Source organism: Oryctolagus cuniculus, chromosome 9, assembly GCF_964237555.1.
Source record: "Oryctolagus cuniculus chromosome 9, mOryCun1.1, whole genome shotgun sequence".
Classification (NCBI taxonomy): Eukaryota; Metazoa; Chordata; class Mammalia; order Lagomorpha; family Leporidae; genus Oryctolagus; species Oryctolagus cuniculus.
Window position 1 is genome coordinate 79,860,263 of NC_091440.1, and position 72,089 is coordinate 79,932,351.

General features: G+C 38.6%; 1 long non-coding RNA gene across 2 annotated transcripts; it reads right to left on the bottom strand.

The window, feature by feature from the left end:
• Window positions 1-25,393: 25,393 nt before the first annotated feature.
• On the bottom strand, window positions 25,394-55,939 carry LOC103352083 (uncharacterized). Of its 2 annotated transcripts, XR_011378656.1 has the most exons (5): window positions 55,777-55,939; window positions 44,696-44,819; window positions 41,968-42,056; window positions 34,303-34,366; window positions 25,394-26,238 (listed from the first exon to the last, which is right to left on the bottom strand). It is a non-coding gene; the product is annotated as an uncharacterized lncRNA (long non-coding RNA). The 2 variants fall into 2 exon arrangements; XR_007913726.2 differs by lacking the exon at window positions 44,696-44,819.
• Between the last annotated feature and the right edge of the window lie 16,150 nt (window positions 55,940-72,089).

The window sequence follows — 72,089 nt, forward strand, 5'->3', positions numbered from 1 at the left end:
ATAAACAAGAGTGTCAAATTGTTAAGTCAACAACAGGAGTCACTGTGTACTTACTTCTCATGTGGGATCTGTCCTTAGTGTGTTGTCCAATGTGAAGTAATGCTATGACTAGTACTGAAACAGTATTTTATACTTTGTGTTTCTGTGTGGGTGCAAACTGATGAAATCTTTACTTAATATATACTAAATCGATCTTCTGTATATAAAGATAATTGAAAATGAATCTTGATATGAATGGAATGGGAGAGGGAGTGGGAGATGGGAGGGGTGTGAGTGGGAAGGAAATTAAGGGGGGGAGCCATTGTAATCCATTGACTTTACTTTGGAAATTTATACTTACTAAATAAAAAATAAAAACAACAACAACAACAACAACAAAAAACGATCTCTGGTTTTGGGGCTGGTGCTGTGACATAGCAGGGAAAGCCACCTCTTGCAGTGCAGCATCCCATATGGGTTCGAGTCCCAGCTGTTCCACTTCTGATCCAGCTCTCTGCTCTGGCCTGGGAAAGCAGTAGAAGATGACCAAGTCCTTGGGCCCCTGCACCAACATGGGAGACCTGGAAGAGGCTCTTGGCTCCTGGCTCCTGACTTCAGCTTGGCACAACCCTGACTGTTGCAGCCATTTGAAGAGTGAACCGGTGGATGTAAGATCTTTCTCTCTATCTCTCCCTCTCTCCCTGTAACTCTGCCTGTCTAATAAATAATTAAATCTTTACCAAAAAAACAAAACAAAACAAAACAAAACAAAACAAAAAAAAAACACTTCTTGCTTGTATACCTAAACTGAATGTCTGGAAATGAGATTTTTAGAAACTTTGGATGGGTGTGTGCAAAGGTGCAGTCGCATGTTGCTTTTGCAGATGTGCAATGGTTAGTTGTAGTTAGAACTGTGGGATGATAGAACTTTAAAAGGAGAAATAAGGAGGCTGGCATTTGGCCTATCCATTAAGATGCTGGTTCAGGCTGGTGCCGTGGCTCACTAGGCTAATCCTCTGCCTGCTACGCCGGCGCACAGGGTTCTAGTCCCGGTCAGGGCGCCGGATTCTGTCCTGGTTGCCCCTCTTCCAGGCCAGCTCTCTGCTGTGGCCCGGGAGTGCAGTGGAGGATGGCCCAGGTCCTTGGGCCCTGCACCTGCATGGGAGACCAGGAGAAGCACCTGGCTCCTGGCTTTGGATCAGCACGGTGCTCCAGCCCCAGCGCGCCGGCTGCAGCGGCCACTGCGGGGTGAACCAATGGAAAAGGAAGACCTTTCTCTCTGTCTCTCTTTCTCTCACTGTCCACTTTGCCTGTCAAAAACAAAACAAAACAAAACAAAACAAAACAAAAAAATGCTGGTTCAGATGTCTGTGTCCCACGTTGAAGTCCCTGTGTTTAGTTCCAAGCTATGTTCCTGTTTGCAGTTCCTTGTATTAACAAGACTCACAGATTCTGCAAGGCAATTGAAGATCGTTCAAGTAGTTGAGTTTCTGCCACTAATATAGGAGAGCCGGATTGAGGTCCTGGCTCCTGGCTCCTGGCTCCTGGCTCCTGGCTCCTAGCTTTGATTTCTGTTCATCTTGGCCTGTTGAGGACGTTTGAAGAGTGCACTAGTGGACAGCAGCTCTTTTTTTCTTTCTCCCTGTTTCTCTAACAATTTTTTTAAAGGAGAAAATGTAATGATAGTGTCAGACACTCTTTTAAGTATTTTGAATATATTAACTAATTCATTTCTTACAATAATCTTCTTTTCATAATCAAGAAAATTGTGTCACAAAGATAATTATGTACCCAAGGTGCCAAATAGAAGGCAATAGATAAATTTTGTTTAGTGGTGGCAGAATCAGAAAATACCTTCAAGATGTCAGAGTTTCTTAATTGAAAATAACCATAAAGCTGTTTTGGAGCACATAAAAGGTCATTTATATTGGGAATAACAGCTGCTCTACGAAAAAACCCTCAGATTGTGTTCATTTTCTACAAATTAACCTATAAATTCAATTAGATCCCAATCAATACCCCTTCAGGGTTTACATGATTTTATACAAGGAGATTATTATACTGAATTAGATTTATGTGGAAGGTAATAGTCTTCTAAAAGTAAAATTCTAAAATTTGACATGAAAATGTTGAAGAAGAGGTTTGAGTGGGGAGTTTTACTATCAGTGATAAAAAATAAAAACAACACAGTAATTAAATTAATGTGGTAAATAATACAAGAGCAGATTAAGAACAGTAAGAACAGTGAAACAATTGCAGTGAAACAATTACAAAGATAAGCCCACGCAAATGACTGAGGTGAAATTTCATAAGAGAAAGGCTGAGTGTTGAAAAATGATGTTGGGACATCATATTACTCATTTTGAGAAAAGTTAAGTTAGACTATTACGCACACAAAAATTCCACATTAGAATAAAGTGATAATATTTATTATGGAAATATCAAAATAAGATGGTGACAACCTTTTTTTTAAATATAATTTCAAGATAAAAGCAGATCCTTGTGTGACTATACAAATCTGAAAATTAATAAAGGTAAAATTAGCAAATTTGAGTTGACTCAATAAAGAATTAAAGAGAAACATATCTGGCTGGCGCAGCGGCTCAATAGGCTAATCCGCCGCCTGCGGCACCAGCACTCCAGGTTCTAGTCCTGTTCGGGGCACCAGATTCAGTTCTGGTTGCTCCTCTTCCAGTCCAGTTCTCTGCTGTGGCCCGGGAGTGCAGTGGAGGATGGCCCAAGTGCTTGGGCCTTGCACCTGCATGGGAGACCAGGAGGAGGCACCTGGTTCCTGGTTTCGGATTGGTGCAGCGTGGGCTGTAGCAGCCATTTTGGGGGTGAACCAATGGAAGGAAGACCTTTCTCTCTGTCTCTCTCTCTCTCACTGTCTAACTCTGCCTGTCCAAAAAATAAAAAAAAAAAAAGAAACATATCTGTGATTAAAATTACCACAATCACCATGGATAGTGCAACTGGGGGCTTTTAGTGGCTGAATTAGAAAACTCGAGACCAGCTTTCACATGAACACATTTCCCCAGTGGCCCCTCAGGAGAGCCCTGGAAGATTCACTCCACATCACTGTGTCCGAGACAAGTAGATCACATGGTCCCCTCTCTTTCCCAACCTCCAAAACTCACTATTTCTTCCTTTTTGTCCACTGACCTTTTTGGTTTCATGGAGAAAGTAGAATGCATGTCACAACAGATTTCCTTGTTCTCCCAACACTTTTACCACCCCACCTGCTCTGCACTTGTGTGTCTTGCTTTGTTGCTTCTGTTACAAATCAAATAAGTCAATGATTTATGCTGCTGTTCAAGCCCAGAAATTCCACTTATGTGCTGGATCACATAGCCTGTTATCTACCATACGACTTTTTTCTACAACTGTCCTCCCTCTCTTCTACATCTTTAGTTTAGACTGTCTTTACTGGCTAATTGCCATCACCATGCCAACATCTTAAAAGAAACATTTTCCATATTGCATATTGCACAAGCAAACTCTCACTCTTGAATCTCTTGTATCTCCTCCAGCTGCTACTCTATTCCTCTATTTTTTTTACAGTAACCTGGCACCAAAGCAGATGTAGTATGTTCATTTACTTTGCTGTTTTCTTTGGATATCAACTCATTTAGAATTTTGTCTCCTACCACTGAAACCTTGTTTTTCACAGTAACCAATTACCTTTATGTTTCCAAATATAATAGTCTCTTCTAAATCTTTTAAGATTTATTTATTTATTTGAAAGTCAGAGTTACACAAAGAGAGGAAAGTTAGAGAGAGAGAGAGAGAGAGAGAGAGGTAGGTCTTTTAGCCTTTTAGCCACTGGTTCACTCCCTAATTGGCCGCAATGGCTGGAGTTGCAACAATCCAAAACCAGGAGTCAGGAGCTTCTTCCGGGTCTCCCAAGCAGGTGCAGGTGCAAGGACTTGGGCCATCTTCTACTGCTTTCCCAGGCCATTGCAGAGAGCTGGATTGGAAGTGGAGCAGCCGGGTCTCAAACCAACCAGCAACCATATGGCATGCTGGCACCTCAGGCCAGGGCACTAACCTGCTACGCCACAGTGCCAGCGCCCTCTTCTAAATCTTCAAGTTGACCAAATGTACTTCTTTGTCACTTAAGATCTAAGCTCGGAATCTGACATTTCACTGTGTCTTCCAATAGTCTGTGAACACAGTTCTCCAAGGACTCAGCTTTCTTCAAACTCAGAGCACAAAAGCACTAAATGGAGGCCACAGGGCTTCAGAAGGAAAAACAACAACCACTATCCTTTTCATGTAGTAGTGACTGTGCAGCAGGCTCTAAGTGCATAAGTTCTAAGCACTTCCCTTGACTTCCGGACCCAGCACCCCAACTTCCCATGTTTTATACCCACTCGCTCCCTTGGTCACTTTTCTTGGACCCTGTAATGGGTAATCCTCCTCCTGTTCAGACTCACAGACCCTGGAGAACACCAAGATGTGGTCTTAGACAACCTCCCTTTCCTGGCTCAGCCAAAAATGCCTTCAAGTTTTGTTGCTTAAATATCATTTGCACATTGGTAACTCAGACTCCTGCCATCTCCTCCTACAGAATCTTCCTTGGCCTCATGGCCTGCAATATACCAAAGTGGAAAATAGGCTCCCCAAACTTAACAAGGATGAGGTTATTGGTTCCTTGCTTTCTTGTCCAGTCTTCTCAGTCTCAACAAAGTGTACTACCAGGAACCTGATGTCTAGACTAAAGGCTTTGGGATGATCTTTTCTCTCTTTCTACTCATATCCCATCAGTTAATTTTTAAATTTAATTTATACAAGTATCATGTATTCAATATATACAGATTTAGGAACAAACTGGGGCTTCTGCTCCCTCCTGTCCACATTTCAAAACTTCTCCCACTCTCTCAGATTCCCATTCTTAATATTTACAGTCTATTATCAGTTTACTTAGCAATCCTAAATTGCTACTCTAAGTAAAGGAATTCAGCAAATAGTATGAAGAGAAAGAAAACAAAGCAAAATAAAACAAAACTAAAGATTATTTCCCAGTAGAAGAGAAAAAGCTATAAACAATCATCAATCTCCAAATGTCTATTTCACTCCAATACATTACGTTTCAGGTATTCTATTAGCTGCATCAGATCAGGGAAAGCATATGATATTTGTCTTTGTGGGATGGGCTTATTTCGCTAAGTATAGTGGTTTCCAGTTGTGACCATATTGTTGCAAAAGACAGGATTTCATGTTTATTGTTTGTTTTTAACAGCTGAATAATACTACATACAGTATATATACCATAATTTCTTTATCCAGTCAATAGTTAATGGACATCTGGGTTGATTCCATATCTTAGCTATTGTGAATTGTGCTGCACTGAACATGGAGGTAGAGATAACTCTTTCATATGCTGATTTCATTTCCCTTGGGTAAATTCCCAGGAGTGGGAGGGCTGGATCATATGGGAGGTCTATATGCAGATTCCTGAGATATCTCCATAATGTCTTCCATAGTCCTTGAGCCAGTTTACATTCCCACCAGCAGTGGATCAGAGTACCTTTTTCCCCACATCCTTGCCAGGGTTTATTGTTTGTTGGTTTCTGTATGTTGGCCATTCTAACTGGATTGAGGTAACCTCATTGTAGTTTTGATTTGCATTTCCCTGATGGCTAGTGATCCTGAGCATTTTCTCAACTGTCTGTTGGCCATTTGAATTTCCTCTATTGAAAAATATCTCTAAGTCCTTTGCCCATTGCTTTACTGGGCTGTTTGTTTTGTTTTCTTGATTTTTTTTTTTAATATTCTGGATGTTAACCCTTTATCAGTTGTGTAGTTCACAAATATTTTCTCCCATTCTGTTGGTTGCCTCTTCATTTTGCTGAGTGTTGCTCTATCAGTGCAGTAACTTCTCAGCTTGATGTAATTAATTACATTTGTCAATTTAGGCTTTGATTGCCCATGATTATGGGTTTTTTTTTTTTTTCCAAGGAGCCTTTGCTTATTCCAATGTCTTGTAGAATTTCCTCCATGTTCTCTAATAATTTGATGGTATCAGGTGGGAGATTCAGGCCCTTGATAAATTTTATGCAAGTAAGGATAGTTTGACTTCCTCTTTTCTAATTTGTTCCCCTTTTATTTCTTTTTCTTGCCTAATGGCTCTAGGTAAAACTTCCAGGATGATATTAAATAGCAATGATAAGCGTGGGCATCCTTGTCTGGTTCCAGATCTTAAGGGGAATGTTTCCAGCTTTCCCCCATTCAATAGGATGATTACCGTGGGTTTGTCTTATATTGCCCCAATTTGTTGAGGAATGTTGCTTCTATACCCTTTTTCCTTAAGGTTTTCATCATTCAAGGATTCTGTATTTTATGAAATGCTTTCTCTGAATCTATTGAGATAATCATATTATTTTTGTTCTTCAGTATGTTAATGTGGTGTATCTCATAATTTATTTGTGAATGTTGAACCATCCCTGCATACTGGGGATATATCCCACTTGGTCAGGGTGAATGATCTTTCTGATATGTTGTTGGATCAAATTAGCTAATATTTTGTTGAGGATTTTTGCATCTATGTTCATCAAGGTTATTGGTCTATAGTTTTTTTCTCCATTGCATCTTTTCCAGGCTTAGGCATTAATATGATTCAGGCTTTATAGAAGGAGTTTGGGAGGATACTCTCCTTTTAGATTGTTTTGAATAGCATGAGAATAATTGGCATTAGTTCTTCTTTAAATGTCTGGTAGAATTCAGCAGAGAAGCTGTCTGGTCTTGGGATTTTTTTGGGGGGAGAATCTTTATCACTGATTCAATCTCCATCTTGGTTATTGGTCTGATTAGGTTTTCTATATTTTCAGAACTCAAGTTTATTAGATTTTATGTTTCTAAGAGTCTATCCATTTATTCTAGATTTCTTGGCTTGTTGGCAAACAGCTCTTTGTTGTAATTCCTGATGATTCTTTTTATTTTTGTGGTATCTGTTGTTGAATTTCCTTTTTCATCTCTAATTTTATTTATTTGGGGCTTTTCCTTCTTTTTTTTTCTTTGGCTAGTTGCGCCAATGGTGTATCAATTTTATTTTTTCAAAAACCAGTTTTTCATTTTGCTGATTTTTTTGTATTTTTGTTTCAATTTTGTTTATTTCTTCTCTCATTTTAATTATTTCTTTCCCCCTACTAATTTTGGATTTGGTTTGTTGTTGATATTCTAGGTCCTTGGGATGCATTGGTAGTTCATTTATTTGGTACCCTGCTAGTTTCTTCATGTAGGCACCAGTCACTATGAACTTTCCTCCTAACACTGCTTTTGCTGCATCCCATAGGCTTTGATATGATGAATTGTCATCTTCTATTGTTTCCAGAATTGTTTTTACTTCTCGTTTGATTCTTTCTATGACCCAGTGTTCATTCAGGACCATGTTGTTAAGTTTCTGTTGTGTTGCATATGACCTAGAGATTCTCGAGTTGTTGATTTCTAGCTTTATTCCATTGTGGTCACAGAAGATGTATAGAATAATTTAAAATTTTTGAATTTGATTAGACTTGCTTTGTGGTCTAGCATATGGGCTATCCTAGAGAAAAGTCCATGCACTGATGAGAAGAATGTGTATTCTACCATTGTGGAGTGAAAAGTTCTGTAGGTATCCATTAGGTCAATTTTGTCTATAGTGTCGATTAACTCTGTTGTTTCCTGGCTAATTTTCTGTCTAGTTCAACTGTCCATTGCTGAAAATGGGGTATTGAAGTCCCCTATTACTATTGTATTGGAGTCTATGTCTGCCTTTAGATCTATTAACATTTTTTAAGTAGCCAGGTGCCTTGTAATTGGGTGCATATACATTTATTATAGTCATATCTTCCTGTTGGATTGATCCCTAAATCATTACATAGTGCCCTTCTTCATCTCTTTTCACAGTTTTTATGTTAGAGTCTATTTTGTTTGAATTTAGGATGGCAACACCAGCTCTTTTTTGTTTTTTGTTAGGAGGGACTATCTTTTTTCCCTCCTTTCACTTTCAGTCTGTGTGCATATTTGCTGGTGAGATGTGTTTCTTGTAAGCAGCAAAGAAATGGGTCTTATTTTTCGATTCATTCATCCAGTCTGTATCTTTTAACTGGAGAATTGAGGCCGTTTACATTCAAGGTGACTATTGGTAAGTAATGACTTGGCTCTGCCATTTTTCCGTAAATATTTTTTATTGTTTACTTTGGATTTCTTTTATACTTCTACTGGGTGGTTTTCTGCCTTCTCATTCTTTCATAATGATGGCTATCTTTCTGTATTTCTGTGTGTAGCATGTCATTATGCATCTTCTGTAAGGCCGTATAAGTGTCTACAAATTCTTTCAACTTCTGTTTGTTATGGAATGTCTTTGTTTCACCTTCATTCATAAATGCAAGATTTGTGGGGTACAGTATTCTGGGTTGACAGTTTTTTTTTCTTTTAAGACTTGGACTGTATCTCATTCACTTCTAGTCTGTAGGGTTTCTGATTAGAAGTCAGCTGTGAGTCTAATTGGTGATGCTCTGAAAGTAATCTGACGTTTCTCTTGTGCTTATTTTTGAATCTTTTCTTTATATTTTATTGTGGAAAATTTGACTAATGTGTTGTGGTGAAGGTATTTTCTGGTCATGTCTCTTAGGAGTTCTATGTGCTTCCTGTACTTGAACATCCCTTTCCTTCTCCAAATTGTGGAAGTTTTCTGTAATAATTTCACCAAACAGGCTTTCTACTTCCTTCTTTCTTTCCATTCCTTCAGTAACTCCTAAGACCCATTTGTTGGGTCATTTGATAGTATCCCATAGCTCTCCAATGCTGTTTTAACTTTCCTATTTTCTTTTTCTTCTCCTTCTTCTCCTTCTCCTTCCTCTTCCTCTTTCTCTTCCTCCTCTTCCTCCTCTTCTTCTTCTTCTTTCTCCTCCCCCTTCTTCTCTCCCTCCTCTCCTTCTCCTTCTCCTGCTTCTGCTTCTACTGCTTCTTTTGTTTTTGTCTAACTATAAGATATCCAAAGATTTGTCTTCTAATTTGGATATTCTTTCTTCTGCCTTATCAAATCTGTTGTTAAGACTTTGCACTGCATTTTTCATTTGATCCATTGACTTCTTCATTTCTAAAATTTCATATTTATTTCTCTTTAAATTCTCAATTTCCATGGAAAAATTTTTGTTCATGTCATATATGGTTTTCTTTAGTTTGTGGATTTGTTTCTTATTTTTTTGAGTAATCTTATGATTAATTTTCTGTATACCATTTTTGACATTTCCTTGATTTCTTCATCTTGGCATTCTAATATTGAAATGTTGTGTTCCTCTGTGGGGGGAGTCATGGTGACTTTCTTATTCTTATTTCTTGAATTTTGGTTCTTATCTTTCAACATTTTTGTAGTTGATTTTTATTTTTTCTTCTGTTGGCTTTTATCTTTGGGACTATACTTCTGTGACTTCATGGAATATCTACCCTTTCAGTGAATAACAGGAGGTGTGTAGTGAGTGTGGTCAGGGGGGCTCTGGTCAATGTTCTATAGTGGGGCTAGTTTCCAGATTAACATGCAAGTTTTGTCATCTTTACATTTAAAATATACTCATAATCTGGTAACTTCTCTCTACCTTCATTGCCAAAACTCTAGTCCAGTTGTCTGTTACCTGAGGTGCTGAAACAACTTACTATAAGATCTAGTCACCTACACATATAATTTATGCTCCCATTCATCCCAAAATATCCTTATACATATGTGTACATCCATAGTTTATTCAGCCTGATGCTTTTAAAACATAAACCAAATTGTACCACTCCGTTTTGCAATATCCTAAGTTGCATTCATTCTCCAATGAAATACAATTCTTAATCTATCATGTATAATTGCATTTTGGTGTCTTTGGCTGTCTTTCTAGGCTGTTGTATTACCACTCTCAGATTTACTTGCACATTGGCCTTCTTGTAGTTTCTGGAATATAGCAATCCTGCTCTAACCTAAGGGCCTTTCCACGTGCTATTTCCTCAGACTGGAATGCTTTCCTCCCTGATATAACCTCATCTCTGTCTTCAGATGACTTCCTGAGTGCCCTAAAGAAAGTTGAATATTTCATCATTCTATATAACCAAATCTACTCTATTGTTCTTTGTAACACTTATAGGGACTTATGTCTATGTGTTTTTTTACTATATATCTTTCAAACTAAACTATTAATTCCAAGATAGTGAGTGAGAGTTTTTCTTACTTACAGCTGCATTCCCAGTATCAATAAAATTATCTGGCACTGTGTCAATAAATATCTCTTGAAATAAAATAATAATAAAAGACAAACAAAAGCCTCCAAAGAACTATTCAAAAAGTATAGAGAAGATAGCAAATTAATATTAAGAATGCAAAGAACTTCCTCCAATCAGAACAAGTCAAAAAATCTAATAGGAATATTTTCAAAACTATTATAAAAAATAAATGCACTGAAGAAGAAATCCACATAGCAATAGATGCATGAAAGAATGCTACAGTCTTTACAGGTAACTAGAGAACATCAACTTAAAAAACCGAATTACCACTATTCAGAGTGGCAGAACTTAAATGATTGACCACATCCAGGGGAGAGTAGTTTTTACAGAAACATATCATTATAAAATATTGGTTACATTGTAAATGGGCAAAGATTATAACTTTTTGGAGAGCATTTTGTATTGTATTTCATAATTTTATTTTTTTTAGCAATGTGACTTCATTAAATCTAAAATTTATGGAAAAATTCACACATATACAGTGTTATTACCATAGCACTGTATTATTCAGGCTAAGAAACCTATAAATAATCAAAGTATCCATCAATAAAAATAATGGTTAACTTTGAGACAGGGAAAGGAATGGAGTAGGCAGTTAAAGTGAAATCTTAAAATTGTGTTTTATACAATTATGCATTGTATTGCTTTAACAATGAGGGAATATGTAATAATTTTTAAATATTTTTAATTATTTGAAAATATTTTGTGGATCAGACTTATATATGGGTCCTGAAGGCCCATTAAATAGTTTTGGGAAGGAGGGAGTTATCTGGTTATCTACTGATCTATAACAGATTCCAAAACTTAATGCTTTAGAAAATTTTTCATATTTTATGATTTTGTGAGTCAGGACTCAGCATCAGGTTCTTCTGCTCCCCATGATGCTGATCCTGCTATGGCTGGGCTGGTCTGCAGGACATAGCGTGGCTTCATTCATTCACAAAGTACATCACTTTTCTATTAAGTTGTCTTTCTCTTAGCAATTTGTAGAAAGCCTTTATATTTACTTACATAATTCCTTTGCTAATATATATTATAAATATCTCTTTTCAATCTGTTGTCTTTTAATCTAGTTTATGTGAATAGAAGACTTGCAAGTTGATGGAGATCAATCTGATAACACTATTTCCTATTCCTAATGGGAATAAGAAAGAGGGAAGCATAGTAGGTAAGTTTGGTAGAACCTAGAAATATTCATTTGGAAGTAGAGTCAATATGTGTGCAACACACACATACACACACACAGTAAACAAGTTGCCAAAATAGAAAGGAGAGATATATAGGACCAATAAACTGAGATGGGGTGTCTATTGAGTACTCGCATTATCAGTATATTTTATATACTTTAGATGTATTATTGTACTTCACAAAACTCCTCTGAGGTGAGTGCTATCATTATATTCCTGATTTACAGTCGAAGAATTTGAGGCTTTGTGTGAAAAGACTAACAGGCACAGACAGACTAGGTAATTTTCCCAAAGTAATTCAGTAGGTAAGAGGTTGATTATAATTTCAACCCATGAAGTGGGTTCCATAGACTATGTCTTTATTTTCTAGCTATCCAGTCTCATACACATGATGTTTACTTATATGATGGCAAGACATGTAAGACAGAAAAACACAAAACCAGTAGACGAAGGATTATCTTTATATAGGAGTTGGCAGTGTGAATTTGTTTACTTTTTAAATCATAGTCCAGATTAAATATGCTGAGAAAGAAAGCCTATGGATTACAAAGTTTTTGTATTATTATTTCAAAACCAATTATTTCCTTCTCTACCTCCATCCATCCCTCCTTCTTTCCCTCATTTTTTTCTTTTTCTTTTCTAATAGTCAACTATCTGAATATGCCCCACGACTTTTTGATATGAAACTCTATAGTGATAGTTTTTTGTCGAGTAGCATACGCACATTCTTTTTAGCAATTTTATGTGTGAACACTGCCAATTGATATAAGTAATCATGAAATAATTCTTTGTATGACACTCTCTGCTTTCATATATAGATGTTTCAATAACTTCATTTGGATTTAGAAAATGAATTTGAAAATATTGAAAACCTTTCACTTTTCAAATTCTCCTTCAGGTAGATTGCCCACTTCCATAATAAAGGAATATTGATACTTCTTTACCACTCAGTGTCTCTAGTAATAAAAAAAAAAATCCTTGATATATTTTACAACTAAAAACAAAAGTCATCAAGAATAATAGAATTAAAACTAATGACGAGAAGATGGCAATTTCCTTGAGCCTGAAGTGCTGGAGCAAGCAAGGATGACAAGAATCAAATTGTCAAGAACATCAGGCAGGTTTCATCTGTCAACTTTCAGTCTCTCTCTCTCTCGAGTCCCTGCTTTCAATCATTCACTGGTCTTTGTCTACATTCATAGTCAGAGTGAAAAACAGTCAAATATGGTCAAAGAGAAGAAAAGCATTTTTAACATTTGTATCAGAAAATTCCATATTATTCTCAATTAAGAGAGACCATGGATTACTTTCAAAGATTGTATCTCTGATATATTTATATATTTAAAAGATGTCTCAGTTGATCAAGCCCACTGATGCAGCCTACTAGTCCTAAAAGTTTGTGCCACATCACCTGATTCCAGAGCATATTTTAAAATTAACAGGATGGGAGGAACTAATCAAGGAGATTTGGATGGAAATCTTCTGAGGATAACTAAACAAAAAGAACATGTTGGGCTGAACTAGTTTCGTTGCAGTGAACAATTGTAACACTTTTTACTAATTGTCACAGTATTCCCATCATGGAATGAAATGGGTGATTTCATTCTATCCTATAGTTGCTTAATTGTTTCAGTTGTCTTTTTCTTCTTTTCTAAACAGATTTTAACTTTGTAAAGGTCCAGAATTATGACTTGAATTATATTTAATTTTTACACACAACACTACTTTCTTCCACCTGCTTCTTACATCAGTAAGGATAATTAAACAGTCTCAATTCTGTAGCCCATTCTTCCTTTCTTTACTATCTAAATTTGAGTTCATATGGAGCCTATCAAGAATAGACATTGGGCATTGTTTAATGAACACATTATCAAAGTTGCCCTCCTGATATTTTAGAGCATTATTGTCATATCTAACCAAAGAAGTTAAAACCAAAAGGAATTTCTCCAAGAAAGCTGTGTAGAAAGATAGATAGATAGATAGATATGGATATAGATATAGATATGCACACACATACAGAGAAGATACAATGATAAATCTCCAAATAATTCAATTCTTTTAAACATTTTGGTAAGCCTTTAGTGTCTGATACACATTATGCTAGGGTGCTGCTAATAACGCAGAATTGAATAAGACCTTGCACTGTTCCGTAAGAATCCAATCTCTGCTTAAGGAGACAGACAAGAAAATAAATAACTCTAAGGTGAGACATTCTATAACAAAAACTATTTTGGAAGAATAAATCAAACATTATAACGCTGTCAGCTACATATACAAGCAGACTTAAATAATCACTAAGTCTCCACAGTAAGCTATAAACTTAGGCATTCTGCACACAACAGTTAATTTGCATCTTTGTATTGGCTACTCTTACTTTCAAAAATGTCTTTGTAAGATGATATTCTAGACTGATTTCAAAAGTCTGTCCATCTTTTTTGGCTAAATGAGTCCTTCTCCTTCTCAATATCATTTTCACTGTGGCTACTTATTTCAGTCAGCATCCTTCCAAAATTCCAATTTCATCTACTTTTATCTATTTCTCCCCCATGTTCTGTTGTTCTAAATTATTTTTGTCTACTTTATCTAAGATTTTTAATAGTGTTAAGGTGCAATATTTTCTTTTCATTTATTATTATGCAAATGATAAATGAAGTGTTTTCTTTTGAAAGGAAAATGTTGCCTGAAGACAGTGACCCTCCCTAAACTACAAGAGATTTTCAAAAAGTTCTTTAAAAAAGTGTATGATGAAAAAGTATGCATGGATTTCAACATTTTTGGCACCAAAATAATCGCGCACTGATTGGTTGTAACATGTCTGACCAGAGTATAGTTTGAGGTCCTAAAAAGGATAAGATATTATTTTTTTAATTTATTTTTATGTTATTTTATTTTTTATTTATTTGACAGACAGAGTTAGACAGTGAGAGAGAGAGAGAGAGAGACAGAGAAAGATCTTCTTTCCGGTTGGTTCAGCCCCTAAATGGCCTCTACGGCAGAGCTAGGCCGATCTGAAGCCAGGAGACAGGTGTTTCCTCCTTGTCTCCCATGCGGGTGCAGGGACCCAAGCACCTGGGCCACTGCCTTCCCAGGCCACAGCAGAGAGCTGGACTGGAAGAAGAGCAACCGGGACTAGAACCCGGTGCCCATATGGGATGCTGGCACCGCAGGCGGAGGTGAGCCATGGCGCCGGTCCTGAGGCATTAGTTTTAAAAGAGCCCCTTAAGAGCAACATGAATTCCAAATGAAGCCATGTAAAATTTACAAAGAAGCTTGATAGAAGAATAATGGAATCTTGAATACTTTAGGAATACTTAATGGGAACAATGCCACAAAGAAATAAGCGGCTTACAAATGAATAATTCATTTCAGAAGTGATGAGATACTGTTTAAGTTGAAGCTTGCAATGGCATACCATCCATATCAACTTGAGGGAAAAAATGTGTTCATTGCCTAGTTGAGGGGAATTAATGACTAACCTAGGAAAAAATAGTGAATCCTATAGACTTTTCAATTGGTTCAACATAATTCTTACTAAAAGAGCAAATTTTATGCTCACTGGATGTCAAAACTGTTGCACCTGGATCAGCTACAAATAAGAGTGGAGCTTTCAATGGAAATTATAAACAAATAGACTCAAGATCATAGAGCATTTGTTTCAAGAATTGTAACAGAAGAAATGTGGTTTTAGCAGTACAATCCTGAAGACAAAGCACAATCAAGACGGTGGCTACCAAGAGGTAGAAGTGGTTCAGTTAAAGTGAAAGCAGATTGGTCATGAGAAAAGTTCATGATAACAGTTTTTGGGGATGCTCAGTTCATGCTGCTTGCTGATTTTCCAGTGTACCAAAGACTACAATAATATTTGCTCAACAGGAGAAATTTTTGAGAAAGTTTGCTGAAGCTTTAGCAGAAAAACACATGAAAGCTCAATTAGAGAGTCTTTCTCCTCCATAAAGGATGTTCCTGCTCATTCCTCTCATCAAGCAAAGGCAGAAAGAATTCTAATAGGTCTCGACTTTCTATGCCTGAAATTCTCTCATGGGATTTTTAGCTAGATCCGAATGCCTTAAGGGCTGATTCTGAGGCCAGAGAGCTGCTTAGGGCATATGTCATTTTATGAGTCTGCTGTGTATCCTGTTTCCCATGTTGGATTATTCTCTCCTTTTTAATTCTATCCATTATTATTAGCAGACACTGGTCTTATTTACGTGATCCCTTTGACACTTTCTTTATGATCAGTTATGAACCTAAACTGATCACTTTAACTAGTATGATGGCATTGGTACATGCCACCTTAATGGGATTTGGGGTACCATGGCATGTTTTTAGCTTTACCCTTAAGGGTAAGTCTGGGGAAGTGTGTGATGAACTGTACATCTCCTTCCTCTCTTATTCCCACTCTTATTTTTAACAGGATGAATTTTAAGTTGGATTTAAACACCTAAGAATAATGCTGTGTTAAGTAAAGACAATGGTATTAAGTAGAAACAGAAAATACTAAAAAGAATAAAATAGTAAGCTGTTCCTCGACAGTCAGGACAAGGGCTGATCAAGTCATTGCTTCTCATAGTGTCAGTTTCACTTCTGCAAGTCACCTGTTAGGTGCTCAGTTAGTTGTCATAGATCAGGGAAAACGTATGATATTTATCCCTTTGGGACTGGCTTACTTCACTCAGCATGATGTTTTCCAGATTCCTCCATTTTGTTGCAAATTACATCAAAACTTGATGTAATCCCAGTTGTTAATTTTGGTTTTGACTGCCTGTGCCTCTGGGGTCTTTTCCAAGAAGTCTTTGTTCTGTAATAATTTGAAGGTTTCAGGTCATAGATTTATATCTTTAATCCAGGTTGAATGGATTTTTGTGTAAGATGTAAGGTAGGGGTCTTGCTTCATACTTCTGCATGTGGAAATCCAGTTTTCCCAGTACCATTTGTTGAATAGAGTGCCCTTGCTTCAGGAATTGGTTTTAGTTCCTTGATCAAATATAAGTTGGTCGCAGCTGTTTGGATTGCTTTCTGGTGTTTCACTTCTGTTCCATTAGTCTATCTATTTGTTTCTGTACCAGTACCATGCTGTTTTGATTATAACTTCCCTGTAATGTGTCTTGAAATCTGGTTTTGTGATGCCTCCAGCTCTGTTTTTCTTGTATAAGATTGCTTAAGCTATTCGAGGTCTCCTGTGCCTCCATATGAGTTTCAGCATCATTTTTTCCAGATCTGAGAAGAATGCCTTTGGTATTTTGATTGGTATTGCATTGAATCTGTAAATTGTTTTTGGAGGAATGGACATTTTGATGATATTAGTTATTCCAATGCATGAACATGGAAGACTTTTCCATTTTTTGGTATCTTCTTCTATTTCTTTCTTTAAAGTTTTGTAATTCTCATTGTAGAGCTCTTTGACATCTTTGGTTAAGTTTATTCCAAGATATTTTATTTTTTTGTAGCTATTTACACTGTGGCAAAAAATGACCTAAATGAAAGATTTCTGTGAGTCATATCCCAGTGGAAAGAACAGGCCATCAATGAAGCAGTTACCTTTCTCTGAAGGGAGGAGAAAGCTTCCACTTTGATAATGTCCTTGTCTAAATAAGGTCAGAGTTTGTGAACTCAAGAGGCTTCTATAGCCTTGGCAGCTCATGACAAGAGCCTAGGGTGATTACTGATGTCATAAATAAGAGTTTCAATTGTTAAATCAACAATAGGAGTCACTGTGCATTTACTCCCCATGTAGGACCTCTGTCCTTAATGTGTTGTACTATAAGAATTAACGATAAAACTACTATTCAAACGGTACTTTATAATTTGTGTGTCTGTGTAGGTGCAATCTGTTGAAATCTTTACTTAGTATAGAGTTTATCTTCTGTATATAAGGATATTGAAAATGAGTCTTGATGGCGAATGGGATGGGAGAGGGAGTGGGAGATGGGATGGTTGCATGTGGGACGTGGTTATGAAATTTATATTTATTAAATGAACATATTCTATAAAGAAGAATTCCAATAGGAAATCATAAGACCTTCACTTTTGGCTACTTCTGGTTTTGTGTTTAACAATTTTACGAAATATTTAAAGATCATCCATTTTTCTTTAGTCAGTAGTGTGAAAAGGATGACATCGACTTGATTAAATTCCTAGTACCCTCACTTCCTCACAGATGGACAAAATGGCTGGTAACCTCGTGTACAAAAATGTTGTAAACTTGTTGCAGCTTATGTTGAGAAATAAACTTTATATTTTTATTTTAACTTGTGTCTTCTATACATTTTTGAAGTTCCTTATTATCCTTTTCATATTATTAATGCTGGTTCCTAGCAACTGAAGTATCTTCCTTTGAGCTTTGAATGCCTCTATTAACCAAGGTATTGGTCCTTCTAAATAATGAGTAGTTGACAAATGTCAGAGCACACACAAGAACTATTTTTGATATGCATGAAGTGGGACATATGGTCTATGATAAATATGTACTCACTGATCAGTAATTGAACTAATTTTGGTAATATAAACAGTGAATTTATGTAAGCACCCCCTATTTCAGATTATAGTCTATTGGATTTTTCTAATACTTTATTTATATGCAGCATCTTATCTGATTCTGGTCACAAGACTGCAAGATAGTTTGGTAGGAGAACATCAATTCTTCAGAAAGAAAAGGGCTGCTGTTTAGTTCACATTAAGGAATAGGAGAGAGAGATACAGGATTCCTGGTCTTTGGACTTCAAATCCACTGTTTTTACTAACCCTAGCATCTACTCAGCAGGTTCTAACATTTAGATGTCAAGTGTGGCAAGTCTAGTTGTGTTCATTTCATTTTATAACAACTTGGTTTTATACTCTAAAATGATCATGATTTAAAAGAATCATTAGGAATGTAAACCTGACTCTTTTCCTTGTTGTTTTCTTCAAAATACGTTCTGCTAATTTCAATGAGGATGAAAATATGCCAACTGTGGTTTGGCTTGTAGTAGTTATGCTTTACCAACCAAGCATAGGATGGAAGTGTAAGTCATATCAGTGCAGGAAAGGGAGCTCTCCTCATTAATAAAAGCAATTAGTACATCCCCAGCTGAGCAGCCAGCTAGCCCGGGGTGTTCTCCATGCACCACAGGCATCTGAGTGCAGTTTGTTAACTAGGCAAGCTACTCTTGGCAGGAAACTAAATATTGTCATTGATTTTAATTGTCCTCTCTACTTTACAACTCCCAACTCACGAAGCTGATTGAGCTTAAAGGAAGAGTGGGTTCTTTGGTGAGAAATTCGATGGTGTTCAGCCCTTTAAGATGGCGAAGATTTTCTGAATTTTCAAATGTCAAAATAGAACACTTAATTTATCTAAATACTAAAGTGAAAAATTCTGTGCCCAGTGACTTATTTTGAGAGAATCATACTTTCTGGGAAGTCAAGGATGAAATAGACCAGTGATACCTTCTGTTACATCTCTTAAAATGAACGTACAAGAACAGCAAGCTTGGTGTGGCCTGGGAAAATGTGGAGTTTCCCAGTGAGATTAAGGATGGGATCCTCCTAACACTGGAACTAAGAAATCCATACTGTTTGGAAAATCTCCAGCATTTGCTGAATCTAGCATAATTTTCACATGGTTCAGCAGACCAGGATTTATCCAGCTCTTTCTGATATGAAGGAGCAAACTCAATCTGATTTCTGTAAGGATGGATTCACTGTACGTACATATGGGAATTAAAAGGAAAAAAATGTCATATCTGCAATAAGTCCAGACATCCTGGACAGTGGCAATCTGAGTCATTGCTGGACAGGACAGAGCAGAGGTCAGCATGCTGGCAAGCTAGTAGTGTCGCAGCCACTCCAGTTGTTCAGGATCCAGCTCTCCTTCTCTGCTGCTCATTTTGTGTCATCTAATGAGCAGCTTACCTTTATTCTTCCTTCTCTGACTCTTAATTTCAGCTTCTACTTTCTGTTATGCTTTTCCTACTGCCATCTCTGTAGGTCTCAACTCTTGGAAGCAACAAGGGTGAATTTCTGTCATTCTGTCATTCTAGCATCTCACCATCACTCTCCTTAATCTCCCCTAAAAGTAATTCTTAATAATGTGCCATCTTCATTGGGAATATTGCCTTATTTCCATGACAGAAATGAAGGTGTCCCAACCCTCTCTATGCCTTTAATATTCAAGGTTGGCAAAAGGAATAAATGAAAGGATTAGAAGTAGTAGTGCTCAACACTGATACAAGACTGGCAGTTGTTTTATTTCTCCCAGCCAGTTTGGAATGACCTCATAAATCGCAGAGTGCTGGGTAGAGCAAACAAAGGATTTTGCCTTGGTTGTGAGGAGTAATAGAACTAGGCTGAACACTGTCTGTAACAAATAATACAAGCAATACCTAGGAAGATTAAAAGTAACTTAACCTATTCTAGAATAAAAGTCAATGATATTAACTACAACACAGAAACATCCAATAACCAACATGGTAAAAATCACTATATCTGGAATTCCACTTCAACTGCCCCTACTCTGCCCCAAGAAAATCGGGGATGAAAAGAAGCCAGAAATTGAGAAATTTAAGAGGAGAAAAATAAATCAAAACATATTTTCATGCGCTTATTAGCCATTTGTTTATCTTATTTGGAGAAATGCTTATAAGATCTCTTTTAATTTGGTTATTTGCCTTTTTGTTATTCATATGTGACATCATTGCCACTTTGATCTATGATTAGAGACTTTTCAAAAAGACCAATGGTATTCAACTGAAATTGACGTATATTCATATAGTAAACCAAAAAGCATTCTAATATTCCTGAGGAAATCACCAAGTTTTGGACCATAACAAATACTTGAAAGATACAGAAATATAGAATCTTACCATATTTCTGACACAGTGTGAGAGTACACCAGTTAAGGCAGTATAACTCCAACTGAATCTAATATCACAAGATGTAATCATATTTGTTGCAACTGTGAAACAAAATTTTTGAACTTGTTAATTCTTTTTGCTTTGTTCTTATAATCTGGACATAATGGGAATTTGCTTTCACTGGGCAGATGTTTAACCTGTATCAGCCTCCCAATTTTGGACTTCAATTGCAGCAATAGAAGCTTTAGCTTTCCCAATACCACATTTTGATGACATCATGTTAATAGCACTTGGGAAAAAAGTATTTTTAGTACCTAAGATGCTTGGTAATGAGGAAAGAAATAAATTTCTCAGTGAAATTTATGCAATTTTAATATCCTGGTACATTTTGGAATATCTTGTCTGAAATTAAAAAAAAAAAACAAAACACATCAGCTTGTGGTCTACACCCAGGAATGAGGTGGTCTTATTTAGATTTTGGAAGTAATATAAACTGCATTTGCATTTGATTCTCAAGACATTTTTTAGGAAACGCAAAGTTCTCTTCATTTTAAGATTCTCAAGTAAGAGAAATTTTTAGCAGGGCTAGAATATGACATACTTATAATCCTTCAATGTCGTTTGAAGAGTTTGTGCCAGGTTATGATTCTTTGCCAGGTTATGATTCCTTACAGCAGTCTTCCATAGGGAAACCATAGGAGAAGACCCATGTTTCTATTTTAGTTTTGTTTTTTTTTTTTTTTTTAATATTTGAGAGTTAGAGAGATAGATAAAGACAGAGAGAATCCTCATTTACTACTGGTTTACACCCCAAATTCCACAACGGCCAGGGTTGACAGGGGAACTGGGAAGAGGAACCAGAATTCAGTCCAGATCTCCCATGTGGGTGGCAGGAACCCAATTGCTTGAGTCATCACAGCTGCATTCCAGACAAAGATTCCTATTTTTAGAACAAAGCTATACCCTTCCACAAGTGTGTCACCTTCTTTTAAGAAGCAGTTCCTAGCTTTGAGCTTTATTCAGCATGCAAATTGACTCCATTGGTTTGGATGTTTTAGTACTTAAGTGAAAAATGCTTCTCTTAGGAAATGTGGCAAATATAGTATTGAATTAGGCAGCTGAAAATATTCTGGGTCATCTAAGGAGAAGATCTATCAGAAATTAAATTGATAGTTTAATAGGCTAAAGACCCTGACCATCTGGGGTTAATGTTAACTTCAGAGAGAAGACGGACATCATAAACACAGCTAATGATAATTTCAGAAATAAAGACTGTATTTGTCACACATACTCCCTTCCTTAATGGTTAATTATATGTTTATAGGTTTTTGACTTCTCTTGTTTTCCTTCTTCAATTGTCCTTCCATTAGATATAGGAAATGTAGTGACTATTAAAATAGGATTGATTATGATGATCATAGAGAATTAATGAATGACAAGTCCTCAACTCAGAGTTACATCAAATAGTTCAAGAAAATTTGACTGGAATCAATATTCAAAAAGGGTTAAGCAATTTACTGAAATGTGAGGGACATGGCATCATGTAGACAGCAGGGCTTTTAGTTTTGATTTTCATGTAGGCTTAGGAAGAAATATATGACTGTGCAGATTAGGCAGCAGAAATAATGACTAGAATGAGCATTTGAAATATTTGCAGTGCACTGAGGTTCCAATCTCTTTTCCCAACGGCACTTAGATATCTCTTTTTGGGGAAACCTTCCAATGTATATCATCATCAAAGGGGCTATGATACAACTCCCATTGCAAAGACCATTGAGGCCAGTCTATACCATTCTTTTTTTAAAAAAATTATTTATTTATTTACTTGAAAGTCAGAGTTACACAGAGAGAGAAGGAGAGGCAGAGAGAGGCAGGTCTTCCATCCACTGGTTCACTCCCCAGATGACCGCGATGGCCAGAGCTGAGTTTATTCGAAGCCAGGAGCCAGGATCTTCTTCTGGGTCTCCCACATGGGTGCAGGGGCTCAAGAACTTGGGCCATCGTCTACTGCTTTCTCAGGCCATAGCAGAGAGCTGGATTGGAAGTGAAGCAGCCAGGCCTTGAACTGGAGTCCATATAGGATGCTGGCACTGCAGACGGCAGCTTTACCCCCTATGCCACAGCTGCCCCCAGTCTATACCATTCTCTACCTGGGTAGTCATGGAGTAAGCATCTGATATAGTCAGTTCATGAGCCTGGAGTTGTTGAATCTTACACTTCCTATTGTAGATGATTGGAGGTCACTTCTGAGTTGCCATATGCTTCTGCTGTCCAGTTTTTCAGAGATCTCTGGGTGTTTGCCTGTTTTCTAAGCTCATTATCATGGATCCAATCATCTTGGGGACCCCAATATCCCTTCAATAAGTTCTTTTAGCTTAGGAAATCCTGTTACTTTTTATTTACGTTAGATATTATATTGTTGCTCTCGGTGTTGCTTCATTTCTGGCTCTGTATTCTCACTCTTTAAGAGAAAGAATATAATTGGTTTGGCTAGCCACCAAAGACCACAGTAAGGTATATAGGTATTGTGATATTGCAACCTTCAGCCACTCACCAGTATATATGTTTTGTTTTCTGCTCATGGACCCAACCTAGTAGAATACATTTCCTTAACAGAGTCACACACCATTGAGTATAATGACCTATAAGAAATTCTGTAAGAAGGAGGCTGCAATTCATTAGTAAGGCTCCTGAGGTGCTCTGAACTTCTTAGGCATGATATTACTGACTGGTACCTCATCAGGTTCAATATAGAAAGTTCTGAAGATTTTGCTTTCTGTGTCAGTGAATTCCAGCTGCAGTAAGACCTTCACGCGGTGGCCCCTGAGAGCTTTTGCAAACACATGCTGGGAAAATCTCAGCTAAAGTTCAACTCTGTCTCCCCTCACCTTCTTAACTACTACAACTTATTATCTGCAGTTTAAAGAACTCCAGTGCCAGCCCAGGGGCTGTAGGTCACTGCTCCCTGGTTTTGTAGGGCGCAACACAAAGGTACAAACTGTATTCTCTGGCCTGAAAAACCAATGTAGAGGTTTTGTAAGGAGAGAAAGCAGCTTCTTTGTGAGGTGGGAGAGCTCAGGCATGGAAAGAAACAGGCTTAAGGAATTTTCATTGCTGCTGATTATTATGACAATGGGTTGGGTGTTTTTTTTTTTTTTTTCTTGTCCAAGACTCAATGTGTGTTGACAAATATCGGTGAAGCCCGTCTACTTTAGTTACGATTCCAAAATGTGGATTATTTTGCCTACCGCTAGTTGCCATTCACCTTCATTATAAGTTTTGCAAAGTAGACAGTGACTCTCAGGGTGACTGGCAAAGGTGCAGAAGACAAATAATGCTTGGGAAAGAACACGTTATTAAATGTGAAGAGTATGCTCTTATAGGCACTACACTTCTAACCTAGAGGGTCTCCATCTTCTAATCCTCTCATTATGGAGGCAGGCTTCTCCAAACATTAACAATAGAGAAACTAAAAATCCAACATCATATCTCAGCATAATAGGAACAGAATGCTTATAGGTGATTTTTCAGTGATTTCTAACTATGACCTAGAAAATATAATTATGACAGTGCCTTGTCATACAGTATGGAAAGAAGAGTTCCCTCCTCTGTTTTTCTTATCTCCAGACCCAGCAGTCACTGGTAAAACAGGATAAATTCACCCTGTTAGCATAACAACCCCCAGAACGTGGCCAGAATCCATGAAGAAAAGCAATGTTATTTGGTGGGTTCCTGTAGGAAGAAGTTGAGGGGCATAAAGGCTGCCCCTTACCAACTGGAATTTGAGGAATACAGTAGAGTCTCAGTGCCTTTAGGAATATCAGTAGAAGTTCCTTGGTAGATACTTAGAGCCCTTAGTGGAGGGGAGAGGCTTAAAAGGCCGAGAGCACTGGGCAGGGAGAAGATAAAGATGAAAGCAAGAAAATATATGCCCATCTGAGATACCTTTTGGCATGGACTGGTGGGTGATTCCATGGAAAAGGAAGAACACAAAACCAAGTAATCTCTTGTAAACAATCTTACTCTCCTGTATTTTTATGTATCCTGGTTGATATTCTTATGGTAAAGGAGAAGGCAATCGCCTTGAAGTCAATAATGGCATACTTAAATGATTGCCTACATTATGTTCACATTTTCTCAATTCTGGTTAGTAGAGTTGAATATATTTTGTAATTCAACATGGCCTTGGAAGAGCAGGACAAGACTCCTATACTCAGTGGATTCTTTCATGTTGCAAAGGCCGTGGACAGGCACCATAAGGTTACTCTCTATAAATAGAAGTACATCCTATGGAAATATGAATTAAGGTGAAAAGGATGCACCTTTCCTACCCAGCCAGGAACCACATAGAATTAGAACAATGCTCCTAGACATTCCAGATACAACCTTAACTCTGAAAGTTAGGTGGCCATAATTATGGCTCCAATGTAATTGTTCCCCAAGAAGGGAGCATTTGTTGTTTACTCTGGGTCCATGCTGGAGAAATGGCTATTATTATTCTTAGTTTCTACTATGTATATTGCAGTTGACTTTGGTGAGAGGAGATAGTGAGAAGATAAGATTCAGACTATATTTCCGAGGAAAATCGAACTACCACAGCTGTGGGAATTTATCGGGGGATTTAGTGAAGGATGGAGGGAGTGCAGGGTGGGAAGTATCACTATGCTGTTGGTTAGTAAAATGGCACAGTCTTAACTGTGTTGCCATCTATGCCCCAGACACCATCTTAGGCTCTGGCCCCTTCTGCCAATGCTAAAAGCAAGGTGACCAGATGGCCCAACTACAGGTGTCAGCTCCACCCCCACCCTAACGGGATTTGCTGCTTCTATTTCTCTACTTGCCCCCTGCAAAGGTTTAACAAGACCTGTTCCCGAACACGTGCTCTGTCTCTAATGCTCTCTTGCTCTCTCTCTCTCCTGAGTCCTCTCTCTCTCACTCTCTTGCCCTCTTGACTCTCTCACCTCTCTCCCCAGCCCATCGGGCTTCCCCTACCTGACAATAAACCTTTCCCTTAACTCCGGTGTTTGGTGTGTTTTGCAGCAGCCTTACACTGTTCAAACTGTCTATAGGAAATGCATGAATTTGTTTCCTCCCCTCTATATAAATTCTTAAAAAGTAAGAAAGGGAATCTGGTCAATATGTTTCCTTCCTGGCCATTCACCTGTCTAGTGTGTCCTCTCTCCTGTTAGGTTCCCACTGAATACTGAGCCCTACTCCTGCCTCTGGTTTCCTCCCCATTGCACAAACAACCCATCCCTGAATCTATTTATAGGGCCCAGAGACACATTCATAACCATCTCCCTAACAAAGCAACTGCTGCGGTATGAGTGTTTGTGTCCCTTCACAATTCAATTCGGTAAGCGTGTTATTCCCATTCCACATACTAGGAAAATGAAGCTCAGTGGCATTAAGCAACTTGCCCAAGGTCACAGGCTATGAAGTGGCAGAAATGAGATTAAAAATCAAATTTATCTGGTATGTAGAAAATGATGGGTATTTAATTTCCACACTGGATAATTTGGTCAACTGTTCTATCTGTGACAACAGCGTAAATGATTTTGTTTGTGGCCCAGAAAACATCACAGCCCACCTCTGTCATGCCTCACCATTGAGATCCAGATCTACCCTCCGACATACCAAAGCAGGCTGCTTCCTGGTAAAGGGTGCCCCTCTCTATTTCTGAACATTTATTTAACAATCCCATAATTATTGGTGCTCCATCACCTCACTGAAAACTTTCTTAAATCTGTTGAGCAATGCAATAGACATCTCCCACAAACACTAAAAAAGGCCCAGGGTCATGTTTTGGAAATAAATCATAGTATCCCCTCAAAATACAGTTTTCCCCTCCATTTGACCTGATTTGATACCTTATTGTCAAATACAATTTTTTTTATGATTTGTGACACTTTCCTCCTTCCAAGTCACAGCATCAACTGACAAGCCAAAGTAAACTCAGTAGAGTTTATCTTTTCGTTTTTCACATCCTTGAACAACCTCTGAAATAAAAAGAAAAAAAAGTATATTTAATATACTTATAGCCTAAATCTTACTGCAGAAATAATTCACAGGCATCCTTGATTCATGAAAGCATTCTCTTATTTTTCAGACATTGGATATTCCTTATCTTAAAGGTTACTCAAATTTAAGATTGCAAATGATTTTATTCAAATTTATTAAAGCTAAGCATTTTTATTGAATGCCTATATGATGCTAAATTATATTATTTAATACATTAAAACTATATTGAAGGTAAATCTTCACATCAAATGAGTTCTATTTTATTAAAAATCACACTTTCTATTTTATTAGTTTTTAGATAGTTATTCAATGTACAATAAAGTTATTAAGGAATATATAGCATATACAAGACAGATAAAATGGATTTATGTGTATGTGTGAATATGAGTAAATATGATAGATTTATGCACACAATATTATAAAATACGTGATAAAGTACCTGTATGTGTCTGTGTGTAAGTGTGTGTGCATGTGTGGTGTAATTGTAGCCAATGTCTGCACTGAATGAAGTAAGCTTAGAGTTTTCCATAATTATTTGAAGGACAGTTCGTGAAAAGGAATAAATTTGTTACAATTTAGGCCTTTAGGCTCAAACCTGAGAAGATCATATCTTAAAACATCTTTTATGCAAGCATTTACCTTGCATCTAACATGGCCCAGCACTGTGCTAATCTTAGAGAATGAAAGAGTGAAGCAGGTGTATTCTGCGATATCAAGTGCTGTTCAACAAAGAGACAAGTGGGTCTTGGACGCAGCTTTTATTTCTATAGGGCTGTGGTCAAGAATCCTGAGTTGATTTGGCCACCATGGGTATGCTCAAGCCCAATTTCTTTAGGCGTTAACTGCTACAATCAAGCAAGAGCTTCAATTCTGTCTTGGCAACAGAGCTTCATGCCACACGGAACTCTATTCTTTGCAATGTTGTGCTCCTTGTGGGTAAAGTGCTGTAAGAATTGTTTGAATGGATGTCACCCAGCTCTAGCAGGAGAGCCAGGCCAGTACCTGAGAAGATGTGTTGGATGAGGCGAAGGATGGGTTTCTCCCTGGGAAAAGGAAATTTAGGGGAAAGTGGTCAAATAGGGAATAGGATCTTAAAAAGCATCTCCATGGCTGGTGCCGCGGCTCAATAGGCTAATCCTCCACTGTGGCACCAGCACCCCCGGTGGGGACGCCGGATTCTGTCTTGGTCGCTCCTCTTCCAGTCCAGCTCTCTGCTATGGCCCGGGAGTGCAGTGGAGGATGGTCCAAGTCCTTGGGCCCTGCACCTGCATGGGAGACCAGGAGAAGCACCTGGCTCCTGGCTTTGGATCAGCACGGTGCACCGGTTGCAGTGTGCCTGCCGAAGCGGCCATTGTGGGTTGAACTAATGGAAAAAGGAAGACCTTTCTCTCTGTCTGTCTGTCTCTCACTGTCCACTCTGCCTGTTAAAAAAAAAAAAAAATCTCCACTCCCCTCAGGGCTGTGAAGTGGGTACAGTAGGAGATTCAGGAAGAATTTCTGTTAGTTTTTTTTTTTTTTTTTATTTTTTTCCTAAGGAATTGAATCAGTATGAAGGAGTTTGTCTGATTAATAAGGGATATTCTGAAGTTTGGGGATGGTAGAAATCTCTGTGGGATGGCCCTGTTCCTAGGTAAACTGAATGTCCTGTTTAACTGTGTCTCATTTAGTATAAGGCACTGCTGAGTAAGTGAGAGTCATTTTCCAGAAGGTTCACAATGGGTAGACAGTTCCTGTAGGCTATTTGGTGGCTGATAGACACTAAGAGCTGACAGCCAGGCTACCTCACTGATATAACTTAGACCAACACCTTGAGGACCTGTGAGCTACTCATCTCCATGTGTTGAACATCTATACCATTTGGCTATTGCACTTCACTTAAACCTCACAATAGACTTGTGGGTTCTTTTTATCAACATCACTGAAGAGGTAACTGAAGTTCCTAGAATATAAAAGTTTGATCTCATGTTGTATATGCAATGTGCAGTGGACCAAGGATTTGATTCTAGCAAGTCTACTAAAGCAGCATAACATTGAATAGAGATCATATTTATTTGTGGATAAACATACAGCTTTCTTTTTTCCCAACTACTCCACACTACAATGTGTGACCAATTGTAAAATCCATAAATGTAGGAGGGGTGGTATTTGACCTAGTGGTTAAAATGCTGTTTGAGGTACCTACATCCTGTATCAGTGTACCTGCATTCTAGTCCAAGCTCTACTCCTGATTCCTGCTTCCTGTTAATGCACACCCTGGAACACAGTATAGATGACTAAAGTAGTTTGGATCCTCCCGCCCAAGGAGAGACTTGATTTGCTTTCTAGTTCCTCACTTCAACCTGGCCCAGTCCCAGCTGTTGTGGGCATGCAGGGAATAAATGAGCAGATGGGAGATTTGTTCTTTATGTCTCTCTCTCTCTCTCTCTTTGAAATAATAAAATATATTAAAAGTTTAAAAAATTTATAAATGCATTAGTACTTTCTTGAGACTCAAGATCAAATCAAAATGAAAACAATTCAATATCAGGTGTTAAAAAGGAAAAAGAAATTAACTAAAACCTCAAGATGAATAGACATGCATCTACTTTCAAAGGAGAAGGTGGCATAACTCACAATAAATGAAAAATAAATCCTTATATTGCTGTGTTTCCTGTCTAGTGTACACAGTTTATTGTTTAGTAGAGCACAAAACAAGGTTTAGATAGTCAAAGGACAAAGGAATACTTTGGTGGTAGGATTTCAGAAAGTTGCCTGTTTGAATAATAAGTGGCATGAGTGGTTTACATTTTTAAGACTTAGGAAGCAATGAGAGAGTAGAAGAGGAGAAGAGCACAGGGGATGGTAGAAAGGGAAGAGAGACAACAGCTAACACAGCCACAGTTTAGAACACATTTAATGTAAAGAGTCAATAAGCAATTTTCTAAAGGGAAGATTATATTGGATTTTGGTGTTTGAATATCTGTAGCACATAACATGCTTGTCTTCTATTCTTTAGTAAAATCTGCTATACACTAAATATCTTGGTTGAGCACTTTTGGAGGGATTGAGAGAGGGGTTGATTTCTGTGTCTGTCTTAGCACACAGACGAAAGAGGGCAAAGATGCAAGGAGGCAAGTGTGAGTGAGATTTGGTGCCCTCCAGAAGCCTGAGGTCACAGCCAGAGAAGACAAGGGGAATGAAAGCCATCAGCAGGAGATGTCAGTTGCCTCCTGGACTTTTCAAGGCAATATCATGGCAATAGGAAAAGATAGTAGAATTTGGGTCACCATCTGTCTCCTCCCATTTGCTTAAGAAAACCTACCAAAATCACTTTGGGGGGTTGTTTGTTGAGGTAAATTAATACCTACACTAATGACACCAAAACAGTGAAAAACTATCAAGTGGTTGCTTTTTCAGAAACTTGAAGAAAGACCTACAGGAAAGTTGGTCTAAAACTCAACCCTGTGAAGCTCTATCCAGATGCTACACTCTGAGACCCCATCTGCATGAAATCGTCCTGTATCAACCACTAAGAGTGGCCAAGGTTTTCAAAGAAACATTTTAAGTTTCCTCTTCAAAAACCAAATGGGAGAGATTAAATAGCAAGTAGAGTAGAGAAGTTGCTGTCACATCCCTGTGTCAGTTTGTCTCCCATGTCTACTCAACACATCACAACCAGAAAACGTGTCTAATTTGCTCACTTGGGGGTTCTGGAAGAGTAAACTCCAAGTGAAAGATGCAGCACCCTGCATGACCAGGAAGAAAACGATACCAGCCAGGTAGTTACTCAGCAATGAGGCCATTTTGTGTCCACTGAAGCCCGAGGCAGGCTATATATCCATTGGTGGCTGTAAACTCCAGATAACTCTGGCTTCCTAAACTCTGGACAGATGAGAAGCTGTGGAACACCCATAGGGTTTTGACATAGGCGAGAATATCTGTTAACCCATCCTAAATAGTGATGTAGAAACTCAGTATTTGGTAGTCTTTTGAAAATCTAGACTCTTCTATGCATGTTTATGTATCTACAAGCTTTCTTAGTGACTTTCATAACATACCCCCCAAGATTATTTGCCTTATAATAATTATGAGAACTTATGAACATTATTTATGTGGTTAGTATTTTATGCAGAATTAAGTCTGATCTGCATCACACCAATGATGAAAAAGAGGTTTTGAGCAAAGAAAGGAATTTGTACAAAGTCACACCATTTTTAAATGGTGAAGTTAGGATATGAATTCATGCACTTTGGAGTCCTCTAACTGGTGAATCAACTAACTGAGAGGATAGACATTAAAATAAAGAGAAATGCTAGTAGAAATCTATGTTCCTACAACTCCAACTCCTGCTTATTACAAATCTGTTTTTCAGATGGGCATTGTGGCTGCCTCATGAGACAATCACATCCCATATTGAAGTGCCTGTGTTCATGACATGGATTTGCTTTCAATCCAGCTTCCTACTAATGGGAGGTGGCAGTTGAAGGCTCAAGTACTTGGGTCAAGGCCACCCATGTAGGAAACCTAGATGGAATTCTGGGCTCCTGGCATCAGCATGCACCAGCCCTGGAGAAAGAAGACTCTTTCTGTTTCTATTTCTTTCTTTTTGTAGCTTTGCTACATATAAAAACTTTTTACATACGTACATATATAAACATACATATATATTTTATAAACATACATATATAAACTTTAAAAAACTGTTCCTTCCTTTGCTGTCAACTCACTGTACACAACTTTTCCTTCACAAGTATACCTGACCTTGAGTATTTATCAAGTGGAATAGTGATTTAATTCATTTCACTCTCTTTTATGTTGCAACTTAGATATGGTGACTAGCAACTTGGTCTTTAAAATGCTAGGCACAGGCTGTTAAAATGGAGTTCTAGTAAAATTAAGCCAGAGATCAAAGCTGGAAATGGCTTACGTTTATTTGGATTTCACCAGGGGAACATTAGCTCTTTCTGACATTTGAAATATGATGCTTTTATGATCTTTTTATAATAGGTTTACCAAAGCACTCTGTCTTATTTAAATTCCAGTGATCCTAAAGAAAAAAAAAATTGTGCATCTTTAGTTATCCTGCACTTGATGGACTTGAATCATTCATGACTTTAAAAAATGTTCAGTACAAATGAAATATAGTTTGATTGGGTGTTATAAGAAAACTCTAGAAGCTTGTCCGCAAGTCTGCATTTAAATGACACTGTGCAGTAAATGGTTAGATATTTCACATATGAAAATAGTGCTTCCAACAACATAGTAGGAGTGATTTAATTATGTTATTCTTTGAATCATGCTTGGATATTCCTACCATTACTAATTAGCAATAATAACTGTAACCAATATAAATTAAGTACTTTTCTTTTTAGACATATTTCATTCTTGTTAGTTTCATACAGTACAGAATAGGAATAAATTTAAAAAAAAAAAGCAGAGGGCATGGAAGCCTTCTCCCATTATGTCCAAACTAATGTCCAGGGGGACGTCTTAAGCTCTCAATGTTGAATAATGGTTGACTCTATTTAGATATGATTAAGAAGATTCCACATAACAGCTAATGATCTAATATTAGTACAGGTATTCATCATTCTAGTTAAGAAATAGAGCCTAGAACTATAGGAAATCACATAGCAAACATGATTGCTGTGCTGTGTGTATCTGCCATTTCAAGTTAAAAAATGGAAAGACCGAAATTCATATTAGTGCTAAGCATAGGCTCAGCTGTAAAAATATATGTCTCCATGTCCAATTAACAGTGCAGCACAACACAGAGCAATTGCTTATTAGTTTCACCCAGGTCAGTGATTTTCTTTTTTTTTTTTTTTCTTTTTTTTTTTTTTTGACAGGCAGAGTGGACAGTGAGAGAGAGAGAGACAGAGAGAAAGGTCTTCCTTTTGCCGTTGGTTCACCCTCCAATGGCCGCCGCGGCCAGCGCGATGCGGCCAGCGCACCGCGCTGATCCGATGGCAGGAGCCAGGAGCCAGGTGCTTTTCCTGGTCTCCCATGGGGTGCAGGGCCCAAGCACCTGGGCCATCCTCCACTGCACTCCCGGGCCACAGCAGAGGGCTGGCCTGGAAGAGGGGCAACCGGGACAGAATCCGGCGCCCCGACCGGGACTAGAACCCGGTGTGCCGGCGCCGCTAGGCGGAGGATTAGCCTAGTGAGCTGCGGCGCCGGCTCAGGTCAGTGATTTTCAAGAAGTGTTCTACAGAGTTCTTTAGCTTATTTAAAAAATATTTATTGTTATTTATTTGAAATTCGGAGTGACAGAGGGAGAGGCATAGAGAAACAGATCTTCCATCCACTGGTTCACTCCCCAGATGATGGCAACAGCTGGGGTGGGTCAGGCTGAAGCCAGGAGCCAGTAGCTACATTCAGATCTCTCACATGGATGACATTGATGCAAGTACTTGTGCCATGATCCACTGATTTCCCAGGTTCTTAGCAGGGAGTGGATTGGAAGTGGAGTAGCTGGGACTTGAATCAGAGATCCAATATGTGGCTTAACCTGCTATGCCACAACACAGGCTCTCTGGATCATTATTTTTAGGCCTATTTATTGAGGCAAGTCAATAACTCTTTTACTAGAAAAAAGGACTCCAAGAGAGGATCTTGGACCTTGGGGATACAGGTGGTTAAAAGAGCAGCTGAGTGAGCAAGGGTGAAGCCCTACCTAACTTCTACTAGAATGCATCTCTTATGTCTCTGTTACCTGTTTTGCATTGGTATTTCTCTAATGAATTCATTTTTAATAAAGAGTGGCACTACTGAAGTTTGTTAGAATAGTGTGAATAGCTCTTTTTCTAATTCTTCAGGTCTCAGGTTTAATATCATCTTTCTCAAGATGCTTTTTTTGAATTTCATTAATTAATTAACATGAGAAGCAGACACAAACACACATAGATAGGTAGAAAGATAGATAGATACATAGACATAGATGATAGATAGAATGCTCCCTCTCAGAATGGCTTGGGCTAGGTGGAAACCGCAGCCCGAAGTTGAGAATGCAGTCTAGGTCTTTCGTGTGTAGAAGGAATCCGGAGTTTGCACTAGCAGCAAACTGGAGTCAGGAGCTGGAGCTTGGGATTGAAACCAGGTGCTCCAGTGTGGCATGGGATGCTTACCCATGAGAGGCTTTTTCTGAGCCTCCACCCACTAAAGATGTTATTGACCAGGGGGCCCTTTTCATTCCCTTCTTATCCTAACCACATGCTTTATTTTTGACTTTTTGCACACTTCACAATTGTCTAGCTCCTAAACAGATATGTAAGTTCTGTTAGACAAAGTTTTTAATCACCCTAGATCTTGGCTATGTCTCCCATACCTTCCATTGTGCCTGACACATACTAAGTGCTTAATGAATATGCCACAAAGGTCTAAATGAAAACTGATATAATGCGTAAAAGTGGTCACAGCTGTACTTGCTGTAGAACTCAGGCATGTCTTTTGATGGACTATTTTGCCCATAAAGAGCATCCTGGAAAAAATCAATGTAAGGAGAAAATGAAGTCATAGTTCTGATTTGGTCTAAGATTTTTCCTCCATCCAAACACTCTGTTCCTCAGCTTCTAGTTGGCTTTCCATAGGATGCTAGGATAGTTGCATTCATGTATGTCACTTGACACAATTTTAAAGAGAGTCAAATCAACAAGCTTTATTCAGATTAGTATATAGACTGGGATACAATTTTTATAAAAAATTACGGAATAAGGATGATAAATACTAGAGACTGAGAAATATGTATCTGTTACAAACTTCATATCTATAATGGGGAAAGATGGAATAAAGGAGGCAAGAGTTGGTCTGCTGAGCTTCCACAGACCATTTTTGTCACCTGCTATGAGCACATAGGACTCCAATCTTAGCAAACAAACAGAAAAAACAAACAAACAAACAAAAATGCAAAATGTACTCTAAGTCTCTGATTGCTCATGATTCTATGTGGAAATTTGTGATCTGTATCTTAGATGTGCTGACCATGACTTTGAAAATGATGATGGAGGTGAACAGGCTATAATTTATAAACCTACAAATCAAACAAGTATCTGTGAGAGACTCACCTGCCACCTGGGTTTGGCTGGTCCTTTTCAATGAATTTACTCTGCCAGTCACTTTTATTCTTCACTTAAAAGAAAATACAGCAAAAAATATTTCGTTTTCCCATAAGACTATACAAATAGCTTTTGTTCCATAGGAATTATACCTTCATTGCCCTTATTATCTTTTTTAACTCCTCTAGTATTTATGGGTCTTTTTAGGGCTTTGAAAATCTTTCAACAATCAAATGATCCATTGAATTAGCAAAGATGAGTGGAAACTGACGTTGAAGTTTGGTTAATTTCCAAACTAATCGTGAAGGATTTTAAGAATCAGGGTCCTGAATTAACCTTTGGGAAATCAAATAGAGCTATATTGTTAATTATTCCTCAGTAAATGGAGTCTAATATCAGAGTTTACAAGCTCATAAAGTAATCAGTTGGGGTGTGTAAGGGGGGTGGTGGCTAATTACAACTTGTTCTGAATCTTAATAGAAAGGTAAATAAAGCTTCTACTCCACCCACAGTATGAGGCCACTTAAGTCATCACACTACAAATGCTAAGAGCTGAGACTCAGGCTTTAATTTGTTAAAACAAAACAAAACAAAACAACCTACCCTCAAGAATGAACCAAGGCAGCCAAGTTGTTAAACATAAGGGAATAGTAAGGAATGGCAAGAGGCATAGGAAACTAAATGAATTTTCCAATCTCTTGGCATATACTTGTTCACAACAGTTCTTAATGATACTTTGTATTTCTGCAGCATCAGTTGTTTTTTAACTTTTATTTAATAAATATAAATTTCCAAAGTACAGCTTATGTATTACAGTGGCTTCCCCCCCCATAACTTCCCTCCCACCCGCAACCCTCCCCTTTCCCGCTCCCTCTCCCCTTCCATTCACATCAAGATTCATTTTCAATTCTCTTTATATACAGGAGATCAGTTTAGCATATATTAAGTTTGAACCCACACAGAAACGTAAAGTGTAAAGTACTGTTTGAGTACTAGTTATAGCATTAAATCTCAATGTACAGCACATTAAGGACAGAGATCCTACATGAGGAGTAAGTGCACAGTGACTCCTGTTGTTGACTTAACAAATTAACACTCTTGTTTATGGCATCAGTAATCACCCTAGGCTCTTGTCATGAGCTGCCAAGGCTATGGAAGCCTCTTGAGTTCATAGACTCCAATCTTATTTAGACACGGTCATAGTCAAAGTGGAAGTTCTCTCCTCCCTTCAGAGAAAGGTACCTCCTTTGATGGCCCATTCTTTCCACTGGGATCTCACTCGCAGAGATCTTTCATTTAGGTTTTTTTTTTTTTTTGCCAGAGTGTCTTGGCTTTCCATACCTAAAATACTCTCATGGGCTCTTCAGCCAGATCCGAATGCCTTAAGGGCTTATTCTGAGGCCTGAGCGCTGTTTAGGACATCCGCCATTCTATGGGTCTGCTGTGTATCTCACTTCCCATGTTGGATCGTTCTCTCCTTTTTAATTCTATCAGTCAGTATTAGCAGACACTAGTCTTGTTTATGTGACCCCTTTGACTCTTAATCCTGATATGATTTTTAGTTGATAAGACTAGTTTTATCACCTCCCTGACAGTCTGTCCTAGAAAATGTTGTATGGGCTTTCTGCAGGCTGTATCTGTGCTTCCAAGTGATCTGGAATGCAACTTAACTCTCTCAATTATTGGTTGATTTTCTGTTTGAATGTTCTATCTCTTCCTAAAATGGATTATTGAAGTCCTCTGTAATTATCATATTTTGCTCTCTCTCCCTTTATGTTTTAATATTTGTTTTCAAAATATTTGCTTTGTATATGTGGCTGCTCCTATACTGGGCTCATATATATTTATAGTTATTATTTCCTCTTACTGGATTGAATGCTTTATCATTATATAATGGCCTTTTAAAATCTATTTTATCTGATCTATGTAGGGCTACTTCTGCTTTATTTTGTGTTCCTTTTGCATGAAATATATTGTTCAGTCCTTTCACTTTAAGTCATGTGTGTTTCTGTAGGTGAAGTGAGTTTCTTTCAAGCAGCGTATTGTTAAGTCTGTTGTTCCTCCTATGGGTCACTCCATATCATTTTGTTAGAAAATCTAATCTGTTTACATTTACCATAATTATTAATAAGTAGTCTTAGTACTGCCCCTTTGATATTTGGTTTTTAATTTTATTGTTGTTCTTTTCTTGCTTTCTCCTCCCTTACAATGTTTCTTTGTGGCTAAGTGGTTTTTGCAGTTTGCTTCAATTTCTTTCCTATTATTTTTGGTATCACTGTTACAGACTTTCTTTGTACTCACCATGACGTTTGAAAAAAATATTTTGGCTATCAAACTATTTTGAAATCATAGCAAATTGATGTTGATTATATTGATTATAAAGATAGAAAAATAAAGAGAGATAAGAAATGCAAATAATTCTAGACTTACCATTTTTTCTTCCTCACATTTTGACTTTTGATGTCTCATTTGCATCTTTCTTTAATGCCTGTCTCGTAATAGTCATGTAGTTACTATGTCAATAATTTTGCTTCTTAGTATTTATACTAAAGATATAAATGGTCTATTCACCATGTTTACTACATTTAAATATTTTATCAGCACAGCTACGGTTAACAGTGAGTTTTCACCTTTCTGATATGTTCTTGCTTGTTCGCATCCCTTTCAGTTTGAACATTCCCCTTCGGAAATTTTTGAAGATTGGTCTGGTGGTGGTACATTCTCTCAGCTTATGTTTGTCTGGGAATGTCTTTTAAGACATTCTTCACATCTGAAGGACAGTTTTACTGGGTACAATATTCCTGGCTTGGTATTTTTTCCTTCAGTGTCTTTAAAGTCTCATCCTACTCTTCCTTGCCACAATGTTTCTTATGAAAAGTCATCGGTCAGCTGAACTGGGACCCAATGGTGTGTTATTTTTTTCCTAACAGCTTTTAGAATCTTCACTTTGTCTTTAAAATTGGACAGTTTATTATCATAGGTTTTAGACTGATGACTGACCTTTCTGTACCTCATACGTTTATCTTTCTCTGGGATTGAGAAGCTTTCTATTATTACAGGTTTGAACATGCTTTCTACCCTTTTGGCATTCTCAAACTCTCTAGATCCAAAATTACTCAGATATTTACTTTAATTTGTGTTTTCCACAAGTTTTTGTGAGAGTCCTTCTTTCCTCTTGATTCTATTTTCCCTTTTCTCTTGTATGTATTCTCAAACAGCCTGTCTTCAAGCTCTGATTCCTTCTTCGGTTTTATCTGTTCTGGTACTGATATCTCCTACTGCAGCTCAAATTTCACACAGTACACTTTTCAGTTGAAGGGTTACTATTTAACTTTTAAAAATTATTTCTATCTCTTGGTCGAGTCTTTCCGAGTATTAAATTGCTTTTCTGTATTTGCTTCAAGTTCACTGAGTTTCCTTTTACAGGTTGTTTAAATTGTTCATTTGAACATTTGACAATAGATTCTAGGTGACCGATTTCTGATACCTTATGTTGTTCATTAGGTGAAGTCATGGCTCCCTGAGAGTTTTTGATGGTTATTAGTGTGTGACTGCATCTGCACAGTGATAAGATTGGTTATCTTCCCCAGTCTTCCCAATGTGACTTTGTTTGTGGCTGCCCTTAAGAAGCTCTAAAAAGTCTTCTGTTTTCTCTGAGCCTATAGACACTTCTGTCACTTCAGAACTACGTGGTGCCCTAAGTTGAGATTTGTTACGAGTGCTGCCAATTGCACTGTCACTATTGTCACTATGGGGTTCATATTTGTTCTTAATCAGCAGCTGGTATGCTGCTCAGAATGAACCAGGGAGTTGTCAAAAAAGGGTAGTCTATCTTTCCAAGTCTCCCCTGAGTCTAGTGCTGTGGACTAAGATATCCAGTGTTGTGACAACCAATGTTGCAATGCTAGGTCACACCCAGAGCCCGTAGACCACCGAGAATAGTGCAGCAGAAAGGTACGTTCTAAGACCATAATACTGCGGTCTGTCTACTGCAGATGTACACTCACAGCTGGAGGCTACTGCAATTAGCCATGAGTCAGGTTGGCTGAAACACAAATGTGACAAACAAGGGTCAGAGCTACACTTGGCATCAGAGCAGATCCAGACCTTCCACTTCCAGATACTGGCCTATAGACAGGACATTAAGATCTTTCCTTCTGATGTTGCATTTTACCTGCACTTCCCTGTGGTTCGTGGCTGTCTGCCCAAGGCTGGTGTAGAGGTAATAAAGGCAGCCCCTTTATCACCCAAGCTGGCACTTAGCTGGGTTCCATGTAGGTCCCACAGTCACCAAGCCCTGCATAATCTTAGAGGTGCGTGACAGGACACATGAGGCTGGTGGCCTTAAATGATAAGGTAATTCCATCTCTGCCTGATGCTAGGGCAACCCCAAAACTCTACCTCTGAGCATTGACCTGGGAGTAGAGGTCTTTGTGTATTTGAGTTTCTAGGTCTCCCAGCAGGGTTTTGACTCTGAACACCAAGGCAAGAGCCTAACTTGCCTTTTTTGGCCTACGTTCCAGTGGCTAGTCTTGCCCTGCTTTCTGCTGGAGTTTGATAGTGACAATGGTGGTGGGGTGGGAGGTGGTAGTTCCTTTTAAGCCTTCTGCTCAAAATAATGCAAAAACTCAGTCTGTGTGGGCCTGGTACTGGATTTCAAGTCGATGATCTGGACTTAACCCATATTTCCTATCCCAAGTTGGAGGTGAGGTCATTTCTCTCCATACAATGCTACTTGGAGCTGAGGGAGGCATGGCACAGAACTCCTTCCTTCATTCAAGGCATCTGTTCTTATGCTTGTACTAAAACCAGGCACTATGGTCTCTCACCTGGCTTCAATAACTTCTGAAAGTGAGTTTGTGTGTGAATAGTGTTCACATGTGCATCTCTGTGCACAGATGATCACCGGAGTTCTTTACCCAGCAGCCATTTGCTCTACCTTTGGATATTCTGTGTACAAAGAAAAGTACACACCAAATTAAAAACGAATATGACTCTAAAACTCAGTTTGAGTTATGTGGCATTGATGAGCTGTGTAATTATCCAGGACCTATAGGTTAGAAATCCTCAAGTCCTTTCCTGCCATTTCTGGGATTCCAGGAGCTCATGTTTTCAGTCTCTCCACCTCAGATGCCTGTGATATCAAGAGTAAGGTGAATTCTTATAAGGCATGAATTATTAGCAGTGGGTTATATCATTGTTTATTATTTTTGTAATTAAAAATAAAATTAAATACTTACATTAAATACTATCTTTCCTCTCAAAACCAAATTCAGATTATCATGAGTGGTACAATTAATAGTGGACAAACAAGAAGAACAGACAACATTATAAAATCAAATATTTTCATTAAGTGGGTGTTATTTCTTTCCAATTATTCATAACATTCTTTATGTTCTTTGATAAAATTGTAGTTTCATTTTTAATTCTGTATATTCTCACTAAGTTTATTTTTATGTATTTATGTGCCAATTGTTATCATACAGGGACTCTTTTCTCTATTTTCTAACATTGTGCTTATTACAGAAAATCAACTAAATAGCTTATATACAGTTAGAGCCAAGTCCTTGGTAGTTTCAGTTGAGTCTATTTGTATACAAGATGATAATATCACCTTCTGAGAATTTGTCATGATAAGTTAACCTCTCTTTGACTCAGTTTCTCCAAATCCTTAAAGTTGCATAACAAAGCATCTCCTTGACAGATGTGTTGTGATAAATTATTAATATCTATACAACACTCAACTTGTCCACAGTACTGTTTTAAGTACTAGCTGCTTTTGATTTTGTTATTATTATTATTGTATTTCCTAGTGAGATTCAGTATCCAACACTTTTCTTAGTGATTTGTTTTGGATCCAAATGTGCCAATACATATTATTTTGTTCATTCTTTTATACAAATCATTTTGTTCCAATTCAAAGTGCTTATGATTGTTTGGTCAAGAGTCACTTTGTTATTCTCAGCAGTTGTTTTCTTTGTAAGCATCAATTCACCAGCATGTTGGTTCTTCTCTTATTTCTGTCTTTCCTACACCACATCTTGCAAAAATCCCCAATGTCTCTAAGCAAACAGGGTACTTTCCCATTGTTTCCTGGATCCACTTGCATTTCCTGCATACCTTATTATTTTGGCTACTTCTCTATTGGCAGTTTTTTAAAACTTTTATTTAATGAAAGATCTCCGCGAGTAAGATTCCAGTGGAAAGAACAGGTCATCAAAGAAGGAGGTACCTTTCTCTGAAGGGAGGAGAGAACTTCCACTTTGACTACGATGTTGTCTAAATATGATCAGAGTCAGTGAACTCAAAAGGCTTCCATAGCCTTGTCAACTCATGACAAGAGCCTAGGGTGATTACTGATGCCATAAACAAGAGTGTCAATTTGTTAAGTCAACAACAGGAGTCACTGTGCACTTACTCCTCATGTAGGATCTCTGTCCTTAATGCGCTGTACCTTGTGATTTAATGCTATAACTAGTACTCAAACAGTATTTTTCACTTTATGTTTCTGTGTGGGAGCAAACTGTTGAAATCTTTACTTAATATATGCTAAACTGATCTTCTGTATATAAAGAGAATTGAAAATGAATCTTGATGTGAATGGAAGGGGAGAGGGAGTGGGAAAGGGGAGGGTTGCGGGTGGGAGGGAAGTTATGGGGGGGGAGTCATTGTAATCCATAAGCTGTACTTTGGAAATTTATATTCATTAAATAAAAATTAAAAAAATAAATAAATATGAATTTTTGAAAGTATAACTTTTGGATTATAGCGGTCCCCCCCCATAACCACCCATTTCCTACTCCCTCTCCCATCCCATTCTTCATGAAGATTCATTTTTAATTATCTGTATATACAGAAGACCAACTTAGTATATACTAAGTAAATATTTCAACAGTTTGCACCCACACAGAAACACAAAGTGTAAAGTACTGTTTGAGTATTAGTTTTACCGTTAATTTGCATAGTATAACACGTTAAGGACAGAGATCCTACTTGGTGAGTAAGTGCACATTGACTCCTGTTGTTGATTTAATAATTGACATTCTTATTTATGATGTCAGTGATCACTTGAGGCTCTTGTCATGAGCTGCCAAGGCTATGGAAGCCTCTTGAGTTCATAGACTCCGACCTTATTTAGACAAGGCCATAATCAAAGTGGAAGATCTCTCCTCCCTTCAGAGAAAGTTACCTCCTTCTTTGATGACCTGTTCGTTCCACTGGGATCTCACTCACAGAGATTTAAGAACAGAGTGATTAAATCAAAGAATCCCGATACTCATCTTGAGCCAGAAATGATCTCTTTGCTTGTTTTACTTCCTAACTGCTATCTTGGCTCTATTCAAGCACAACTTACTCTTTTTTTCCTCTTTGAGTTTCTTCTTTGTTTTCATGAACTTTTGAAAAAAGTTTATTTAAGGTATACAAATTTAATAGTACAGATTCAGGAACATAGTGATAATTTCCACTCCACCCTTCCTCATGTCTATGCTCCCATCCTTCTTCCTCCTCACTCTCCTATTCCCATTCTTATTTTTTAAAAGGTCCATTTCAATTAACTTTATACCCATAAGATTAATCTGTACGCTATGTACAGACTTCAACAAGTAATATGAAGAAGAAAACCACTGTTGAGACAACAGCTATTAAAATCATACCACCTAGCTCCTCACCCACCTGTCTATTCATCTATGTATCTTCACGTCCTCTTCCCCTCTTGTCTTCATGTGTAGTAAGTAAAGATGCTTAGAAATTTCAGACAATTTCTATTAAAAAAAAGATTTTGTGAAAACACTGACAGAAGTACATTCAAGGTGATGATATTAACTCATACCCAAGTAGGAATCTCTTGCATGTCTAGTAGTGTACCAAGAGAAATCAATCAACAGTTAGAGCAGGAAATTGAAAAGCAAACTCTGTCTTCTCCTACAGTTACAATAACCCCATTTTCTCCCCTGAGCTGTGCTTCACTATAATTAAATCTTAGTACCTATAAGCAATGAGTATTTCATTCATATCTATAAAATAAAAATAGATTATTTTATTATTGAGGAAATACATTTTCATCTTAATATCTCACTGGCATTATTAATTATTTTGGAACATTTTTTTAAATGAAACACTCTCATAGAATAACATTTAAATTAAAATGAAGCATTCTTTTCATTGAAGAATTTAGTGGAAGCATTACTTGAGAGCTATAACATGAAGTCACCAGGGAAGAAATTTCACACATCATTCAAATACTCAAGCATCATAATCAGAAAAGTAAATTTGTGCAGGGATCAAATCAGAAGTCTCACAAAGGTCTTTATTTGATTGACTAGATAAGGAAAACACATGGTTTCCAAATATCTAAGCCTCGTGGCCCCCAAAGGAGTGGAAATTTTGCATGGTTTTAGGATTTAAAATTTTTCAGCTCTGAGTTAATTCATGCTTGGAATAGACTTGTAAAAAATGTGTTTGGTCTAGAAATGTTATTTAAAAACTGAGTGACATTTTGCTTATAAAGTTTGCCAAGGGCAAAGGACATTTTTTTTTTTTTTGACAGGCAGAGTGAACAGTGAGAGAGAGAGAGAGAGAGAGAGAGAGAGAGAGACAGAGAGAAAGGTCTTCCTTTGCAGTTGGTTCACTCTCCAAAGGCCGGCGCGGCCGGCGCGGTGCTGATCCAATGAGCCAGGTACTTATCCTGGTCTCCCATGGGGTGCAGGGCCCAAGCACTTGGGCCATCCTCCACTGCACTCCCGGGCCACAGCAGAGAGCTGGACTGGAAGAGGGGTAACTGGGACAGAATCCGGCGCCCCGACCGGGGCTAGAACCCGGTGTGCAGGCGCCACAAGGCGGAGGATTAGCCTAGTGAGCCGCGGCGCCGGCCAGCAAAGGACATTTTTAAGCACTGTTTTTTTTTTTTCTTCTTTTGCTGTTCTTATTTCCCCACTATGGATGCTCTCTATAAAAAACACACTTGTCATCTGCTAAATGATTATCATGTTTCCTTATATTGGGACTTCTTTGTCAGCTTAGATTAGAGGAAAGCATTTTACCAGAAAAAGCTTTTCTCCCTATGTATACTAACTATAGCCATATCCGTCTTTATATATTTCACTGCATATATAATTTCTTTATCAATTCTAACCATAAATGTTTTAGAATTGGGTTGAGCATGATCAGGTATCACCCAATCACACCTTCCAGGTGAATCTAACCTCCTTTCAGAAGCTGATAGATGATGGAGTTGACCCAGACTCTGAACTCCATTTGTCACATCATTGTGGGGAGTAACTAGATACATATTCTGGGATTTGTAAAAATTCTGGAGGGTCTTATGTGACTACGAAAATCCCATAGCAGATAGGTGGGAGAGTGAATAACTGAAATCCCTACTCTTTAAACCTCACTTAGGATTAAAGGGAATTACAGGTTTACTGTTCACTGAAGAGAAACAAATGCCCCATTACACAGAAGGGATTAAGGCCTAGAGGAGCATTTATACCTTTGGAATGAGGTTTGCCGTTTGCCTGGAAGTACAGAGCTGAGAGACAGAGACTGAATTAAAAAACAGAGCCCTATGTATGAACTGTAATCACAAAATGAGTGCTATCCAGGGTGAATCATGCTTCAGAACTTTTGAGTAATAACTGAAATTAAAATCTTGATCCAAAAAAGTTGGAAAATTTTACCTCAGAATGAGTCTGAGAAATTATTTTATCCCTCGACAGTAGGGTCCTCCTCTTGAATTTTAGCATTTTTCACTTTGCCGTAGCAGCAGACTGTGTGACAGAAGGAAAGGACAAGTCCAGCCTTTCTAACCACTGGTGGGAGCAGCTCATGTTTTCCTGAAAGCCACACAGAGTCTATACTCTGAGTCTGAGGTGTGTGTGGAGATGCACTTTAGGAATTCTTACCCTACGACCCTATTTCAAGAATGAGGAAAAGGAAGCCAAGATCATTTTCATGTTTTCTCATTCCATAATATGTGTGTGTGCATGTGCATGTGTGTGTTCATACATCACAGTTTGAAATGCGTAGAAAAGAAATTTTGTATTCTTTCTGTTTACTATGTCCCACAATTTAAACCATCATTTCCGTGTGACCTTAAGTTTGTTGCTAAAGAAATAGAAGGAATAAGACACAGATAATTAAAATTATCAGGCAGGAAGAGTTTTTTTATTATAACACATCTCATCAATTTATAAATATATTCTAACATACATATAGGAAGGGACCACATATGACACCATGAGAAAGAAGACCCTCCTGAAAATAAATTATAAAAATGAACTGCATGACTTTTGTTTATGGTTCTTATTCTCATGGGGTACATAATGCATATATACAAACACTATCTACAGATAATAATGTATATAAACAGATAATCATCATGAAAAGTAGATGTAAATAATACCTCTTAGATTGCAGAAGACGTATTTTGAATTGAGTGTGGGGAGATGAGCACAGAGGCCTTTAATCCCAAAGAGGATGTACAATGCCTCAGTCAATGTCTTGTTGCTGTAACAAAACACCTGAGTCTGGATAATGTAAGGAAAAGAGGCTCATTACCTTACAGTTTTGGAGATTGAAATCCAAGATTGAACAAAGTGATTTGTTTGGCATCTGGTGAGGCGCTCTGGTGGATGGCATGATAGCAAGAATGAAAGAAAGAGGGATCATATAGTCATGCAGGAAGTCGGAGACATTTAGGGGTCAGGCTTGCTGTTTAATACTCTTGAGAGCACAACCAACTTGCTTTGCAATACCAATATCAATTCTTGCTGAGGGGATCATCTCCAGGGGACTATACCTAAATAACTTGCACTAAGCTCCATTCCTTAAAGCTTTCCCAACCCCTTAATAGTCCCACACTGGGGACCAAGATTCTAACACATGGATCTTTGGAGAATCCACACAAACCAATGATAGCATCTAGCAAAGGAGGGTAGTGTTCATTGGACTTTAGACCAGCGTTCTGTATTCTAAGACCATCATCAGGCTCAACAGTAAAACAACTTGAATAGGCTTTTTGTTTTTCCTTAGCCTCTGTTTCTCTACACTAACTAAATAACTGACTTGCTAATTTTACAAACTGATTTGTAGTAATGTGTTAATGACTAATAACAGTGAATTTCTACTTTTTTAGTTACTTAGATTTTAACCTAATTCTCACTACTAAAAGGTATAAGTGATTACTCAGATATAACATGGAATGAAACTGTGGAAATGCATTTCTTTTTGCTTTGTTGCCTTATAACTTGTAATTGAGGACAAAGCATCCAGGATAGCTCCATATTTCTTAGCAACGCTTCCTATGGCAATGGTAAGTTCTAGATTCCAATCAAACAACTGCACTTTATCCAGGGATCAACCATAATGACGCTTTGTCATTTCTTATGATGGTTGAAACAATAAAAAAGATGATTTAGACATATTGCCTAAACTTATTTAAAAACCATGTGAAAGTACCAAGACTTGTTGTTTCTAGTATTAGAATGAAGTAGAGTAGTGTAGGATGGAGCAATTGTAACATACAAATGGGAGTGATGCTTCTGTGATTCTTTGAGGAAAGAGTCAGGATAGATTCATTTATACCCTACCCTTGGAAGTTCTGTTACCGGAGTGGGGAAACTCACATGTGGTTGATAGGGTAGAACTGATAAAGTAACAGTGTTCTGCTAGGTTTATCCAAGCTCCACCATGGAGTTAGCTGGGACAGAGTAAATGTAATCCAAACCTAAGTACTTGAAAGGAGCCTGAGAGAATAGAACTTTTCTGTTAGTTAAACAGAATGAAAAATGCTGATAAGAGACAGACCATTGATTTTCCCCCTTAGGTATATCCAAGTTGCCCTTGCAAACTGAGGACAATATTGATTCCTTTGATAAGGCCCTTGTATATTTTTATGCCCATATCTTTTAGTTGAATGAGTATTTACCTCAACACACAGACAACTTTTCCCCCATCAACATACAGAAAATTCTAACTTCATACCCTCCTTGGTGTACACTGCTGGTTGTCTATTCAACATGTGCTCCATTTTTTCTTTATCAACTGAGCTCAGAGCCTGTTTGGACAGCAGTGTGCTTGGGTCCAGGGTCAACTGTGGTGGCTCTGGCTTTCAGTCAACTATGGTTGTACTTTTGCACTTTCTAGAAATTGGGGTAGTGGTTGACATATGAAGTAGACCTGGGCAATGACCTGGAAAGGAAACTCTTGATTTTTCTTACTGATAAATGCTTGTTTGGCCTAAGGAGAGAATCTCTTTTGCTCTTCTTTCCTGATCAAGGATGGAATTCTTGAAAGTATAGAAGTCATTTTTTTGAGCCCCCCAAAAGCATAGTTGACATGTTGAAGATAGAAAAAAGATAAAATGTCATTGCTAACATTATTGAGCTACACATTTGGGTTTCCTGTTATGTTTGTGGGTTATTCTACAATAAACCATATTCTTTTGCTTGCAACTCAATGTATTCTAACAGCTACTTACATTGAGCTCTCTGCTGCGGGGATGGGGAAAGCTGTGCTTCCCAAAGGAGTTTAGAAGCATGGCCACCAAGACTGTGGCAGAATTGTAATGACATTTGTTTTTGGAGATAGATTACTGTGTGTCACCATCCTTTCTAATGCAGGACACAACCTGTAGTTCTCAGTCTTCCAAAGTGGCTAGGCATGGTCTCAAAATGAGGTGGTACAAACTTGATTCATTCTTCCCCCTCTTCTGCATCACAAGACAGCTGTTCCTTCCGCAGCCACGGGAAGACTCTTCTATAAACTCCTACCCCTGATCCTCTTTACCTCCTGGCCTTTCCCTTCACAATGTGATATGCTCTGCAAGCTTCGAATCTTTTGTCTTCAGAAACAGTGCTTCAAACCTGTGACTCTAACTTTCCTTCAAAATCCAGACTTGTTGTTTCACTTGCTCATGGCCTGTGTCTTACTGGATGTCCTACAAGCAGCACAAATACAAAGATACGAAGAACCAAGCTGATCATCTTCTCTGCAAAACCTGACATCTCCATTTCCAGTCCCATCAGTGTTACTCTCCAGTCTCTCACTTACAGAATCATTTTGCTCTTCCTTCTCCCATTTGATCATGAGGTGGTTAAACTTGCTTCATTCCCATATATGATCAAGTTTTGTCAATTCTGCCTCTGAGCTCCTCATTCACATGTCTGCCTTCACTCTCTGCTAACTCTAGGATAGCTCAGCACAAACTCCTATCTGCGCCTCTAGAATAAACTCACATCAAGGATTTCTTAAGACATTTCGACTCCCTGGTCCATTTTACCCTCAGCTATCATAAATCACCACCCTATTCAAAAGCTTTCAAGACCAACCTCATCTCTAAATGATGTACCAAGTCCACACTCATCTGTTTTAGGCCTCCCACTACATAGCAAACCAAGTCTCTTAGTTTTATCTTTTTCCATTCATCTGTTTATTTTCTGTGCACCCAGGTACGTATGATCAGTTCCACTATTAGTATCACTGCTTACTAAATACAGCTGCTGCTACTTATTTCTGATTTTATCACAATCACCACAATACCATTCTACATCTTGAAGGTGAACATTTACTGAATGCCTAATATATGCTGAATGCTGTGCCTACGCACTTTTATTCAACTTGCAACTGCCACATAATCACAGAAAGCTGGCATTTTGCTCCATGCCACAGCAGTTGGAGAGGAGAAATAGACTCATCCCCCATGATCATGGAGTCTATAGCTTCATATTCATATTACCATGATCTTTGCCATAATCTTCTGGAGGTAGATACCATTGTACACAATGCCATTTTACAGATGCAGACATTGAGGCTGAGAGATTTTAAATAACTCATAGGAGGACTTAGGGCTAGGAAGGATAGCTTCCAGGTTCCTGTTTATAGACCCGTGTGCCACCTGCTTTGCCCTTCTCAACCTTACTTCTTCACCCTTCCTCCCTTATCCACTCATTGACCACATCTCCTTTGTTGTGTAGCATCCCTTGTAACCTCTATACAAGGCAGCACAGTGTGTAGTGTCTTTATATTTCAGTGTCTGTTTTGATGTTAAATGAAATAGAAATATAAGCCCTAGTAATGTCACCCACTAAAGGGCTCAGTCTCCCAAACAAATTTCCTTTGTGATGAACAGTGTTCTCTCTCAGAGTGATCAATGTCTCCTCCTTGTCTAAAATAGAAGACAGAAAACCTCACCCACTGCTCCTAATCAGATTTCATTGGTTCATCTGTTCTTCTGCCTAAGAAGCAAGATTAATATCCATTTTAAATTCAATTGATAAGATGGTGTTACCAAATCTTCCGTTCATTCGCTTTTTAAATGTGCACTACTGCACTCCAAATGTTCTATCATGTTCTGCTACAATGCATTAAGAGAAAGATTGGTGATATTTGTTTGGAATCAGACACCTGTTATCAATTTGGAGTGTGGCTTAAATATCATGCTTCAAAATGTCCAAGGGGCCAATGGAGATGAATGAGGCATGGTTAATGTCCCCGCTGCTTTGTACAGCTTCTTTTTACATAGAGAACCATGGAGAAATATCCTGCTAAATATAGTCTTAACACAATCATCATAGAAAGAATCATCATTAACACAATCTGGCTTGTTTCATCACCACCTCTCACAGGACTTTAGCAACACTTTCTTTCATCCTCTCAGCTTTAATGCCACAGAAATCCCATTCCCTCCAGTTAAGAGATCAAATAACATGAGAAAGTCAATGATAAAATTGCAGATCATTCCAAGAATGCAAAAGTTTAGTGCAATATGTGAATCAACAAATATATATTGACTATCTTCCATGCAGGGGAATACCAAATGAAGTAGTTAGGTTTCCAGCCCTCAGGGACTCTGCGTACTGGAGGAGAAGTCAGATAAGCAACCAGTGCTGTGATAATATTTGTGGCATGCAGCATTTAAAACCTATGGAGGACTCAAAAAGGGTGCTTTCTCTAGTTTTGGAGCTAAAAACAACTCTCTAGAAGCATTGGCAGACACGTTACAGGAGGGAAGACAGCACTCCTAATAAACCGGAACTAAACGAGGATGGCACTGAGGGGAGAAGGATTAGAGGGAAATGATTGAATCACTATGTGGAAAGGTTATATGGAAATTAAGAAATATTTTTAAAATACATATAAAATCCAAAAATATTCAGTACTCATACAATTTTTCACTCTTGAACTCAAAAATGTCAAATGAAATCAACCTTCATTCAAAACCTGCAACTTGATCTGTGACACTCTAGATTAAATTTGACCATATATTCTTTGACACTCCTCACATGGGAAAATGTAGTCTACATCCTATTCCTTTGAATATGGGCAGGCTCCATGAGTCCTTTGACCAAAAAATACTGCAGGAAGAAATTCTATGGAAACTCACAGACATAAGTCTCAAAACACTTGTGGCTTACGCTTTCTTCCTTTTGGAATCAAGTGACCCTGCTGTAAGGAAGCTCAAGCCAACTACTCAGAAAGAGACTGATCAGAGGACAAACCAAGGCCCTTGGCTGACAGATCCAGCTGATCACCCATCTGAGGGCCAGAACCTACTTGCCAGCCATGTGACAGAGTTACTTTGGAAGTGGAATTTGTAGCCCTAGCCAAGCCACACCAGCAAGTGCTGTATGCAGCAGATATGTGCCATATGTCCCAAGCTCTGTCCAAACTGCCTGTGAATGACTTATGCCACTGGTTTTGGAAAGAATTCATCATAAAGCTTTAGATAGAGGTATCACCTACTTTAAGAAACTATATTGTTCTTGGCTAACAATGTGAATATGGCATTGATGAAGCCCACAGGGACATTTGAACTGGTGCTGGCCTACCGCTATCTCTGTGGGTCTCTAACTAAATGAGAGCAGTTAGGAAGGAAAGTGGGACTGAGAGGTAGATGTCAGAAAATAGCTCTGCCAGATGCTGTCTTTCAGATTTTCCATTGTGATCAGCCAGACAATAACCCCAGCTGAAATGAACACATGTTCTCAATTAGAATCTATTGATAATAATTGAGGACACAGTACATGCCAAGTCTGATCCCTACTAATTGCCATTGAGCGTCTGAGAGATCTTGGTGAGAATGTGAGAGATGCTCAATAATTATAATAATAAAAATTTAAAAAGACATCTTCTGCATATTTGGTCTGGCAAATCACCATCACCTCACAAACTTTTGGGAGGACCAATGAGAGAGTGCTTACCAAGTTTTTGGAATCCAAAGGAACAAAAATTCCAGGTCAATTGAAAACATTTTAGTACCAAGTGAAAGTACTACTATTTTTAAGAAAAGTCAAACTAATAGTAAATTTCAATAAAGACACAGATTATTAATAATTTGGTTTGTTTCTATGACAATTGTTGCCATTGTCATCGGACTTGAACCTTTGGTCTCCTTTTAAAAACAACTGCAAAAGTTGTAAATTCACATTGTCTCTTGCTTCTGCCCTGTTTTTTTTTTTCCTTCTCTTTTGCCATGTACTTCCTTCTGTGTCTTGACAGCTTTCCTGTTTTATGCATCCAAAAGACCTCCTGACTGCAGTTTCTCTCCCTCACCAGACCAACTTCAACAGTTTCCAGACTCATTTTTGTTTGTGTCACTCCCTCCCTCAATTGTTATGATAAAGTCAAACTCAGAACAGGGTGTCATGGTTTCTAGGACGTACCCAGACACATGGGTCTCAAAGCCAGGTCAGGCACAGAGGAGACAGAGTGCTTCTGGGGTCAGGACAGGATTGTGGGGACACTGTGCTGTCTCATCTGACAGTTGGCACTGTGCTAATTATCTGGTCTGGTGAGCAAAACAGGGCTGACTTCTCCCTAGAGAGGGACTGAGAAGGGTGACATCTTGCACAAGAATTTGATCAGGCTTTTTCAGATCGTGAGTCCACAGCCTTTGCTGTGTGCTTTGTGGTTGATGGAACAGTCATATAGGCAAATAGCTGGAAAGGGATCCCTATCCTACTGCTGATTTTTAACTCAGGTAGGACCGATTTGGAAGGAGGGAAATGAGGGGAAAAACTATCAAAATGAGGAAAAGAACTGCCATTTCTCTGGAAGATAATGCTGCATGCAGAAAGGATGCTGCTCTTCAGTACTATGAAGCCCAGTTAAGGGAACATTCCTCTCCACCAGTGCTGAACAGACACATTTCAAACTGGAGGCTCATGGGTTCAATTCAGGCTAGGTACAGCCAATGTGATCTGATGTGCAGTGGGCACTTTTAAAATTTGGTACCAAATTAATAAAAAATTGAAATTTATAACAGTGGGCCCACATGATCAAAATACACTGGAGCTGAATGTTGGCAGCCTCGCTAAGAAAGGGAACATCACATGACCCAGCCCGCTTAACCCCTGTGTGCTCCTTCAAGAAGAGCTCACTGCTCACTGTGTGACCTCTGGCTTAGGGTCTTTGTTCTGTAGGATTTCAAGTTTTCCCTTGGAAGGCATGTATGTGAGTGTGTGTGAATGGGAGGTAGAGTATAGAGGGTGAGGAGGAAGGGGGAGGGGAGAGAGGAGAAAAGGAGAGAGAGAGAGAGAGATGTGAGCCAGTGGACACTTGAAGAAACATTAACTCACTTTGTCAGAGACACCTCCAAGTATATGCCAAAGTTCACTCATAGTCCTGTTTTAAGTCCTGCTGCCATTTATGGCTTCTGTCTTAGTCTATTTTGTGTCGCTATAATAGAAGGTCTCAGATTGGATTTATAAAGAGGAGAATTTTATTTTCCACTATTCTGGAGGCTGCGAAGCCCCAGATCAAGACAACAGTGTCAGGTGAGGGCCTGCCTGCTTCGTCATTTCTTGGAAGGTGGTAGAAGGGCAAGGAGCAAGAAGTAAGAGGGGTCCAAACTCACTTTCATAACCGGCCTACTCTCGAGATATTGATATTGAGCCCTTCATAAAGGCCAAGTCCTCTGATTCTAGTATCGCACTGAGGATGAAGCTTCCAATATATGAACTTGGGTGGGGAGACATTCAAACCAAATCATCTCCCATAATTCAGACTTGATTAATTGGGACTTTGGGGTTAGAGCCTGTTTGACAGTGTCTGTGGGAGGCAAATGACAAGCCCAGAGGGTAATGAGATAGCCAGTTTGCCTTCTAAAAGACCAGGAGGAGGATGCTCTGTAGCGTCTGGTAAGGGAGGTACACCACGGGGCAGCAGAAGGCTAACAGTTGGAGTGCATCTGGGAAGGGCTTGAAGTCTTGGGTGGATTTTATTTTATTGGTTTGATTTTCACTTTTAAAAATATTTTCTGTGTTATGTTGTGTTTTCCTTAAAGCACTTTAGGAAATCTGATAGAATATTGTGAACCAGTGGGTTGTGGAGAAATGGAAGAGGAGGGAAGGGACTCCAGGTGGGAAAGAAAGCCAAAGGCAGGTTCACAGCACCACCAACTCCCTATTCTAGGGACTGCTCCTTGCTTTTCTCTTATTCAATTAAAAGAAGTTCTATTCTTTTCAGCATCTTTGTAGTTCATCATGTCCATATAATTAAATTGTGATCAGTGAGTTGTAAGCATGAGTGCTATGTATAATTTCTGAATGTATGCTTAAATTGAGAACATTGTATCTTTCTTTCTTTCTTTCTTTCTTTCTTTCTTTCTTTCTTTCTTTCTTTCTTTTTTTTGACAGGCAGAGTGGACAGTGAAAGAGAGAAACAGAGAGAAAGGTCTTCCTTTACCGTTGGTTCACCCTCTAATGGCCGCTGCGGCCGGCGCACTGCGCTTATCCGAAGCCAGGAGCCAGGTGCTTCTCCTGGTCTAAAAATGCAGGTGCAGGACCCAAGCACTTGGGCCATCCTCCACTGCACTCCCGGGCCACAGCAGAGAGCTGGACTGGTACAGGGGCAACCGAGACAGAATCCCAGTGCCCCGACCAGGGCTAGAACCCGGAGTGCCGGTGCCACAGGCGGAGGATTAGCCTATTGAGCCACGGCATCAGTCAAGAACATTGTATCTTTCATTCAATCTTTATCCAACCTGCTGCTTAAAAATGTGGTATAAGCTAATTTCCAAGTAATTGTGGTATGTCAAAATAGAGGGGTTCATATACCCCAGATGACTCATACAATAGAATTGTTATTTTAATCTTGGATTGCCTGGTTCCAACTATTTCATAAAAGAGCAGATTTCTGACTTGCTTAAACATGAATGCACACTCTAATCAATATTCCCCTTCCAGAAACATCTTGGATATTGGAGGATCGAAACAGAGATAGGGTTTCATGTATTGGCCTTCCATGCCTGGGGGTTAGGTCCCTTAGGGTAGGGCTGTCTCTCCCATGTAATTGGTTCCTCTTGCCCTAGCACTAGTTTTTGACATGTAGTAATTTACTAATAAATGCTTTTTAAATGAATGCATAAATAAGCAATACACCCTTTCTTTTCTGAGTCCTGGATTTGAACTCTGTTAACTACTACTGTTTTAGTTTTAATGTTTCTTTTGATGTTCCTGTGTTGCAAACTCAATCAAAAGTGAAGAATTGTGGAGAGGTGGGACCTTTAAATATTTAGGATTAATACTGTTGTCATGGGATGTAGTTTATTATCTTTGTCTTGGATTCCCTTTAAAAGGACCATTTTATGTCCTCCTACCCCTGCCACCTCCCGCACCACACCGTTGCTCTCTCTCTTCTCTTTGCCTTGTACCATGGCAGGACAAAACAAGAAGGCCCTTGCCACATGTAGCTTCTCAATCTTCAATTTATCAACTTCTATAATTGTAAGCCAATCCATTTTTGTTATAAATTACGCAATTTTAAGTGTTCTGTCAAAACAGCACAAAATGGATTAAAATAACTACATGGGGCAAATAACTTTAAGATGTGGGGATTATATAAGAGCAAGAGCTACCCCCCACCTTTCAGAGTAAGTACAGATCCTTTACAGAAATTATTAAAATTGAATTTTAAGTGACCTTTGATTTTTCCCAGTTCCCTAACCCTCCGTCCTCATCTCTGTGTTAACTATTCAATCTGTGTAGCTCGGAGCCCCATTTCTCCCCCTCCAACATGCACCACCCCTCTTTTGGGTATAGGTAGACTGCTCTGTGAAATACATTCCTCCCTGCTCTCCAATAGAATTCTGCCTTCCTCAGGGTTCCTTCAGGGAGGCCTTTACATACTCTAACTCGATTAACAAAGAGAAGATTGTTCCCTCCTTCCAGATGGTTTTGGATCAACCTTCTAGGAATTATTGTCATGTTTCATTCTCTCAAAATTCAGCTTTTAAAACTTAGACCATTCCTGTAAACCACATTTTCTCTAAACAATTCAGTGGCCTTGGACAAGAATTATAATTTATCATAACTACCTATTGGATACTTTGCACACTTAATTGCATTAAATTCTCAAAATAAGATGTTATAAGATCCTTATGTTTTTGTCATTGAGGAGTCATTTGAGTCTCAGAGAAGTTAAATAACCTTCCTAGTCAACAAAAGTGGAAGCAAGATTCCATCTCAGACCTGCCTGTGTCCCAAGCCCAGATTCTGTGGTCACAGTTTGCTTATCATCAAAATGAGAGAGCTCTATTAGAAAGTCTTTGAAGTGTGTTTCCTCTGACTATATAACAGGTGCTGGGCCCTTGCTTTGCATCCCACTAGAGAAGGGCATGGCAGAGACAAAAATCTATAAGAAGTAAGACCTGAGGTGCCTCAGGACACATATTTTCATCTCTTTACTCCTCATCATCTGCAGCTTCTTGCTAACATTCTTTTTTAGCTGCCTTCTGCTTCTCCTTTATCCCCTGGCTTCTTTAGGTTATCTTCCTCTGTTGATACTTCCTTTGATTTTCCTCTGTCACTTCTTATATTGTCTTTCAAAGTGTTTCATGAAAACTTGGAGTATGAGAACCAGACACTGAAGGCAGAAGATGTAGCGAGATTGAATAAAGAAGTGGACTAGTCCAGGATTATTTTTTAAAGAAGTAATTTGTTGGGGGGATTTATGGACAGAAGTTTGATTTCTGGTTGTACCAAGAGATAGGAGAATAATACTGCTCATGGCTGGCCAACTGCACCTAGACTTTTCAAGAGACATTTCAAATGTCAGATAAGAGCTAGATGAGAGTAGTAGGTTATCTTAACGATTTTATTTACCACAAAGGGCATGTAATAACTTCTAGTATCATGAAGAGAGCAAAATGGTGGCTACTTCCAAGATGACTACGGCCATGGTAAGCTGAATCCTTACACAAAGTGAAAGCAAAAAAAAAAAAAAAAAAAAAAGTACCCACCCACACAACCACTTAAAAACAAGTACAAACTTTCAGTTCAAGAGGAATGTTTGTACATGCAAATTTCTTCCTAATATAAAGAAGAATAGAATAGAAGAATTATGACTTTGTTGAGTATCATTGATATAATCAGCTATTAGTTCCTGAAAGGAAGGGCTCCTTTGGTTAAATAAAAAATGCATTAGTCAGTTGGGGTACCATAACAAGATACTACAGACTGTGTGACTTCAATCATAGGAATTTACTTTCTCACGGTTCTGAAGGCTGAAAGTCTCTCCTTCCAGGGGTGGTTTCTGATGACCTTTCTCTCCTTGGCTTGCAGATATCCACTGTCTCTGAGTCCTCACGTGGCCTTTTATTTGGGCATGCTTCTGCTCCTGGTGTCTCTTCCTCCTTGTAAGGACAGCATTCTTGTTGGATTAGGGTCCCATCATTATGATGTCATTTAACCTTAATTACCACCTTTTTTTAAAGGCCCTATCTCCAAATTCTGCCACAGCAAAAGTTACAACTGCAACATACAACTCCATTACACAAAGTATAGTACTTAGCTTGGTGCTTGCTAAATAAAATTTAAAAATTGCCTTTTAAGTTTTTATAGAAAAGGCTAGATTAAGAGAATCATAAACTGTGGGGATATTAAGAAAGGAGAGGTTTCACTATGTTTCACTGTTGTAGCTTTAAAATTACAAAATATTTCCTATCACCTCTTGCAAGTAAATATTGCAGTTTTTCCTTAAAACTTTATATATGTTATACATTGTTTAAATTTGTGAAATTTGTGATGTCTAATAAAGTGAAAGCATTTTTTAACAAAATCTGTGTAGGAAGAATTATTGGTTCTGGAAGAAATTTAATATCCAACAACTTCTCACTAAATTCATTTCCCAGCAAATACATTAAGATTTAAATTCACAACTGATACATGCAAACAGGCCATCCCCAAGGTTCCTTAATTAAAATGCTCTACCAAATCTATTTTTATCACAGGAAATGTGCATTTTATTTTAATTATATATACATTAAATTATATCTATATATCTATATCTATCTTTCTATCTATGTATATATACATATATATACATTGGGTGTTTGTTAGGAATGAACACCACAAGCTGACTTTAAACATTTTACTTAAGTTTAGCAGATCAGATTTTTAGCAGTTTAAAAACAAGTCCATTTGCAAGAATGGGTCCTACAATCTGTTCAGGGGGACGGTCAGATCTTGGATGGAACAAAAGGCAGATATATACCTCTAGGCACAGAGACCTGACCTCCTAAGTCTTGCCTTGTGCTGTTGATGTGTTCCTGCACAAACTCTTACCTCTCCTGGCAGTTTTGGTCCAACTTGTACTCTTGTTTCTTTTATCATTTCTGCTGTTCCAAGAGATACGGATACACTTTTTGCCTCATTTTAAATTTATCTGTCCTGTTCTGTTCTTCTTGTTGCACTTGGACTCCTCTCTCACAGTCTGTGGCGTCTACTGCAATATACCTTGGACCCCCTGGAGCCCCTGTAAATCAGCTCTGTACCTTGCCACAAGGCAGAATTTCCATCTGGAGTGAGAGCAAATCCATTCCTTCACCACTCCCCATTTATGGGGGTGCTTAACCAGCAAGGCCTTTATCTTCCCGGGGACACACCGTTTCCAGTTTTGTGTAAACCTTCAGATGAAAATATTTTGATCAAAACAAACATAACTGTAAATTAATTTGAAATGAAAAGTCAAAAAAGGTAAATAATTTAAAATGAAAATGTTAGTGAACAGGAAAGCCTTACTCATTGATGCTGTGTTAATTCTTCCCTCTTTGTATTGAGAGAAATGACAAGTCAATATAACTTGTTTGCCCTAAAATCACAGGAACTATATCTTTAATAGTGAAAGTATTATAGTATATTTGTGGGTATAGTGAAGGTGATGTAGGGGAGCATTTACAGAACTGGATTACTGATAGATGTGTTATTCATTTTTCATTGTTATGAGAAAATACCTGATGTTGGGTAATGTACAAAAAAAACCAAGTTTATTTAGCTTCCAGTTTTGAAGACCGAATTCCAAAATGGGGTTGCTCCATCTGTTCAGCCTTAAATGAGGGACCTCTTGGTTGTGTCACAACATGGCAGATGGTATTTTAGTGGGAGTATTTGTAAGAGGGAGATCACATGGCAAGATGGAAAGCCAGAGAGCCTAGGGAGGGGCCAGTCTTATTCTTCCTGTAATAACAGCTCTCTGTTGTAGAATAAATGGCGTTGTGAGTCCAGCCATTTCTTCCTTACAAGCATAATGCCCGATGACCTAACCATCTCCCACTAGGCACCGACTCTTAAGGGTTCCACCACCTCCCATTTTCACTCCGGTGACCAAGTTACCAGTACATATCTAGCAGACAAATCACATCCAAACCATGGCAATGTATATTTATAGAAATTTTAATATTCAAATATTAAGAAAAAAATTCTGGTGACCATATAGCATTCAAGGTTTTGCAGAGTCTTTGAGATGCTAATTGGCTTTGTGAGGATCTGACAAATAGAAATGATTTTTCAACACACTGGAACATGCCTCATTGATGTCTTGCTATACCACAAAGAAGGGATAAGAACAATGTGTGAGGAACTATCATTGAGAAATACTGATAAGAGAATTTTAGTTAGAGCTCATGGCTCCTTTGATATCTGATGCATAAATGTGTTTATTATTTACTCTAAAAATATTCTTTATATTTTTTAACCTAAATAATGCTCGGTTTTGATGTAAGAGGGAGGCCCTCTCACCCAAGGTTATTCATACCTTAATCCCAGGAAACTATGAATATGTTAGGCTGCATGATAAGGAGGGATGAAGGTTACTAATCCACTGACCGGAACGTAGGAATATGATCCTGGATTATTCACGAGGGCCCCGAATAGCCACAGGAGTCTGTGAAAGTGGAAGAGGAAGACTGAAGAAGAGACTCAGAGGGATTTGGGGGCATGGAAAACAGAGAGAGCAAATTGTCGGCTTTGAAGTTGGAGGAAGCAAATCAAGAGACAAGGGATATTGGCTTCCTTTAGAAATAGAAAAGGCAAATAATGGGGTCCTTTCCTAGGGCAGTAGGTGGGGGTGGGGTGGGGTTGGTGGGTACTGTGTTGTAGAAGGTTAAACTGCTACTCAGGATGCCTGCATCCTATATCAGAGTGCTAGTTCCAGTCCCGATTCACCCAATTCTGTTCCAACCTCCTGCTAACGTACACCCCATGAAGCAATAGACAATGGCATAGTTACCTGGGTCCCTGCTACCCCAATGAAAGACCCAGATGGAGTTCCTGACTCCTGGTTTCAGCCTTATTCAGCACTGGCTGTTGTAGGCATTTGGGAAGTGAAACAACAGAAGGAAACTCCTCTCTCTCTCTCTCTCTCTCTCTCTCTCTCTCTGTGTGTGTGTATGTTTGCCATTCAAATAAATATAAGTAAATTAAAAAATAAAGGAAATAGTTCTGCTGACTTGATTTTAGCCCAATGAGACCCATTTCAGGATTCTAATCTTTAGCATTCTATAATAATTTGTGCACTTATGTTACTAAGTTTGTAGTAGTTTGTTGTAGCAGCAATTCACTACCAATACTACAGAAAATGAGTTGCATCCAGTAAGCATTCTACCACCAGACATTTAATGAATGCTGAGTTTTTGAAATTCTGCCCTTGAACTCCCTATGTGGCTCTGTGAGTCAGGACAATTTACTTGACCTTTCTGAGCCCTAGGGTTGATGCTATTGTTGTTAGGTGAAATAACTAGGATAGTAACTTCTTCACAGGGTTAAGTGAGGTCATCTTTGTATCACGTGGAGAAAGTTATATTCTCTTGGCAGCTAGTAGAATGATGCCTATTACAGAGAGACCTACTTTGTTTTGGAAATGCCTGTTTAAGGAAGAAAAAGGCAAGAAAATATTCCAGGAGTTAATGCATTGACAAACAGAATAGATAGAAAGAGAGAAAGATGCTGTGTGCCAGGTGAAACCCCAAATCATAATAAAGCATGTAGAATCCCAAAATGCTTGATGAGAATGAGTGTCTTATGAAAAGTGGTAAGCAGACTGAATTCTGAACCTGGTTGATGTTAAGGGTTTGAAGAACCCAATTCAGAACCCACACCTGCAAGAGAGTGGGCAGAGAGGCCCCTGAGACTGTTGGGACAAATGAGTTCCTGAAACCGTGGAGGGCTATTAACCACGCATTTGATGAGGGATTTAAAGTGGATGAGTACCAAAAAGAACTCAAAGGACTTTAGGAGCAGACTCAGTTCAACCAATTACTATTGTTCTGCTCATTGTGATACAAGCAGCTTGTTAGTGTGTGTGTCTATGCACTATGCAACACCTCCAGTTCACTTGTCAACATCACAGTCAATGTATTTCCTTTCCCAGTGAGTTCTGCACTCACTTTAACACAAAAAAGTCATATTTAAAATCTGCTGTTTATGTAAAACCTGTCTGATGTGCTTTCACATTCCCCTTGCATGATTGAAAGTCCCTATTACCTCTAACGGACCAAGCTGGTGTTTTTGAAAGGTAATGAACTTCACCATTGACATAAAGCCAGGAGTAGAAGGTCCTGAGAGATCAAATCCTCTGGAATCTGGACAGATTGTGAGCTGTTTCTGTCTCTGTGGCTGCAGCATGGCTCTAATGATTGGGGGAGCAGCTGTGAGCTGCTTAATGGCCACGTCAGGCTGGGCATGCCCGGAGCAGCCCCAGCGCCTCCCTCCAGCCTCTAATGAACAGCTCTGTGGGCTGGCACAGTGATTCATCAGGACCCTGCCTCATTAGAATGTCAACCAAGACTCAGCTGCCTCAAATCCCTTGTGGAAGTAGGCAGGATTAAATTATAAATAAATACAAAAGCAAAAGGTTAGTGTATATAAACTAACTCCCCACTCTATGGAATTGGTTTTATTTTCTCTATTGTATGTGTCATTTTGTACCAAGTTCAAGAATACAGAAGCTCTTCCACCTGTCACAGGGAACCAATAAAACTACTGGTAGTTTAAGATATAAGTTGAAAATGTATTCAACACACCTAACGTACTGAACATGATAGCTTTGTCTCTCCTGTCTTACATATTCTGAGGACACTTACATTAGTCTGCAGTTAAGCAAAATCATCTAACACAAAGTGTTCAGGAGATGAAACAGGGAAAGTTAAGACAATATGTTCCCAAGACTTTTGCCCTTGCTCCCTTGTCTCTGCACTCCCATGTATATGTCTCTGTATGGTAACTGGTGTCATGGTAACTGACAGATCCACCTGCTAGGCTAGCTGCCCACAAGTCTGTTATGTAACTGGTTTGGGCCACTTTTGTTGGTAAACCCTAATAAGCAACTGGGGAATACTGCTAGGTGCTGCTGCCTGTAAGTGAGTGGAAGTGCAGGTGATGCAGCTAGGTGTGGATGTGTGTAGACGTTTCTGTGTGTGCGTCCAAGTGCAGCCATGGACACAAAGGCAGCTATCTCCTGTGGCCCCACCACCATCAGGGGATAGTGTCTGTTCCTGTGCATTTCTCATCGCCACTGTGAGTAAAGGGGATATAAACCCACAAATGGCTTTGAGTTGTTCTCTGACCTGTCAGAATCTGGATCTGCTTGTCCTGGGCCTTAAGCTCCAGGCAGACACAAAGCCTGTTTTATAATGAAGTCTTGAATATCTCATACAATTAATCGAATACAGCACTGAAAGTGAGAAACAGAATGGTTGCATGGATATGCTTTCTTATCATTGTAAAATTAAAAATCCTAAATCTCCAGCTTCCTGCTGGCGCAGACCCTGGGAAGCAGCAGGTGACAGCTCAAGTAGTTGGGTTTCTGCCACCCATGTGGGCGACTTAAATTGATGCTTGGCTTGTAGATTCATCTTGCCCCAGCCTTGTAATTGTGGGCATTTAGAGAGCGAGCCAGTGGACAAGAGCTCTGTCTCTGTTTGTCTCTGTGCCTTTCAAATTCAAATAAAATAAAATTAGACATAGTTAAGAAAAAAAAATTAAAAATTTTTGCCTGCCAGAATTTGAAAACTGAATGCCATAACTAATTATTAAACTGTGGAGATTTAAAGGTGAGAGAGAGAGAGAGAGAGAGAGAGAGAGAGAGAGAGATCTTCCATCTACTGGTTCACTCCCCAAATAGGTGCAATAGCCATATTTGGTTCAGGCAGAAGCCAGGAGCCAGGAATTCCATTCTAGGCTCCCACATGAGTGGCAGGTACCTAAGTATTTGGGTCATCTTCCACTGTCTTCCTACATGCATTCAGGAAGCTGGATGTGAGCTAAGCAGCCAGGACTCAAACCAGCACTCTGATTTCGGATGTCAGCTGAAGTGGCAGCTCAATCCATTGAGTCACAATGCTGGTCTCACCACGAACTTTTTGCAGTGCTCTGTAGAACCATGGTAGGAAAGCCAGATTTTCACTCTCTCAGATGGAAGCCAGTTGCAGTGGGAAAGAGGGTTTGACTGACACCATGCTGTGTAAAAATGCAGTTAATATAGACAAAGTGTTTCATCAAATCTGGAACTATGAATTTGCCCTTACAAAATGAATGATTTTTCAGTGCTGAATAAAAATCCCAGTGAAATAGAGGGAGAAAGCTCTGGAATTTTTCTCTAACTCTGTCTAAGTTGGTGACCTTTGAATTCTAATTGCTTGCAGCTATCTTAATGACATTTAGCATTTTCTTAAATTTGCCTACGATAATATATTTCATCCTGCCGGCGCCGTGGCTCAATAGGCTAATCCTCCACCTTGCGGCGCCGGCACACCGGGTTCTAGTCCCGGTCGGGGCGCCGGATTCTGTCCCGGTTGCCCCTCTTCCAGGCCACCTCTCTGCTATGGCCAGGGAGTGCAGTGGAGGATGGCCCAGGTGCTTGGGCCCTGCACCCCATGGGAGACCAGGAAAAGCACCTGGATCCTGGCTCCTGCCATCGGATCAGCGCGGTGCGCCGGCTGCAGCGGCGGCCATTGGAGGGTGAACCAACGGCAAAGGAAGACCTTTCTCTCTGTCTCTCTCTCTCACTGTCCACTCTGCCTGTCAAAAAAAAAAAAAAAATTTCATCCTAAGAAAAAACATTGAGGTTAATAAGTCTGCCCCCTTCTCTAAAATAACATAATAATGATTGTCTAAATTACCGTGCAGGATCATCTATGTTGATCAAACTGGACTGTACTTGTTTAAATCAAACAGTCTTCAAAAAGTTCATGAAAAATGTGTATTATAAGAAAAACCAGGGCTGGTGCTATGGTGTTGTGGGTTAAGCCTCTGCCTGTGGTGCCAGAATTCCATGTGGGTACCAGTTCCTGTCCTGGTTGCTTCTCTTCCAATCCAGCTCTCTGCTTATGGGCTGGGAAAAGAGTGGGAGATGGTCCTAGTGCTTGGACCCCTGCACCCTCATGAAGGACCCAGAGAAAGCTCCTGGCTCTTGGTTTTTGAATGGCCCAGCTCTGGGTTTTGTGGCCATTGGGGGAATGAATCAGCAAATGGAAGACTGCTCTGTCTGCAACTCTGCCTCTCAAATAAATAAATAAATAGAGCTTTAAAAAAAGATACATAGATTTCAATTTTTTGCATCAAAATTAACTGATCTTTATCCTTTTATGTTGGCAATATTAGCTATTTAGAGATATGAGGAATTAAAGTTAGAGTAACTTGGAATTTTTGGTCTAGTGAAAGGAGTACAGACTTAAATCCCAAGCCCTGTACCTTTTTTTGCTCTGTAAACTCTCTGAATTTCAAATTCCCTATTTATACAATGGGATAATAATTATTACACTATGGATTTGTTGGTGAATATTAAAAATCTAGAGTAAGTATAGTTCACAGGCCCACATTTACCAAACAAATGCATATATATTGTATAATTGGCCACACAGTACTGCTTTGGTTGTATTTCAAGGTATTCCTTCTGACATGTAATTATAGGAATGTGCTTATTATCTGCCTAGCTATAAAAAGACAAGACAAAAATGGATAACCTAAGGAGTACAAGGGCAATGTGTGAATCTTGCATCCTTAATGGTAGTTGACTTCATCATATTTTAGGAAAATAGTTTACAATGGACACACATGAAGGATCATCAAAAAGTTCATAAAAATGCATATAATGAAAAATTGTATGGATGACTTTTTTTTTTAAAGTTTATTGAGACAAAATTATGTATCATACAATTCTTCTACTTAAACTGTAGAATCCAAAGGTTCTTAATATGCTCAGCATTGTACAACAATTATTTCAGTTTTAGAACATTTAATCACCTGAGAAAGAAACTTCATAAACATTGGTAGTATACCATTTCTCTCATACTCAACCATCCCCTTCCCCTAACTCCAGTTTCAAAGCAATTAAATACCAACATTTTGTCTTTCTGTTTTTGCATATATTATAGATTTAAACAATACCTCTTTTCAGTTAAATTTAAACACCTAAGAATAATTGTGTGTTAATTACAGAATTCAACCAATAGTATTAAGTAGAACAAAAAATACTAAAAGGGATAAAGTATTAAGTTGTACATCAACGGTCAGGACAAGGGCCGATCTAGGCACTCTCTCATAGTGTCCATTTTGTTTCAACAGGTTTCCTTTTTGGTGCTCGGTTAGTTGTCACCGATCAGGGAGAACATATGATATTTGTCCCTCTGGGACTGGCTTATTTCACTCAGCATGATGTTTTCCAGATTCCTCCATTTTGTTACAAATCAAATGACTGGACTTCATTTTTTTTTTTTTTTTTTTGACAGGCAGAGTAGACAGTGAGAGAGAGAGAGACAGAGAGAAAGGTCTTCCTTTGCCATTGGTTCACCCTCCAATAGCTGCTGCGGCCAGCGTGCTGCGGCCGGCACACCGCGTTGATCCGAAGCCAGGAGCCAGGTGCTTCTCCTGGTCTCCCATGTGGGTGTAGGACCCAAGCACTTGGGCCATCCTCCACTGCAATGGCCTGGAAGAGGGGCAACCGGGACAGAATCCAGCGCTCTGACTGGAACTAGAACCCGGTGTGCTGGCGCCGCAGGCAGAGGATTAGCCTATTGAGCCACGGGGATTTCATTGTTTTTTACTTCTGTATAGTATTCTATAGAGTACATGTCTGGCCAGCGCCATGGCTCACTAGGCTAATCCTCTGCCTTGCGGCACGGGCAGACCGGGTTCTACTCCCAGTCGGGGCGCCAGATTCTGTCCCGGTTGCCCCTTTTCCAGGCCAGCTCTCTGCTGTGGCCGGGGAGTGCAGTGGAGGATGGCCCAAGTACTTGGGCCCTGCACCCCATGGGAGACCAGGTTAAGTACCTAGCTCCTGCCATCGGATCAGCGTGGTGCGCCGGCTGCTGCGTGCTGGCCGTGGCGGCCATTGGAGGGTGAACCAATGGCAAAGGAAGACCTTTCTCTCTGTCTCTCTCTCTCACTGTCCACTCTGCCTGTCAAAAAATAAATAAAATAAAATAAAAAAATAGAGTACATGTCCCATAACTTCTTTATCCAGTCTACTCTTGATGGGTATTTGGGTTGATTCCAGGTCTTAGCTATTGTGAATTGAGCTGCAATAAGCATTAAATTGCAGACAGCTTTTTTGTTTGCCAATTTCATTTCCTTTGGGTAAATTCCAAGGAGTGGGATGGCTGGGTTGTATGGTAGGGTTATATTCAGGTTTCTGAGGAATCTCCAGACTGACTTCCATAGTGGCTTAACCAGTTTGCATTCCCACAAACAGTGGGTTAGTGTCCCTTTTTCCCCACATCCTTGCCAGCATCTGTTGTTGGTAGATTTCTGAGTGTGAGCCATTCTAACCGGGGTGAAGTGAAACCTCATTGTGGTTTTGATTTGCATTTCCCTGATTGCTAGTGATCCTGAACATTTTTTCATGTGTCTGTTGGCCATTTGGATTTCCTCTTTTGATAAAATACAACCTATAAGGAGCTCAAGAAACTCAACAACTACAAAATGAAGAATCCATTCAAGAAATGGGCAAAGGGCATGAACAAGCATTTTTTGAAGGGAGAAATACAAATGGTTAACAAACACATGAAAAAATGCTCAAAATCACTAGCTATCAGGGAAATTGAAATAAAAATCACAATGAAGTTTCACCTCACCCCAGACAGAATGGCTATTATCCAAAAATCTACAAGCAATAAATGCTAGTGACAATATAAGAAAAAGATACCCTAAAAAAATGATGGAGGAAATGTATACTGGAACAATAATTATGAAAGACAGCATGAACATTCCTCAGATATATGAAAATAGATCTACCATATGACCTAGCCATCCCACTCCTGGGAATTTACCCAAATGAAATGAAATCAGCATATAAGAGTTATCTGTACCTCCAAGTTTATTGCTGCTCAATTCACAATAGCTAAGACATGGAATCAACCCAAATGTCCTTCAATTGATGACTAGATAAAAAAAGGTATGAAAATCCTGTCTTGTGCAACAAAATGAATATAACTGGAAACCATTATGCTTAGTGAAATAAGCCAGTTCCAAAGAGAAAAATGCCATCTGTTTTCATTGATTTGTTGTAATTAATATACAGAGAACAAAAAAATGTAATGTATAGGAATGAAATTAACATTTTGAGACTTGATTATTATTTTACAGCCCTGTATATACTCTTGAAAGACAGTGGTTTTTCTACTTACCACTGTTGAATTCTTTATTTGGTAGAGGGTTAAGTTTGTGATTGTAAAATAAACTGAAAATTCATCATTATAAAAATTAAAAGAAAAAATAAAAAAGAAAAGGGAGAGAATAAAGTGGGAAGTATCATTATACTCTTAAGTCTGTCTATATGAATGTATTGATTTCCTAATTTTATTTAACAGTCTCTCTGTAATTTTGAGTAGCCTTACAACTATTTCATCAATCTTCTCTTTTTCACAATAGTGTTTTACTGTGTTGCTTTTGGGGAATCAGGCTGCCTTTCTTGTTATTGTTTCTTGTGTTTTTACATTGATATTTTTGCATCTGGGTAGTCTCTTATTTCTACTTCTTCTGGGGTGTTTTTTTTAATTTAAATTTGTCTCTGGAATTTGGTAGATTGACAAAGGTTTTCACTAGAGCTCCAGAGGTGTGTTCTGGGTTTGCCAGGGAGATCTGGCCACTGTTTGTAGGTGTGGCAAAAGTCCAGAGTGATAGCCAAGATAGGCATGATGGAGTGTCTCTTGGGAGGGGATATTGGAGCTGGCTGGTGGGTTCATATTCCCAGATTTTATCTGTGCCAGAGTGAACCAGCTAATTTATAGCCAAGAGTGAGTTCACTGCGACAGTACAGTTCAATTGCCCATGTGTGTGCACCATCTGGAGTACCAACTCACTCCATAGTTTGTCCCTCATTTCCCTTGTGAGATCCATCCCCTGTGTGCAGAGGGCTCTGTTTTGGTGTGCAAGATCCCAGCCGCAGTCTGATTTTCTTAGCTCTGGGGCTTATGCCCAGAACTCCCATAATCACAGAGCAAGAAGGATCCACTTTCATGCCTATAAATTGCCCTAACTCTGGCTCCCGTGGTTTCTGGCAGTAGAGGGAGTACTGTCTGACCCCTGAGTCAGAATAGAGTTCATCAGAGACTTTAATACAGCAAATTGAATCTGGCACTTTCTTGGGGGGAAGAAGATAGAAACAACGTGGCTTCCAATTTTGGAGCAAAGTAGTCCATCAACCCTGTTAGCTCTCCAGGTTGGACTTGAAGTCAGTGGGGATTGTGGGGAACCAAGACACCTTATTCTTACCTTGTCTTGGCAAGATGGTGTTTCCCAGCTGGGATCCAGTCACATGCTGGTAGCATGGCCAGCAGTGGAGCATCTGTTGTCTCTCCTCGCTGTCCCTCAGAGTCTGTTCTGTCAATTTTCCACTAAAAAATATTCAGTGAGTCCCCTGGGAATGTGATCCTTCCTTTGTGTTTTTGGTATCTTGTGGCTAGAGCCAGAACAGGTTCTTACTATTCAACCATCTTGGCTATCTCTAAATTTGAAAAGATTGTTTGGTACAAACTTGTTTTTAATCCATTTTTCCATTAATTTCTTAAAATACTCTCATAATTTACATCTTAAAACTTTCAAATTGAAGGACTACTGTGCTCTTTTCTAGATTTATCTGTTCACTCCTGTAATTCACACGTTCATGCACTCATCCGTTCATTATTCATCCAAGACATTTATTGCAGCCTTTTGTTATTTTTATAAGTATGGGCCTGGTGGGGGGATGGGCATGGGGGAATGAACCACTGTATTCCTAATGTTGTATCTATGAAAAAATGCATTCATTAAATAAAAACTTTTAAAAAAGAATACTTTCTTTACATCTTCTAGAAAGTTGTGAGTATATATGAAAAATTAGGCTAGAAATCAGAAATAGAGAATTAAATTACAAAGTCAGAGCTTTATAAAAATCACCAGATGGCTTAGTATATAAAAACAAATCCACAAAACTACATTCCATAAGGCAAGAAACACTTCTTAGAGGAGGAGAGATCCATGACTGCTTTCCTTGTTGGCAGAGTGCTCTAAGAAGGAAGAACCCTTCATAGAGGGAGATACAGAGAAGCCAGCCAGAACTTTAACAAATATTGAATGACTGTAAGTGGACTAGCATAATGAACATAATTATAAGGGGCTTTAGCCATAGCTTTCACGTATACTGAAAATTTCCCATGGGCATTCATTGGGTGAATGAGGGTGCCTCAAACGCACAGGAAAGGACAGGACAGAACAGAGCGAAGCCCTTTTGACATTCCAGATCTTCACTGAGAACACTATAGTGCCCTTCCAGAGGCACGAGGGGACAACAGGTGAAGAGGGTTGGCAAGAAGTAGAAAGAAAACAGAGCTGACAGCACCCCAAAGCCTGAAATCTGGGCTGGGAAGCACAAAATGATCATTAGAGTCTTTGCCAGTACTCAGATATCAAGCCTTAGTGAAGGATAAGTCCTGAAGTAAGTAATTTTGATTTTCCTTTAAAATCTTTGAAGGATGTAGTAAACTGCATTCAACCAAAGCTGTAGCACAGTGCGGACTTAGCCTCCTGATGTATTAAACTGACTTAGGATGACACATCCCAACATATACTAGTAGCCCATCAAGACTTTTTCTGCTCTTTTCTTGATGTGATTTTGATTCACAGGGCCACCATTGTGGCGTAGATAGTTTAATTACCACCTGCAATGCCTGCATCTTCATGTTCAGACTGCTCCACTTTCAACCCAGCTCCCTGATGATGCGCCTGGGAAAGCAGTGGAGGATGGCCCAAGTGCTTTGGGCCCTGCACCTATGTGGGGATGCAGATAAGCTCCTGAATCCTGGCTCCTGGCTTTGGTATGGCCCAGCCCTGGCCACTGCGGCCATTTGGGGAATGAAACAGTGGGTGGAAGGCCTCTCTCTCTCTCTGTGTAATTCTCTCAAATAAATAAATAAATCTTTAAAATTTGATTAATGACTTTTCTTTAATACGCAAGTCAGATATCAAATCATGTTAGTGTGTGAGGGAGAAAATGGAAATCACAATTAATCCAGGAAATCACCAATAGAAGTAGAGTCAGATACTGTTAATATGTCACAGTCATCAGACAGAGAATTCAAAATAACTACAATGAATGCTTAAAGGTATAGTGGAAAAGTGACATGGTGAGTTGAAACAAGCTCAGCAGAGAAGAAGTCTTAAACAAAAGGGCTAAATAAAAATGCTAAATATAACACAAATGTAGAATTCTTGTAATAGTCTTACTAACACACTAGTCAAGCAAGTAAATTTTATTAATTTGAACACTGATGAACACAAATTATTCAAACTAAAACACACAGAGATAAAGAAATAAATAGAGAAAATGGTACAGAATCTGAGATATGTCGAACATTACATATTAAATTTTTACAAATATACACATAGATGTATATGCATATGTATAGATATAAAAATATAATATGAACAGATATATGCATAGATACATATTTGAGTTCCAGCGATAAATGAGAGATAAAATGGGATGAAAAAATTGAATAGACAGTGCCAAGAATTTCTCTACATTGACAAAATATATAAACCCATAGATCCTAGAAGATCAGTGAAATCTAAGTATTGAGATTAAAATTCATAATTAAAAATCAAACTATGCATTTTTCCAAAAAATCAAATGTAAATAATTTTTTTAAAAATCAGAAAATGAAGATTCATCATCTTCAAGGAAACAAGTATAAGATTTAAAGCTGGGTTTTCAGAAAAAAAGGAGCCTTGAAGAAGTATAAAAAGTTCTGGGAAAACACTATCCACAACAAAAACACAGAAATTAGCCAAATGAGGCTGAATCAAACTTTTTTTTAAAGATTTATTTATTTACTTGAAAGTCAGAATTACACAGAGAGAGAAGGAGAGGCAGAGAGAGAGAGAGAGAGAGAGAGAGAGAGAGTCTTCCATCTGCTAGTTCACTCCCCAGATGGCTGTAATGGCTGGAGCTGCACCAATCCAAAGCCAGGAGCTTCTTCTGGGTGTCCCATGTGGGTGCAGGAGCCCAAGGACTTGGGCCATCTTCTACTGCTTTCCCAGGCCATAGCAGAGAGCTGGATAGGAAGTGGAGCAGCCGGGACTCAAACCAGCACCCCTATGGGGTGCTGGCACTGCAGGTGGCGACTTTACCCGCTACACCACAGTGCTGGCCCCTGAATCAAACTTAATAAACCTTCTGCACAGCATCAAGGAGCACAATTAACAGAATGAGGTGTGGGGGTATAAATGGGGCAATGTTGGTAAAAGGCTACAAAATTTCAAAGAATGAATAATTTTTGGAGATTTAAAATGGTAACTGTGGTTAATATTATTATCTTATATACTTGAAATTGTGTGGGAGAATTGGTTCTTCAGTGTTTTTAACACACACATACAAACAGGGAGTAGACTAGCTTGATTGTGGTAACCATTCCACAATGTTTCTATATCAAAACATTACATTTAATGTTGTACATGTATTTATTTTCATGTCAGTTATACTTTGATAAAGCAGGAAAAGAGAAAAATAAGATCAACTTCGAATTCTATATCCAATGAAATTACATTGAAGAGTTAAGATGGAATAAACATTTTCATCCCAACAGTTAAAAAATACATTGTCATAGAAATTCAAAAAAAAAGTTTTTACAAAGAGAGAACATGGTAGCAAAGAGAAGCCAAATCTACAGGAAATAACACAGAGCATCAAAATGTATAATTATTATAATTATTATGGGGCTAGTGCTGTGCCATACTAGGTAATGCCACTGCCTGCAGAGCCAGTATCCCATATGGGTGCCGGTTCTAGTCCCAGCTGTCCCACTTCCGATCCAGCTCTGTGCTATGGCCTGGGAAAGCAGCAGAAGTTGGCTCAAGTGCTTGGGCCTCTGCACCTGCATGGGAGACCTGCAGGAGGCTCCTGGTTTAGAATTGGTGCAGCTACAGCCATTGCGGCCATCTAGTGAGTGAACCAGCAAATGGAAGATCTCTCTCTTTCTGTCTCACCCTCTCTCTCTCTCTGCATCTGCCTATCTGTAATTCTGCCTTTCAAATAAAATAAATAAATCTTTTAAAAGGTATGATTATGAGAAAAGAATTCTGTAAACTAAGAAATAAATTAAGGATTACTGACTTTTTAAACTTTACAAAAATGCACACACATATTTGCTTGGGTACATGTTTGTAAGATATTATTTACAGCTTAAAAATTATGGAAGCATTAAAGAGTGGGAGAGAAAATAGAATAAAACTGTTGTAATATCATTATTCATGAAATAGTCTAATTTACTTGAAGATAGATTGTGAAATGCTGAAGTCATGCATTGAGGTTTCTAAAGCAACTAGAAATAAATAGACATAAAATGTTATATTTGAAATCCTTTGGAAGTAATAAAATAGGATATGGAGAATATTTGATTGACCCAAAAGAAGGCAGGAAAGAAAGAATCAAGGAACAAAGAACAGATGGAGCAAACAGAAATCAAATATACCAATTATATAAATAATTACATTAAATGTGAGTGGATTAAACTACAAAGAATTATGCAAATAGAAATTTTAGTAATAATGAAACTGGTAACTAATATTTATTGAACGTTTATTACATGCTAGATATTTGCCTAATCCAATTAAATGCTTTATTGTGTTTAATTCTTCTAAGCACCCTGTGGTGTCAGTATTAGTAGTATCCATGTTTTGTACTTAAAGAAATCCAGACTCAGTAGTCGCTTCTCTCCACTTTAAAAGCAGACTCAGGATTTAGTCTGAGGGAGCATGAGTTATGAAAGCATAGCACTTAATTATTGTAAGTAGTTGTTGATAATTGGTGATGACGATGGTTGTGGTGGAACGAGGACATACTCTTAAGTTGTCCCCCTGATATTTCGTAAGCCATGGAAGGGAAAGCATTTGGCATGGTAATTCTTATCCAATGGAAATGATCTGTCTTGAGACTCATAATAAACAATGGAACTATTAACTCTATATATTTTAGAATGGAGTATATACATACACACAGCATGTAGCACATAAAAACATTTCAGTCAACAATGAACAGAATATATGATG